We start from the raw sequence: 72,089 nt of genomic DNA, 5'->3' as shown, positions 1-72,089 counted from the left end.
CGCCTGGGGACAAGGACATTACTCTTGCAGGACACATACCTGTGGCAGCCAGTATTAACTGCTAGGGCAGTCCTGGTTTGGTACAGAGGCTGGCATCCAAACACTGCTTCGTCTGAAATATGTTAACTCACTGGAGTGCATCCTGTTGCTATTCAACCACCCTCACAAGGGAAGGACCGAAATATTTATCAGTTATTTGTATGAGAAGTCTTTCTTACGTGTTTACAAATGCAGATGTGAATGATTGTGTTTTGTGGGTTTTTTGTTTGTTTATTGAAAGAAAATAGAAAAAGGAGGGGGAAAGAAAAAGGTAGTGACAAAAGGGAAAGTCTCTATTTGCACAGTGAGCTGTATGTCAAAGATTAAGAGACTGAACTTTCTTCAAGGGTATTTAAGTCTCAAGGGTATTATGTGCCTGCATAGTCACTGTACTGGCTTTAAGTTGGCCTTTCACCATAAAAAGAACTCAAAGTGTGTTTGTCCTGTAAAGAGAAAAATGAAAATCATTGTCAGTCATCTCCTTCAAACACTTTTTCCTCCTCCATCTCTCTACCTGGCTGTTTATTCACAGCAGTGGTTCTTCCAAGTTGAAGAGAAAAATCCAAGAAAGTTTTAATTTGAAAAATCACCTGTTGACACTACTTTGAACTTGTTCCCTCCCACTACTAAAATCAGTGGTGATGTAATTAATTCTTGCAGCGTTGTGCACAACCTGATCCTTATTTTGCAGAGACCTTGTTCTGCAAGGACCTTGCTCTTCAGGGGTAAACAGCCAAAGCAAAACTTCCCTCACTTTCATTCAGAAAAGGAATTTGGAATTCTTTTTTTTTTTACCATGTGAAGCAGTGCTTGCTAGGATAAACACAGATAAAGCAGAGAGGTTATTGGAGCATGTAGGTTCACTAACGTCTTTTACTCCATGACAAAAATGATGGATTTATTGAGATCTTTGTTCCCCAAAGGGAAAGTGGTCATGTTCTTTTTGTCAGTCTTTTGTCTTCAAGATTTTGAAGTAGTTAAAAAAAAAAAGAGAGGGAGAAATAAGAAAGCCTTAAAAGCAAATAAATAAAAACCCAGAGATATCACTCTGTCAGATCACTATTGTAGACCCTGCAGAAATGGGAAAAAGGGGATGCTGGTAATTAAGAGGTAAAATGTAGATAATTTTTTTATAGTATAGTTGATAGATTCTTTAAGAGAATCAATGATCAGGACAGCTACAGAGTAAAGTGAAAGACCACAACAGAGACTCTATACTTAAAATATGTCAGCATGTCCACCTGCAGAGGATCACAGAAATATTACAAAGGGAGAAGTGCCAAAACTGCTGAGTCTACAAGTATAGAGAGAAAATGAATAGGAGAAAGCAGAAGAAGCCTCCACCCTTCTTAAGTTTAGCTAGTGTTTTTAAATCCTCTCACTGACTGTTTCCCTGGTGCTTCTCTAGCAACCTACCCCTCCCACAGATTAGTTAAAGTAATAGACAGTAATTTATACAACTGTAATTCAGATGATGCCTCTTCATTGTCCCAGGATAATCCAAAACATTTTCTTTCTTAGTGGAGCATTAGCTTATGTTGTACAGATATCTACATAAAGGCAGCTTACCAAAATACCCAGTTGGAAAAGCACTGTACACAGAGGTTTAATTAATCTCTATAATTTTAGATAATTTAATAGAGTTGGTATTATTACAAATATGTGAAAACATGAGCTTTTAAGCTTTGCGTCTCACCACCATTATTTCTCTCCCTATTTTATCACAGCTATACTAATGGTTATACCAGAGTAGCCACATCACCTTCTTTCTTCCTCAGACCATACTGTCTGGCGAGACCAGCATGCTTGCCTGAAAGTCAGGAACTCCCCTGGACTCTCACAGACACTGGAGGTGGAGGGAAGAGTGGGCTACATGGGTAACTAGTGCATGCCTGATTTCAGAACAGCAGTTAATAATGAACAGCATGGGTATCTTGTCCAGGACAAGCCTGTGTTGTTTTTGGTTTGGCTTTCCAAAACTGAAGTGAGTTAGGCTGCCATTCTGTAATGCCCTCTACTTCTTTACCTGCTGCATTACTGCCTAGATACTTGAAGATCAAACTAGGTGCAACTGCTCTGGACTGACTTGAAGCTTTGTTTTATACTGAGGCCATTTTTTTAAGCTTCTATGTTATTTTTCCCTTCATTAAGAGTAGACCATGCATTTAAGAACATCTACAGAAAGCTTCAGGCTCTAAAATCTTAAAAATAGAACTGATCTCCTAAAAGTAATATATATTAGTAAAGAAATGGCCACATACTGCGGAATAAGAAATCAATAAATACAAAAATATTTTCTCTTCCTAACTTTCCACTCCATGCCTCAAGCCTCCACCATCTCTTGGGAGCTGTTCTGATTATACTCTTAGGCAATTGCTTTAAAACTTATTAAATTGAGGGTACTAAGTTTTGAAAAATTGTTTTGTCTTTGTCCCACAGTGGAAAAAATATCTCATTAAACATAAAGTCATGACAGAGTAGTGATATCTGTGATTGTCCAGGTTATCAGCTGTAGCAGGAATGGTACCTCTTCCCATGTGGCTGTACTTCACTGTACAAAATGACTGGGCCCACTGGAACAGCTATATCTAATGAGAATATATACCCTGCTATTTGTATCCCATAGTGAAATCAGCTTCTCAAACATACCTTGCAGTTCATGAGTGGAAGTTGCCAAAGTACATATTCTACAGTTCCATTCATTTAATCATTTAAAATAGCATCAGTTCTGCACAGTTTGTGCAGATAATGAGTATTAGGAGCAGTTGCAATCATTGTAATGTCCAACACTTGACACATAGGAGAAGTTTGGAATATTTCCCTAAAAGAAAATTATGAGAACTAAAAATATTGTAATTCAATTCGGGGGGAGCGGTGGGAGTGGAATTAAACCACACTGCTATTTCATGTCTCTTAGATCTTTGTTAACCACATCAGAAAGAGAAAAAGGAGCTCTCTTCTCTTCATCACTGTTTTTAGGTTTGACACAATGGCTCATGGAACATAGCTCTCCCTTAGTTATTCAGTAACTTCTTATGACGATTCCAATTGTACATTCTGTAAGTAACTCATGTTTCTTATTTGCAGAAGATAAAGCTGTTCAATAAAGATTAGGGACTTTGTGGGAGTATTATAAATAGAGACAGGCAAGTACTAAAACACTTCACGCCTTCCTGTATCTGCATAGTGATAAAACAATGGAGAAAATCTACATAGTAACAGGGTAAGCCATCCACTGCTTTCAAATAGCAGGTGAGAGGAATCTTTGGGAACCACCCATGAATAAACAGTCCAGACTTTGTGGAAGGACATGGCTGTTTATTCAGCAGTTCCAGTTTCTCATATGGAAAACATATTCAAGCATCTTGCCTACGCGCAGGTGTTCCAGTTGAAAAAACTTTCATTTTCATTTTTACCTTCATTTTTATAGCTTTAATGATTATTTTAACAGCATAGTTTTCATGACTAAAATCACAGGAAGCTGAATATGTAGATTGGTCCTTAAGTTCACTGAAATTTAGAAGAATTTTTACAAACTAAGATGGGAGGGGTAGGGGATGCCTGGAATCTATGTTGGTTTCCAAGACTTTTGATGTAAACTCCAGCAGTTTCTGCAGATATTTTGCTCTGAGGCTTATGTGTTGATAGATGCCAGAAGTCAAGACAGAGTACAGAGGGAGAAGAACCCACGGAGTTTTTGACTGGAAAGAGTTTGAAAGAATCCTCAAAATTGTTGGTTCCCGGGTTTCAAGTGGACCTAATTACTCTGACGCATATGGCTGAGTCATTTCTGAGCAGCTTCTAGTGCCCAAACGTGGCTATGTGGAGATGCACGAGGACTTAAGAAAGTCTGACCTAGCTTCAGTTTCTAATCTTGCTGCTTCCTCCCCACAACAAAAATGAAAGGCTTAGAAAATAATTCTCTCTTCAGGATAAAAAGAGAGAATTTAAAATTTTGTGGTTTCCCCTATGCCTATCCCAGCTCTGAATTAACTCAGTACTAGTATATCTATGCACAGGCCACACAAAGGAAAAAAGCACAGAACAGCAACGACAGCAATGTCAGCACTGTACATGAGGCAGGGATTTTCCAGGTCATTTTCATCCAGTTCATCACTACAATTTGCTGGTCCAATTCTGCCAAATCAGCAGAAGTACTTCTTAAAAGAAAACCTCGCCCAGTTCTGCACAGGCAGCACTCTAAGAGTTTGCAGGGTTACTAGAACTTTTCATCAGAGATCCATTGTGAATTGCACTTTTAAATAAAGCACACAAGGATTAGAAAATTCTGACCACTGCTGGAGGTATTCATATCCCCAAGGCAATTTATAACAATTGATTTTGCCCAGTTGAAATAACAATATGGTCCTTGCCTATAGCAGGCTGAGACATGAACTGAAGAAATGCAAGGGAAGTTGTGACCAACAGACATAGTCATTTCTCATTTGTAGAATGATTGATGTATACAAAAAAAATAAGTAAGCAGTTTTGCCTATTGATGGCCTAGTGGACAAAAGAATGCCTGGAATTAAATAATGTAAAATAGTGGGAGAAAAGAATGAAGTAAAATTGAGGAATATTTAATTTCGTGCACTTAGACAACACTTCAAAAATCCATTTAAGAGTACCTTGTACTGCCCTTAGTCCTGCTGAAGGCAAAGTAGAATGAATTATTATTCCATGAAAGCAGATACAGTCTAGCTCTTATTCAGATGAAGAAAAACAGTTCTTACTGGGACAATCTTTGGTAATCACAGAAGCATACAAAACTTGAAAGACCTTGACTTTCAAAGTCTTTTAGGGCTTTCCATTCCCCTGCCCTAAGGGAGAAGCAACCATATCCATTTAAATCTTGTCGAAGAGTTCTTGCCATCCTTAAGCTCCCTCAAAGCAGTTCCATGGTCTGCCCAGATAATTTACTGTCCTCCTAGCCAAGTCTCTTCATCAGGAGACTGTTGCAGGTATTTCCTGGGTGGAAGGAGGAACAGCTGGAGGGCAGAAAGAGGCAGCCCACCTGCAGACCGCTGCAGGGAGCCCTGGTGACTTAAAGGTGGGCAGCCCTTCTCACCCTCATGGTCAGTCCAAGCCTGGCAGCACACAAGACTGCCAGAGAAGTTGCTCATAAAATAGTCTCTCTGGGTTAACACAACCATCACTGGTTCAGAAAAATACTGAAACACTACACACCTGCCTGTGTCTGCATAGTGATAAAACAATGGAGAAAATCTGTGTGGTAACCGGGTAAAGCATGTGGTAGTTTCAGATACGAGGTGAGCTGCTATGTCTTTGTTTCGTACAAGATGCTTTGAAGGAGACGCCTTTCCAGAAGCACAAGAGCTCTCTGGAAGGCATGTGGTATATATCATGTTTCTTTTAAATGGGTGCTTGGCCACGTTAGAAAAATCTTGCCCATTAACTAAAGCATCTACTGGGGACAAGAGATCCTTGAGGGAAAATTTAGCCTGCGGGAGGAAGTAAATATCAACGTGGGAGAGCTAGAGTCAAAGGAAAATTAACAGCAGTGTGTGACTCTGCCTTCACATGCAGGAAAAATGCCTCTGCTTTCTTTTTTGCATAGTGTGTCTAGCCTGCAACCCATGCTTAGACTAGACTTCCAGCTTGTGTCTTGCCTCCATATCCATTTAAAATAGAGCTCTGAAGATCATTATCCTTGCCGTGCACACTGGCTGCAATCTTCTGCTGACGTCCCCTGTGGGTAACTCCTTTCCAAATGATTCTCTGACCTTGTAATGTCTTTTTAGTTATCCCCTCTACCTACACATATCCTGCCACTGACTTGAAACAGGCAGATTGATTCTAACTTTCAATGTTATCAAACTAATTCTGGGATCTGAGAGCTGGACAGTAAGGTCTAAACACAATGGAAACAGCCATTCACATAAAGTTGCTCCCTTCAAAAATCCATATCTATGGTGAAGCATTATGACTAGAACTGACTGCAATTGAGTCTGATTGATAGTATCATTGCGTCTGACAGTATCTCATGACACCATCACTAAAACAGGACTTTTCATTCACTGAAAATGAGCTCTGATCACCATGTGAAACTGTTGCCACAGTTTCCATCCCATACTCTCATCGTTATTAGAAACACTGAATGTGTTCAGGGTGCTAGCTAGGACGTTGAACTTCATCAACATTACAGTTCATTTCTTTTTATACTTCTACATTCTGCTGTAGAAAAGTTTGCTTATAATGCCACAAAATTTCATAGAGGACACCAAATGGTGTTTTCTTGCATTTATAATCTAAAATCAGTTTCAGAAATGCAAGCATCACACAAAAAAATCTCTTTAAATAGGTTCTAAATATTGTCTCTTCTCTAAAAACTATTGCTGCAGTGGACATGCCTTTCTGCCAAACTACATGTTCTTCCAATCATTACCAGTTTTGCTTTTACCTAAAAGCAATACTTGTTCTTGTGGTAACTCCATTTTTTTGTACTCAGCTTCCTCCTCTACAATACTCTATGTGATCCCGTTTGTAAGGTGCTGCTCCTCTTGGGACATGGCCTGTGTCTTTGTCATCTTAATTCTACCATGAAGTTAAATATCACTTTTATTTTGATGCCAGCTATCATGCTTTCAAACTCTTCCATTCTATGCTTATCTTGACCAAGGAACTGTATAGCTTTTTTTGAGTTTTCAACCTTTCAGCTGAAAGAAGCACCCTCCAGCTCAGCATGCTAGAATATATCAGCCACATTTACTTTTTTAGCACATGGAAGAGAGGGAGGCAATGCGACGTGGGGCACCCAACACACATTAAAACCCTCTGACAGCTTTTCGCAGTCACTGCCATCGGTATGAACACATCAAAGCCAGAGGTAACAAGCTCAGATGGAATACAGTAGCACACAGCTCAGTCTGGATGCTAAAGGTCCATCTGATAGTTTGTGTCATCATCTGTTCAGATCTCCACTAATGTAGCCACGTTGGTCTTGGCAGATTAAAAGTGAGACACTGATATGAAATTAGATAAACTATAGCTAGAAAAATAGTGGCAATCCAGTGAAAAATCTGGTTCAACATGTGTATGATACAGTTAAGGTAGAATAGAACACTAAAACGTGGGGAAAGGCAAAATTCAGGCCCAAAATATTTAAGTGCAGCATGATGCATCAGTTCAAATTTAACAGCTATTAGAGAGCTACCACTCCTCCCTGCTGGTATTAATTTTTATTATCCATTTAATTTTCACTTGCATATGTAGAAATATGCTAATCCTTATGTTGTCCCCCATGTCTCCCACTGTGAATCATTCATAAAAAACTGACTACCTAAAGTCTTGAATAAATCCTTTAAATGTGCTATTTCAGAACTTGCATTACTTGCCTAATTAGTATTCGTACACTGCTTCAATTAAAATCCAAATCTGTCCATTATTAGGTTATCACAAAGGTTAACAGCTTAATTCACTCATATCCAACCATTCAGTGCTGCCTAATATAATGTGACATTCTACTACTAATATTGTAGTGTTTAGATCTATGTGGAATAACTGCAAATGTAATGATTTTCATACAGTGCAGTGGACCTGAATCAATAATTCTGCTAGCTGATGATCTGGCCTCCCATGTTCCAGGTTTTCTTTACTTAGCCTGCAATGTGTGACCAGACCCCATTAGATTGTCCATTTAGCATACATCAACACTTATACTATAAAAGTATGATTTTATTAATATGTCCTTGAAAAACTAGCTATCAGAAAATTATTTAAAATTTATTCTAAATAAAATCCTGGAAAAGACTCCTAGGTAGTCCTAGAACTTCTTTTACTGGGAAAGGTTATTCATGGTTTAGTGGGATTGAAATTTTCCTTTGCAACGTACTCACTATGAGCTACTGTTGTTTGCCTTTTGAAACAAAAATGCTAGCTTGGGAATGCTGTCTTTTATTTAAAAATAAAAAAATGAAGTGCAGCTGACAAAGTTCAGATAATTGGACAGAGCAGCAGAGCTTAAACACTGTATTCAGCATAGTGACATGTGACATCTTTTGAAATCTCCATAGGGTCTTTTAGCTTACAGTGAGCCATTGCAGAATCCTGGACTGATGCAGAATAAAGGGTTTGCTCTTTCAGGCATGCACCAATTTCCAATAATACAGTTATTTTTTTGGCTTCCCCTTTATACTAGATCAATTCATATTCTACTTGGTAAACATACATGTTTTTGCTAACCCAGTCCAGAATCCAAGTAATGCCACAACTCTACAAAAAAAAAAAGTTCAAAGCCAGAAAAATGTGTTTAGTGGAGCATCAGTATGGTCTGCCATTACAGTAGACTATTCTCATTAACACATAATAAACCTGAGACTGGTAGAAAGCCAATAAACCAGGAATGGGGGAAATGGGTGCTAAAAATGAGACCCCCTGGAATAGATAGAACAAAAGACCAGCAGCAGGCTTCCTGTCACACAATATCTCTAGTAGTCCAGGTTCTTAGGGATCTGTATAGCCTGTGATTAAAACACCTACTAATCAGGTTTAAGGTTTAAAGTATTAACTGTTAAGTTTTAAAGACCATTTCTTGGCTAGGATAATTTACTGTCTTGCCCCATTCCTAAAGTGCGAAGACCAACTAGGGGCAGCCTCTTGTTTCACTCTGGTTTTCTGAACAGGATGGAACTGAAGGGAGTTAAAAAATTTAATTCATTTCCATCTTCTAATGTGAACGGCTCCATTTCTATCCCTGTATTGAGCCCAGTACAATTGGTTTAATTCTCAAGAGAGACTAAATGCCAAACTTTACCAAGTGTTAATCTAAAATTACTGGCCAGCTGAACCAGCAGTGATGTTTAACAAGCTATGCATTTTGCAGCAACCTGATGACATTCCAAATAACAGACTAATCAGGCTCATAGGCAGATTTCACTTTACCCTCAGCAGGAACATCATGTAAAGCCTTTGAATTTTTGCTTAGTAAGTGAAATAAAGTTGAACTCAGTCAAATCTGCATCTCACTTGGCTGAACAATCTCAAAAAAAAATCATCTTGATCAAGCTAAGACATCAAGAAGCTCAGTCAGCCTTCTGATGCAATTGAAGGCTCTCAGAGATGTCAGTTTTCCATTGTGGAGGGCAGACAAGCTAAAGATGGAGACAACACATTTAAACGACAGTAAGAGCTGTCATTTATTAAGGAATTATTTTATTAAGGAATTAATTGTTTTATTAAGGAATTAATATTTATTGCCTAAACAAGCAAATACACTAAAAGAGAGAAAAGTATCCTGACAAGCTGGAAAGACTTGGTAGTCTTGTGGTGGCTGGTTAATACATAGTTGTGCTGTCTCCAGGAAATAAATGGATTGTGTCATATGTTCTGTGTCCCAACTTCTGTGGTCATATTTTGAAATATCCACCCCTTTTCTCTCTTCCCTGACAAAAGAAAAAAAACCTCCTTCTGCTTTCCTGACTCCATAGCTAGATTTTGACCCCATCATGATAAATGCGGCTAGCAATGCTCTGCCTGTCCTGAAGAAGGCTCTTTTTCACAACGATAAAGGAAAAACACAGGTATATGGCTTTTCCTTGAGCTGTGTTTTTCCCCTGACTGGAGCACCATGTTTTCTAAATCCGACTGCTTAACAGCTTATATACGTTCATGTTGCATAAATTATGGTGGGGAGGTTAAATTTAAAACAGGATGTAAACAATTATATATGTAAATGAATAAATGAAAGGTGGAAAGTCGACCAAGAGTCAGGATAAATGCCGAGAGTTTGGTGCAGAAAAAAATATGTAGCCCTGAATAAAACCAGCAAACTAAGTGATTATCATCTTAAAAATCTTTAAGAAGAGCCTCAAAGGCTATGAATTCTGTGCAAGGAGACAGCAATGGAAGCATAGCAGTACACGTACTGAAGAAATGTATTGTGAGAAAATGCTTTCTGCAGCACTGGCAACAAATCTGAGGCATTTCTTTGAGACACTCCCCTATTTGGTTAAATAAGGATAAATTAACAGAAATGTAATGTAGTGATAAGAAGCTCCTGAAGGAAGACTGAGGACTTGATTCGCCGAGTCATTACACTTGCACCAAGTTGGAGTTCGTGCTGATCTGGAAAAGACAATGATTAGGGGAGACAGAGACTGGACGGACCTCCTAGTTCAGTGCTGGGACAAAGAAAGCACCAGCAAAAATTCAGAAGTCACTGTCTGTTTAGATACTGACAGCTACACAGACACACATCTAGAAGCACTGTTACATAAGACACTGACACATCCTATAAAGTTTTATTGTACTGTTTCTTCATGGAAGTGTCTGTCTCATACAGACACAGAAGTAAGCATACAGAAACCAATTGTAGAGCAAGTTGTAGGCATTGCTCCTAGGAAGCCATTCCATTATAAATAATTTAACATAACTTCAGGTTTTTTCCCATCTCCAGAAGTCATTCTAAAAATAGTAGGACGTACATTTCAAGTACAGTAAATTAAAAAAAAAAAAAAGAATAAAAAAAGAGGAAAGGTGAAGTTGCTCTACATTTAACAGAATCTGTGCTTCTCTTTCCTGTGCAAGTGTAAGCAAAATATGAGCAAAGCCAATGGCACTGACCTTCCTATTGCCACAGGGAGAGAAATGGATTCTTGACAGTCTCCAGGGCAAAACAAGGGAGACCTTGCAAACATCTCTCTGTAGGGGCTCTAAACAATAGCAAAGATTCTTTCCCAGGGTTGAATTTCTCTATTCCTTTGGCACACTTTCATGAAAAGGTTGGGTTCTTTGAGGTATCTGCAATGTGCTTGCATTCAAAGCATTAACATGCCTATTAGCTCTGTACCCCCAGCATACTTTTATTAGTATTAAAGAGTGATTATAACTCGGAAAAAAAGAGGATCTTGGAGATGAAATACTGGACTGAAGAAAAGCAGGCCTCAAGGTTCTCACGTCTTCTCATGGCACTTCAGGCAAGCAACATGCATCACATTTCTATTACACATGTACGCTTAGTTTGTAAGATCTTTGAATAGAGATGATTTCTTTCCTTGCATATGTAGGTATAGAATAGCAGCACTGTGGAGCAATGGCCTCAGCCAGAATGCCTTGGAATGCCTTCCAGTTACACACTAAGTATTTTAGCAACTATGAGAAGGCTAATTTTGCAGCCCCCTTTATTAATAAAAGTATTTAAAACATTATATGGCAAATTTCCTTTTTTATTTTTTGAGAATACTGAACACTTAAGTGCATGATCTTTGCTGCGTTGCCTCTCAGTTTCCCACACACAAGCACGTATTTCTTTGCCCATATGCTATTGATTTCCAGTTATGTGGGGCATAACACTTCTTCACATCTTTGATACTCTTGAGATGAAACTACCATCAGCAAGCAGGTTGTGAGACCCTCAGCATGTGCAATTAAGAGTTTGCTGTCAACAGCTGCAAAGGCTGCTGTGTTTGGATACAACTGTGGAGCACAGGGGTATTTTTAATTACCTAAAAGAAATAAAGTAAGACTGCATTCAAGATCTCAACAACTTTAAATATGCCAAATGAAGAAAGCTCAGGGGAAAAAAAGGATGTGTTGATTGTCAAACTGTTATAGTAATTGAGATTAAGTGCTACTTTGAACATTATATTGAAAGTGAATGGGTGTACTATTGTTAGTAGGCACATTCCCATACCATCTCAGTAAACAAGTTACATACCTATTTTCCGTTGTCAACCACTTCCAACCCAAAGGCAGAACATAGATTTAGTCCCATCAGCTTCAGATTGATTCAGTGCTACATCACCATGAAGTACCACAGGATGCCTGCACTCCTCCTCTCTGTCCTGGACTCATCTCATGCAAATTCATGTGAAAGTTGTGGACAGATGTTCTCCCTTTCCAGAACACACCTACACTTGGAAATGGTGGCAGAGGACTATTAGAGAATTGCAGGAAAGACAAAAATTTGGCTGCACAAAGATGCTGTAAATTGTGACACCTATATATACAAAAAGCTTGGTAAATTATTCCAAATGTGTTATCTGTCTAGTCCCTTGCAGTGCTTCAGCTATATAATCTAAAAAACCCTGCTGTCTTTTTAAGCCAGGTATTAGGCTAACTTTTCTCTGTGCAAAAGAATCCACTTTATTTTAATGTGTTATGCATGAAATCGACTCCTTCACATCAAGGATGCAAAAGCTTGATGGTGGTGCAAGACTCATGTAAGTAAATGACCTGATCTAAACCACACAGAACTACTCCTGCCTTTTCCAGTAAGCTTTTCCCAGGTACACAACTGCACACCAGCATCCCCAGCATGGTATAGGAAGCTTGTATTTCTGAAAAATTTTAGGATTAGTATTATGGAAGTCTGTAGAGTGAATTATTCTTGCTGCATGGAGAGAAAGCATATGCAATAATTCATATCGTTTTTAAACACTATTTTCCTTATTTACTAAATAAAAGCCTGCTTATCCCTTTGGTATGTGTACAGTTGTGTTTCTATTTACCACTGCCCATTTCTTTCATAACTTCTGCTCTGTCTAAGAGTTTGTTAATGGGCAGGCCAAATATGCTGCTTTAATCAGTTCTGTGAATCCTGGGCTCTGCACTTGAAATCATTGTCCATATCCAGCAAGGGCTGGATATCCATATTCAGCAGAAACTGCAGTTATTCAGCAATTCTGTTGAATAAAAATGGGGCAAATAGGCCAAAGTAGTGAAAAATGTTGTTTATGTCGGGCTAAACTCTGCTCAGCTACACAAGGTTATTCATATTTGAAATGCACAGAACTGGCCTTTTGTAGCAGTTGCGGTTCATCTCCTATAATAGCAATGGGAAAAAGAACAAAGTCCATCAGCACTAAAAATATTTTAATAGGACTAGGATTACATTTAATTGCCTCATTTTTAAAGATCAGTTTATCAAATCCACTGTCTTAGTACCAGTTAAAACCCAGCCATCATGCCTCTGGCTCTTCAAAATAGCGAGAGAGCATTTTTTTCACATGTTAAGGCAGGCAGAAGCCATTTCTACTTTACCTGGGATAAAACACACGTGAGATGTGCTGTTCCTTGGCCACTTCTTTCAACCTCACCTGGGAACACTTGTGGCTATTGGAGTGTTACTATTTATAGGAAAGTAAACAGCCCCAGATGTAATAAGCGTAAGAACCTCCTTTGCCTAGTTCTCAAGGGGTAAAAGTGAAGATTTAATCAGTCTTTACACTTATATATTTTTTAAATTATTTAACTTTTATTACTGTTGCACCATTTATACAATTACATATAATTTCAATGCATCCATTGTACATTTTGTTTTTTCATTTGTTTTCCAATGAGTGTGTGTTGGTGTCTGTGACACAGAATGGAAGAGAAACTGGAACTGCAATGAACGCAGACTTTTTCATTTCCACTGACCAATAAACAGAACTACAGGTGCACCCAACCACGGACATGCATTAACTCGTCATGAGAAATCTAGGTAGGCTAAGTAGGATGAGAATGCTTTTTACTCCCAAAAAATATTTGGAGAGGAAGAATTGGAGGATTGGCATTGAGAAATATGTGGACAGCTAGGTGGGTTTTGTCTGAAAGTTGGCATTCATCCACTGCATAAAAAAAATATCAAAATAAGAAAGGCTGTAAATAATTAAAAAAAAAAAAAAGAAAAAAAACACAGAAAATACTGCTTTCATAAAGATCTAATTGCCTTGGCACAAACCTAGTGGGCAGAATCCAACGCATCACTCCCAAATCCCATTACAGAACAAAAAGAAGATTTTGATACACTGGTGGAGTGCATTTACAGCAGTTCAGATACAAAAGATGTGCTGTACTTTCAGACATCCATTTATTTTACTTTTTTTTTTAATCCAGGACTTGTGTCAAGTTAGCAGAAAGTATATTAGATATTTCCCCACAAAAATACTATTTGGATTCTCCCCCCTCCCTCCCTCCCAACTTGATGGGACATCCTTTTCATTTTATCTTTTTTTTTTTCTCCTTCTTTTCTGGGCAATACATATTTGTTATTTCAGATCTGAAACGAGTTAGTATAGCTGAAAAAATAAAAAAAAGACACAGGTTGTTTTAAGTGGTTGTTTCAACAGGCTGTCCAATTTAATCTTGCGCTGCTATGGTTTGATCCGAATTAGTTGCTGGAACTTCAGAAGGTTTCGCTTCCTCTGGCGGGGCTGCAGGGTCTGAGGCCTTAGCAGTCGAACTAGGTGCTGCTGTTGTCACGGGCTCCTTGGAAGAAGGCGCAGCCTCGTTGCTGCTAGGTTTTGAGTCTGAAGCTGGGGCCACTTCACTTTTAGTTTCTTGGGCTGCAGGCGTTGCGGGAGCCTCAGTCTTTTTGGCTTCCCCTTCCTCTTTGCTCTTGTCATCTGCTTTACTGGGAGCTGTGGCTTCTGAGGGCTGGGAAGCTTTTGCATCGTTGCTAGGCTCAGAAGTTTTGGATGCTTCACTACTGGCAGCGGGAGCAGAGGCAGCAGTTGGCTCCTCTTGCTTGGGTGCCTGTTCGGTGTTCTTCTGTGGCTCTACTTTCGCATCAACAACAGACTCCGACTTCTCAGGTTCTGGTTTCTGTGTTTCTTCCTGGGTCACTGTTTTCTCCTTCTCTCCTTCTTTTTCTTCTGTCTTATTGGCAGCGACCTGAGTATCCTTTTCACCCTTCTCCTCCTTGTTGTTCTCCTTCACTTCTGTGGTCTCTGTGGTTTTCTGGGCATCCTCAGCCTCTTTTGGAGTCTCCTCTTCTTCAGTTGCTGCTCCTTCAGCCTTCTTGTCTTTGTCTTTAGCTTTTTCATCATTGACACTGTATCCCTTCTTCTTCTTGCTCAGTTTGCCTCCCATGTTGGAACTCTGTAAAGAAAAAGAGAAAGAGGTGATTACACAAAGCTCAGCAATCTTCACTGAGAGAATCAAATCCAGATCAGCTGAGGTGCTAAAGAAAGATTGATGCTGGTTCCTGAAAAGGAGACTACATGAGGTTTAAGATGTTATCAGCTGAAGGCACTGATGCTATGGAGCTCCACTCCTATTGAGCTTATGTCCTGCTCAGCCATGCAGCACTTCAGTCAGCAAAACCCCTTCTGCCACATCCCCTTATGAACAGTCCTCTGAACAGCTCTAACCCTGGTTATAAGACAGTGGGGGGAAGAGGATGGAGTAACAAGATGATCGAGGACACAATCTTTTGTGTCCTGAGAAAGGATGGAAGTTGAAAAGAAAACATATTTATATTCAGATTGCACACAAACTGAATCTAACTGTCAGTCTTGGCATTCACACCTGGTTAACACAGAGCCCGCTATCACTTTAGCAAAGGCCATGAACCATCTTTTCATTCAGGTTTGGAAAACTCAAAGGAAATCCAGAGTCAGTGGGAAGGCTAATGCATAAAACTGTGTCTACTCCCTACATCTCAGTGCCTATTACCCTAACAGCCAGCTCCCACAGTAGATACAGCCTATGTGGAGGGCTGATGGTACCCAGAGGCCAGGAGTATGTGCCTCCCTCACGCAGAGGGATGTGGGCACCAACCTTCAGATGCCCCAGAAGCAAGACCAGCTCCCATGCAGAGTTCCACTCAGCCCCACAGCTCCCACAGGTATTGCCCACATGAAGTCCTACATTCCCACACACAGCAGGATGGGAAACATGGAACCTGAAGCACAGGAAGACTGTGACCACTCCATAAGACAAAAGAAACACGTACAGGTATTTCTGACCACAAGCCTACATGTGGCATGTGACATGATGCAATAAAAAATGTGAGGAAAAGAGGAGGGTATACCTTGTAGCCCCTGCTCACAGTTTTCAAGCATGGCAAGCCATCAAGTACACTGTTCAGTTATTTAAAAGAAGTTGAGCACGTGTATAACCACATCAGTATTTATATACTCTTTATCTGGGAGTCTTAACTAAGAATATACAAAATCTTTCACAGTACTTCAAAGCAAACTTTGTCTACTAAAACAGGAGACCCAGTTATATTGGTTCATTAATGAACATGAAAACCTCTATGAATGGCTGAAAAAATACATTTCTGGTATTAAAGAAAATATATAAGGAAAAAACATTTCCATGTTTCATGCTCTTTGAAATTAGGAGGAGGTGACTATTTTAAAAGAACTCTCAAACAGATGTTTAATGTAAGAACTTCTCCAAGGGAGATGAATCATTCTAATTTTCTGGTTTGTACAGGTAGATAGAATTATATAGACTGTATATTTTTCACACACTTGCTAAAATCCTGAGTACAAACCTGCAAAAATTCATATGAGCACGCATAGAAGGCTGAATAATAAATAATATTACATACCACTAAGAACTAGCTGCCTCTCAGTAGATTTTCTGTTATCACAGATACAAGCCCCAGGCAGAGCCCAACAGCAGACTATCCACGTGTCTTGGGGAAAAACGAGATATTATGGTCAGCAGAGATCTTTCTGACTTCAGCTTTCAAAAAGAGTAACAATTTGCAAATACTGTTGAAGCGTTAGCACACAGCCCTGCAGAATGGTAATGTGATGTTACTGAAACACTACTTTGTTGTCTGAAATTTTACAGAGAACAGCAATAAAAGGATTAACTTCCACAGAGACACAGCTGAGCAATCTAATCTCTACCTTTATGACAAGAGATTTTAGGTTTTTCGGTATTTAGGGCAGGCTACGGACATTAGTTTGTTATCTGACAAATTTACAGTCTTCTTGATTACTCCATAAATATTGCCCAGATTATTGTTCATGTACAGTTGTAACCAAATACTTTGAAAGGGCTTTTGCAAATCAGCAGGATTGGAGATTTATGCTGAAGTCATGTGTGTATCCCAATTTGTAATCCCTAATTAAATCCGTATTTGTTTTCCAGCAAAGCCCAGGTACTGTGAACCTAATTTCATTTGCTGTGTCTTCTGTATTTTTTAAGATTTTGCTCTTTCATGGGTAGTAGTAACTCCCTACAATTTATATTTCCTTCCACAAAAATATTTTAATCTCAGATACAGCTGGATACAAAATGTGTATGCCAAAGGATCTTTAAGAAGCATGCATATGAGAAATGTGCTCCCAAACTATGAAAAGAAATATGCACTGTCATTGTTTGGAGGTATACTGTGAAATCTCTGTGTCTCAATCTGCATCACAGCCAGCTCTAGATACTAGAGTAGAAGATGGGGAAGAGATTCCGAGACTGTCATTACGGTCTATTAGTAAATATTTACACTTAAAAATGGACTGCCACCTTCCAACATAGTTTCAACTCCTTTATTACACAATAGATTCACTCTTTGTGACACTGAATCTCACATCTCCCTATTAAAAAGCTGCCTAGATCATCATGATAACAGCTATGCCAAGCTATAATGCAGAAGCACAGCAACCACTGAGGTCATAGCCCAGGTAGCAATGTTACAATGTCCCTTTCCCTCTATATCTGAATTACAAGCATTCCTCCTCCTCCTCCCCCCAGCCTTCTGATAACATATCTGGGCTCCCCATCACCTTCTCCAGAAACAGCCCCCATAAAAACAGATACTGATCTCATCCCTGTCCCACTTTAACTATGCCTGAAGCACAGCTCTGAACCATCCAGCACAGGGTCTCAAGGTGTAGCAGATACAAAGTAGACCTTAAAAAGTATTCTAAAATTAAAACCAGCTATACCTGTAAGAAGACCGGCATGTGGATCAAGATGCTTAAACATCTCTGTGACTGTGCTGGGTATTCTTGAAAGGCTAATCTTGCCTGGTACTAAATGAAAGTGAATCTCAGTGAAATGTTTCCCAAGTGAAAGAGACAGCAAAATCTTGAAAGAGTACAGATTTTTTTTCTCCCCCCACACCAAATGACTAAATTCTTAAAAAAAGGAAATAACCCACTCTGTCCCGAGAGACTGAGTGGGTTGAGACTGATGGCCCTGTGTTTGTTGCTCAGACTCTTCCACTCCTCCTGCATTCAGTCTCATAATCATTGCATTCACCTTGTGAATTACAGATCCAGGACAAAAATTTGTCTAAACTATTTCCCAGGCAGGCTAAACCACAGTATGTCTTCAGTTATTTGCACTGCCATTGACACATATAGGTTTTGAACTCTCTAGCAGCTACTGAGTGCAATGCTCTTTGTAGCAAGCATGTACCAAAGGAAGATCCTTGAAAATTTTGGTTCTGAGCACCATTCCTATAAAATGGCACAGCATTTGATGTATATGCCTTCCTACTACTGGACAGAAAAAGCTCTGGAGAGAAACACTCTTAAAGCAGATTTCATATAAGAAGTTGCAATATATCATTAATCTTCAGGGAACTTTGATGAACTAGTTGGCAGACTGGTGCTTCAGAAGAGCAAGGTTAAATACAATACTTGGAAGTTATAATAGACTTTATCTGCTTCTCAGGCTGCTCCATATTCTTTGTATTTCTTTTGTCATGGAAGAATAAACAGATCCAGAGATCACTGTGGAGGAATTTTGCAACAAGAGCAAGGATTTCTTCAGTTTCTAAGAGCTGCTGTACATTCTGCTCATCCTGAAGTTTCCATTCTTCTGCAGCAAGCAGGAACAGAACCAGAGAGCTTGCACAGGTATCTTTCTTATTGTACAGAATAAATAATCAGCTTCTCTTTGGATTACAAATATGTTTACAGGTCAAATGGAGCATGTGAAGCAGTTTGAAATTTGAATATTAGTAATAATCGGGTTTTCCTGGGATAATAGTCTCAAAAAAAGATTTAATGTCCATAATGCCATAATGCAAGAGAAAGAAGAACTCTCAGACCATTTCAGATTTTCCATCTGAGGACTTAACTGATCTGATGGACATGAGTCCCTGGAACACTGGCAGCATAAATTTGTACTGCTTGTGAAAAGATTATTATTTTGAAGTTTTATACTTCAAATTGTGCTTCTGTATTGAAAAAATCCCTGGAGTTAAACTCTTACTGTCTCTTTTGTCAGTAAAGATTTGTCCACCCAATAAGTTTTCTTATGTGCTTATACATTTCTAAACATTTCTTTTAGCATACGCTGTCACATGCCATTAAAGAGTCTGACTATTACAAGAATGGACTTGCTATCACCCTCACTCACAGTAGTGACAGCAGGGCATCAAGAAAGGACAAACATGCAGATACCACCTGTGTGTTACCTCAGTCTGATTGCCACAGTTAAATTTCCAAAGCTCCTGTTCACCTTCATGTGAAGTGTGGGGAGTTCAGCCCACCTCCAGAAAAACCGGTTCAGGAAGACAATAGATATCTTCTGAAATTCCACTGCCTTCAGCACAATGTAGGCACGTGCGGTGGGTCAGGCCAAAGTAGCCCTTGCACAAGCCTGTTCCCAGGCATGACTTATCTCATATTGCCTGCAGACAAGTGCTGTAAAATGCACATCCCTCCCAAGACAGAGTTTCAACACTCCAAATCAAAGGAAATACTGATCCCAGAAAGTGCCCCATCCCCCATCCACTGAAAATAAATAGAAATATCTTGAAGAAGCCATTAGATCTCTATGCCTCACTGATTCACCCTACACCTTCGTTAAAACAAAACAAAAAGTAGAGAAAGATTTTATAAAAGGGTATATATGGGAAGTTAAGGAAACAAGGAATCTGCAAATACAGTTTTCAAAAGATTTTCTAAAACTTTTATGAAACAAAAAAACCCCAAACTTACTATTTCTCAAACTATGCAGTACAATTTCATGCTTCCCATTACATATACTCTTGCATTATGGTATTATGGACACACACTCAGAGACATCCCTACCTCACCAGGCAAGGTCAATCAGTTTTCCAGGTTAATCTTAGGAAATGTCTGTAGCGTACCCTAAGATAGAATTAGACTCACTAGCTTTCCTTTCAGCAATAAAGCCATGCTTTCCTGTTCTCTCTCAATTATCCTCACAGATCCTCCTTTTCCTCTGATTTTACTTGGAATTAACAGAACAGCAATACTAGGGGGAAGGAAGGGGAAAAGTAAGATGACGGAAGGAGCGAAGGAGACGGGAAGGGGGAGAGTGGGGGAGGGGGGATGGGAGGGGAGGGGGGTCGGAGGAGAGGAGGGGAGAGGGAGGGGAGGGGAGGGGAGGTGAGTGGGCGGGGATTGGCGGGGAGTGCGGGTTAGGGGAGGTGAGGGTAGGGGCGGTGAGGGGATGGCGAGGGGCAGGGACGGTAGGGGATTGGATGGTAGTGATGGGAGGGGGTGAGTGGAGGTGCTGGTAGGGAGGGGCGGGGAGGTTAGGGAGTGTGTGGTCTGGTACTTGTTATGGCGGAGGTTGAGTGGGGGGATGGTGAGGGGAGTTTAGTTAGGGTCGTGAGTGGAGGTGAGGGTGATTGGCTGGGAGTATTTTCGGTGCGGTGAGTGGAGGGCTTCTTTTGCTTTGCTGGTCTTGTCTTTGCTTGGCTTGTCGGGTCTTTTAGTTGCTTGGCTTTTCTTTTCTTTTCTTTTCTTCTTTTCTTTTCTTTTCTTTTCTTTTCTTTTCTTTCTTTTCTTTTCTTTTCTTTTCTTTTCTTTTCTTTTCTTTTCTTTTCTTTTCTTTTCTTTTCTTTTCTTTTCTTTTCTTTTCTTTCTTTTCTTTCTTTTCTTTTCTTTTCTTTTCTTTTCTTTTCTTTTCTTTTCTTTTCTTTTCTTTTCTTTTCTTTTCTTTTCTTTTCTTTTCTTTTCTTTTCTTTTCTTTTCTTTTCTTTTCTTTTCTTTTCTTTTCTTTTCTTTTCTTTTCTCTTCTCTTCTCTTCTCTTCTCCTTTCCCCTTTCCCCTTTCCCCTTTCCCCTTTCCCCTTTCCCCTTTCCAGTTTCCTTTCCTTCCCTACACTATCCTCTTGCTTTGTGTTCCTTGTGCTTCAGAGCAGTGATGGGAATCAGCTCTGCTACAGTCAGGCAGGTTGTGGTGCTGGTGCGAGGGAGGCAGCAGGAAACACACACTCGACCAACTCTCCCTTCTGAAGAGGTGGCTGGGCCGGCACAAAGCTGTGCCACGACAGGCTGAGCACCTCATGCAAAGCCACCCCTGTTGGGCTATGAGCAGCACATCGCTTGCACATGGCAGCTGCATGGACCCCATTGTAACAAGATGCTAGTACACGAGATGCACACAACAAAACATACCCTGGTTGTTTCTTAATGCTATGCAATTTGCTGTGGTTGTTGCTGTGAGACACACAATAGCAAACTGAGAATATATCAGCTTGGCACTTGTGCTGTTTCCTTCACAGACCACAGATAATTTTTAATCCTTCCCTCCGCATGTTCACAATCCTGTAACTACTGTGTCTCCCTTCTTTCCTCCAAAGCCATGTGAATCTCAAGATTTAGCAAAGGGGAATAGAGTAAAAGAACAGTAAATGCTTAAAACATAGAAATTGTGCTCACTTGATTTCCTAACCTTGATCTTTAAAAGGCAACAACTCCAGTTTTGAGACTGACCTAATTTCTTTTAAAATGCAGCCAATAAGGGAATTTTAGGAAGTAATATTGTCAAGTCTAAGTTTAATTCTCAGCCAAATTTTAGAGAAGTAGAAGTAGAATATATTTAATGCAAATTTCTTTTTAAAATAAAGGGAACTTCAATTTTCATATTATTTTAAAATTCTTGGGGGCACATACATCACACAAAAACGGGAAGGATGACTGCTTTTTTTAATATGAGCCACTTGTTTTTAATATATCTAAATTATTATCACTGACATTAGACTCCAATTTTGAGTTATAATAATTTAAGCACATTGCAGGCTGATATAAAATTATCTCTGGCTATTTGAGACCTTGTACATGAATAACCACTTCATTTGAGAAGCATAGCTACTAGTAATATAGCAAGTTATAAGAAAAGTTAAGCATTAAAATTTAAAAGGTTGACATGAGAATTTTTTTGAGAGCAAATTAAAAACTTGTACCTGAGATATTACTAAGATTTAAGTTAAATACTTGAACTCAGACGGGTTTATTAATTTCATCAGTTAGGAACCAAATTTTCCAAGAATAGAAGAGGAATAATGATCAGCAGTTTAATTAGAGATAAAGGTTTTGCCAAAATTATCAATTCATAAAGCCTCAAACTGAAACCACGAGTATTTCACGTGTAATTTGTCTTTGCACCCTGTGTGGAAAAGAGGTAGCTAGCTAAGCAGAAGTTCCGAATAAAAGTAAAATTTGTTCCTTATTTGATGAAAGAGTGGTGAAGATTTTATGGGTTACATTAAAAGCAATTATTGGAGACTCTGGACTTGCATCCTCCTGACTTGGAGGGCTCTACAGCTGAAGAATCTGGACACACAATTGTGACTGAAGATCCACTACTCAGCCTGACTCTAGTCAGACACCAGCACTGCCTTAGCTGTAGGAGGATCTGCACAAAAAAATACATCACAATACCTCCTTGTGCAGTCTGTATGTGTGTATTACTCTACATTAAAGCCACTTAGGTGAATTATTGACCTGGGTATGTCAGTAACTCTATAAGAGCACGTTCCCAATATAATACACCTCATTTCTACAATACACAAGTAGCTTCTCCAGCTACAGAGCCATCTTGCAGAAAATATAAGCTGAACATAGGCCATTCTCACCTTCCTAAGACAACAACCATCATGGAAGAAATGCTCTGCAGTGTGCGCTACCCCAGGTAAGGTAGTGCTTTGTAGCAGAGATAACATCTTTTATTAGACCACCTAATACAGATGGTGATCAATATGGCCAAGGCTGAGATGTTATTTCAGGGAGTCCTTGTATCTTTTCTTCGGGGCTCTTCTCATGCGGCAGCCAGTGGCAAGTTCACCATAAAGCAGGATCTTAGGGAGGCGGTGGTCCTTCATCCTGGAGATGTGCCCTGCCCAACGCAGCTGCGTTCTCATCAACATGGCCTCAGTACTTGTGACTGCTGCTTGTTCTAGAACAGATGTATTGGTCACAAAATCTGACCAGTGGATGTTTAGGATTGTGCGGAGGCAGAGTTGATGGAAGCGTTCTAGGAGTCGCAGGTGGTGGTGGTAGATGACCCATGATTCGGAACCATACAGGAGAGTAGACAGCACTATGGCTCTGTAAACACTGATCTTTGTACTTTTCTTCAAGTGTTTATTATGCCATACTCTTTTGTGGAGTTTTCCAAAAGCACTATATGCCTTTGCTAACCTGTTGTCTATCTCCCCGTCAATCTTGCCATCCAAGGAGATGAGGCTACCGAGGTAATTAAACTGCTGGACTGATTTGAGCTCTGATTGGCCAATGGAGATGTGGAGATGATGGGGGACTTCCTGAGGTGCAGGTTGATGGAGAACTTCTGTCTTCTTTAAGCTGACTTCCAGCCCAAAGAGCTCAGCAGCATCTGCAAAGCAGGATGTTAAATGCTGCAGAGCTGCTTCTGACCACCATAACTGGTCTACTCTGGCCTCCAATCGGGAGGCCTGGAGACACACCATCTATAACGCAGCTGTCTCCTTTGAGAACTCACACAGGATCACTCTCGAGGAGAAAAGACAACACAGAAAGAACCATGTCTTGCAGAATATACCATCTAAGGACTCTTTCTGCTGTGCCTTTTGCAATTGGATATTTCTATCTCAAATTGGCCTCATTAGCCACCAGCGTGCCTGTAACAAATGCGGATAGAGCCTTCCCAAATCTTCGTTCGCAAAGCATAGCCATGACTCTAATACAGATAGAGATAACAGAACATCTATTGTCCTTAAATGATTGTCTACAGCAGATACATTTTTGTGTTAGCTTTCTTTGATACTTTCCTGTTACTGGTTTCAAATCAGAATTACACTGTTCTGCCACAAGTGGTTTTTTTTCACTGATCCAACACAGCATTACATTGCCCAGCAGCGCAGCTACAACTGCCAGTGCACTCAGTTTCATCCCTAGCAGCAAATCCAAGGCTGTTTTATGTTGTTAATAACAAAAACACAAGTCATATTAAAAACTGAGCAGAAGAGAAGAAGCATAAAATATTTTTACAGTGCAGTGTATGTATTTATTGCTCAGCTTTGCATCCAGTTAATCCGATGCTTTGATTACTTAAATTAAAAATGCTGCCATCCATTTCTATTTATTTGCTTCATCTGCTCCTTTCAAGCTACAAGTCTTCCTACAGACTCCAGACCCAGCTCACACTCAAAGCATTTCTCCTATATTCAGACTAACTGCATATGTTCTTTTTGTTGAATAATAAAAGCAGCTTGCAGACATGCTTGTGCAGGCACACACATGCAGTCAAAAGTCAGCCTGCCCCAGAGTGAGATCTTAATCACACTATTGTTAGGCACAGGGTTGGAAGGGGAAAGTCTGCTGTAAACACCTGCTTTGCAGAGATTGAGATTAATTTTACAAGAGCACCTCTTGTAGAAACAGTTTGCAGGCTTCAATAACCTGAAAGACTAAGACAAAGCATAAAAGCATATGCCTCCTCCTTCTAAGTTGCCACATCAGTAGGGTTTGTGTATGACTCCCCAACAACCAGTTTAATAAATATTTTACACTAGTCAAAGTTTTCTAACCTGTATCCTGGAATGAAGTTCCTAAATAGGAAATAATGCAAATTTCAGAGGTGGTTTTTACCGTCATCTTTCAAACAGTTTAGGTCTCAGGAACCTGCACCACCAAGGAAAGGTGAGATTCCACACATATTATTCCAATTATGGCCAGCCACTTTTTGCCTCCACCAAATACTTAAGACACCACCACCATGTCTAATCACAAAAACATGCAAAGTGATAAAAAGCTAGAGAGTGGGATGATTTCCTTTTAATTCATATGTTGCTTGAATGCTATCCCTCCAGTGCAATCCCTATCAAGGACCTCAACACCACAAATATGCTCGCCTTGTAGACCCATGAATAGTTCTGGGTACCTCCAAAAGATACATTAAAAATCTAACAGTCAGATGCTGGTAAGTAATGAAAACATTATTCTCCTCCACACTACAGTCCTAGTGAAGAGCAGTAGTGGGAAGACCTCATTCCTGGAGGGCCTGCACAATGGAAAAGGGACACAAGCTTAACACCTTAACACAAGTTTATATTTCTCTAGCCTCTTCCTGAACAAAGGAAAAACAGTATGAGATTTGAAACTCATGTTTTCTATACTAAAAAAAGAAATTATCATACAATCCTCATTTACGTATTTTCTTCAACAGCAAAAGTTCTCAATTACTGCTTTTTTAAATAGTAAGCTTACCTGCCATTTCCTTAAAATAGAGATGGAGAGCCACATTCACATTTTGGATAAGGCCTTAGGGTATTTAACTAAGGAACTGTCACTGGAGACAGTTATTTATGGGAATCTACATTTACATTTTATCTGTTTAACATTCCATACTCAAAAAACCTCTATTATTTTAATTTAACTGGTGAAACTAGTTTCAGTCAAAGTTGAAAGAGTCCTTAGAATACAAATTACAGTATGTTATAAGAAAAGGATACATTAACTTTGAAATCTAGGAACTACCAGTTTTACTTTGAAAATGGATTCTCCAAATGATTGCTAAATTATTCCACATTTTTCTTTTCCATCTCATGGTGCTACTCACTGAAAAAAGCATTGGCTGTAAGAAAACATTCTTATACCCCAGCTGTAAGAAAACATACTATAGCTAGAAACAGGACTTTTAACAGACAACTCAGACCTATGATAGATCATGGCAATCCTTAGATTATGTAATTTCCTTCTTCTGTTTGCATGACACCCTCACCACAAGCAACAAAACCCCATTTACAATTATGAACCAAATCCAATTCTCAATTTTGTTTTTCTTTTTAAAGTTCAAGGTACATGGACTCCAAGACACCATTTCTAACTGCAGCACATGACTCCACAATTTCACCACAGAAAGAAGGAAAACAGAAGCAAGATCAGACGCCAACCACTTAATGCAGAACTTGCTACTGGGGTGCATACCGTGGTGTTCATGGGAACATTGCAAGCTGTTCCTTCCAAAATACACAGTATTTAGTTTACCCAGCAAAACAAAAGATTAGCAATTTAAATGAAGTATTTGTTGTTGTCTCCCTTATTCCATTACCTAACTATTTAAGTATTTTAAGATTTAGAATCTAGTTAACACATTGTCTATCAGTTTTTATCTGTTTCAGCTCTATATTAAACTGCAGGAATAGCTTTTCCCAGTTTTTCCTGAAAAAGAAATGATTACACATCCATTTGATGCTCCAGGTTGTACCACAGTTTCAGGTTTAGACATTAGAAGAGGTTAGCTGATTTTAAAATAACACCAACAGTTCTTTTCTTGCAAAGAACATGCAGCTACTTCAGTCACTGGTGATGTGCCCACCCTCCTGATAACCTCAGCCCTGAACACAGCAACAGCATTCCTCAGAAATTAAGGTATATGCAAGACTCACAGGATAAAAACAATTTCATCCTCCAGTTAACACACAACTGCTAATGACAGTTAAATTAGTAATTGAAATATTATTCCAAAAATACCTGTGAGTCTAACGTGGCATTTGAAAGCTGAGTACGCTTATGTCCTTAGGATAGTATTACACATCATGCCGCTGGTGGAATTTAACCTCCTGCAAACAACCAACACAAAGCTTACTCACCACTTCAGCAGCACTTACAGGTATTTCACACCAACTTCCCGAAGAGCTGCTGCATTTCTTCTTGGAATAACAACTGACTTCCAGTCCTGTGTACAAAGTCTCATTTTAAGCAAAAAAATTCTGTAATGAACTCAACGTATTCAAGTCAAGTCATGCCTTGCATAACATCAAAACTACCTATAATTAAACCTGCAAGACTTTGGGCTGAATTACAAGTATTTTTCATGTTGTTAAGAAAAAACTCCTCCTCTTGACCACAGTATCAGTGTCAGCAGCTTATCAGCTCTTAGATTCTCACAGTTCTGTTGTAATAACGTCTTGTTGTAAAGACGTGCTCAAAGGAAATCAAAGAAATGGAAGATTGAATGTTCAACATCTTACAAAACTTTTTATGTTCATGTTCCTAGACACTCATTTGTGCCATGTACATTTTCTACAAGTCTGCAGCTTGGTCTATTATATTAAGTTTTTCACTTCTGTCACTCTCACTTCCTGGTTCTCACACTAGCACAATATGTGGGGTTTTTTAAATCAGCATACATTAACACAAAAGAAAATCTCATATTTCAGACTTTCTTTTTTGATCTTATATAGAATGCATGTTTATACTGCATTTTTACTCTTTTCCTTTCCCGCCTCCTTTTTTAAACAAAGCATTACATTCAAACTAGCTTACCAATTTCACTTTACTCACTGGGGGAGATTTCTCAAAATAACATGGAACCAGAGCTCAACAATCACTGACAAGAAAAGACTGTTAAACAGCTAATTTTTATTTGTGTCTTCTCTCTCTCTCCATCTTTTCCACCACCCCTCATTTAGATTCCTGTAATGGCTGTTCAAACTACCAAGACATCTTAGGCAGTCTTTTATTAGGACTGGCAACATCCTTCAAAACTAGAGAAATGAGATCTGTATTCCCTGATCCAGATGAAGAACTATAGGTATGCATCAACGAACACTGTCTTTTACACTCCTTCAGTGTCACATTATGGTAATAAGCTAACATGTATTCTGAGTGTGCCACAGAGGGTTGAGAGGAAAGAGGCAGAGTTTGCTTTTCAGTTTCAGTGGTGCAAGATGACAGAGGGAACTGCAGAATAAAACCAATTTTTGTTAGAGAGTTTTACCTCGTGTCCCAAGAGGATAATGATTGACTTAAAAAAAATCCACTTTGAAAATGTAAAGTGTTTCTAATCATCCCAAAGTAAGAGCTATCCTGGCAATAAGCTGTACTGTGTCATGTTTTAAGCTGTTAGATATGACACCTTGGATTCAAGACTCCTAGGCCTAGACTGCCTAAATTTCTTTCTGTCATCTTCACTGACTGTACTTTCTCTTTTCTTTTACTTGTTTTGGTTCGGGTTATATTGGGATGTCTGATCAGCTCTGCTAGAGGGAAGGTTACGTAAGTCTGGAGGCTAACAAGTCCATTTGGCAAGATATGAAGTGAGCAGCTAGTGCAATCCATGAATTGCACTAAGCGATTTATGTTCAGATCAGGAAAGGCAGAAATCCAATTTAATAATTACTCAGCCAGAAGCATTCCAAGATAGCAGCTACCCAAAAAGAAGATGAACAAACACTGCAGCAGGAATGAAAACTAGAAATTGGGAAAGATGATCAGGTGCATATCTCCTTTCAATAAATAGGTTGGTTTACTTTTCCATTTAAGTATCTGCAGGAAATCCGTCCGTAAGAGTTATCAAATTTAAACTCACTAAATGAAAGAAAAAAAAGATCAATTTTGCATGGATAGCTGTGGATTTGGATGTAGTCCCTTTTCCACCCACTCACCTGAGCACCAACTTGCATTTTATGTCAACGAATTTAATTAATACCTAATATGGTCAAAATTCAATTTCTGCAATCCAGAATCCATATCAACTGCCTTCAATTATACACCTCTTGATGTAGACAGGCTGCATGTATGCCAATTTGCAATTCTGGTCAACTCATACCATATAACAGAAAAGGGATCACTTTCCAGTGCCCACATGCTGTACAGAAAGCTATTTATAGAGAACTCTTACAGTCACTCCATCAGGTTAAGAAACTTTCAGGTTATGGCTCTTTGAAAAATTATTTATTCTAACCAAAGAAAGCAGGCAGACTTCAATATAAAGTATAACTGAGCTACTTCAGGATTTAAATGAGAGAACTCTATCAAAGCAATAGAGACTTGAGAAATATGGAAAATTGGTTTTCACTTTTCAAGACAGAGACATAAATAAAATGTACCACTAGAAAGGTTCTATCAGCTCTTTCAGCACTAATACATTTCAGTAGTAGCCCATGTTTCAAAGCAGCACCAGTGTGCCATTTTACTGTTCCCCTTATTAGCACATATATGGAACCCATCCGTGCCCCAGGAAGTCCATGTTTTAGGAGTAAGAGGATATAAATTCATTTTAATGCCATTAAGAGAACACAGATGCCAAGACTCCCAACACTAACTGGCTTTTCCAGAGGGCTTTTTTTTGTAATCAGTTCTCCTGGCTGGTGAGGTAGCAATGGTCAGACTGGGCAACACTTCAGATTGGTTTTTTCCCTTCCTGCTCTAGCAGGTGAGTTGGTGGGACAGAGCCCCTGCGTTCCCCTGCGAGATCCCAAGAAATGGGAACTGAGCGAGTGCCTCTGCCCCACTGCCTCAGCTCTGGCTCTCAGGGTTTGGCAATTCATTTGCTTGGGCAGTGGGGAGAGGGAGCTGCACCTCATAAACTGTAAGATGTTGGCTGTCACAAGCCAAGAGACATTTAGTTCTGCAGAAATCATGTTCACAGTTCTGTTCACTGCAGTTTTCTGGGTAATCCGCCACATATGCACAAGCTGAGCCCTAAATTCACATGTGCTGAAGAAGGGGGCTGGGTCTAAATATGAATCAAGTGCATAAAAGTCTCATATCCATATTTGGAAATATTACTTTCAAAGGTCTAATGCTATCTCAGAAAATGCTAAGTGAGCCAGATGAAGAAATATGTCACAAAAAACACCGAACTATTTTAAGAATATTTACAACCCCAAATATTCATTTAAGTCTCTTACCTACTGCAATCTCTATTTTTCCTTTTTTTAATCACAGGTAACTGGTAAGCAATGCCACAGTTAAGCTTATTCTATGATTTACATATAAACCAAAATAAAATAATTTTTATTCCACAAATGCACAATTTCCCTGTCCACTTTCAGCTCAGCAATTCTTCACTATAAATGGGCAAGTATTTATTAGCTTTTAAAAGTAGTGATTAAAAAAACTTCTTTTCAAATTCTATTCTCTCTGAATATATGAGGCTAAAAGGAGAGGTCCTTTTTTACACTGTTTGCCAGTGACTGCAAACTTCTCTCATGTCACACACTTCTCTGGACAGAATCTGACATGAGCTACTTCATTCAAACACAGAAATCAAATACAGAAGGATATTCAGGATAACTTAAATAATGCAAAGCTACCACCATACCATTACATTTTGCCATTGCCGCCATTCACACTTTGCTTCATGTGTGCAGCCTGTCCCAGTTCTGCTTTTTTCTGTAAATCTAAAGAACCAACCACATATTCTTAAAATCACAACATGCTCATTTGGAGCAGGAGTCATCTTCCTAAGGTGAAATAGCCATCCTAGAGCAGTGAGACGATATCCTTTGGTTTAAGCTCTTAGGAGCTGTCATAGTACAAAACTGTACCATGGTAAAAATTACAGATGAGGTCTTCCCTTTCAAAGCCCAAATACAGACACATATGGCTACACTAAAATTATAACACATTACAAAACCATGAGACTATCTCTCTCCCTCTTTTCGGGGTCCACAGCAGCCTGGGGTCAGAGGGGGCAAGAGCCCCAAACCTACTCAATCTATTCCAGTTGCTGCTGTGTGGGAGGCCATCTCATTTGAAGCCCAACTCCCTCGTTTGCAAAATGAGGTGATTTCACTTTTCATCCTCATAAAAGCTCTGCCTGATGTCAACAGGTGCTACAAAGGCTTGGAAATATTTCTCCTTGCTTTAAAAAACAAGTTTGTTTTGTATGATTCCTTCACCCCAAATCTCTATTAGAGAAGGTTGGGGAGTTTTTTGCCTATTGGCACTGTACTGAATTGCTGTCTCTGAAGCTTACCACTGTATAGCACATATTAGAAGAGCATAATGCGCAAGTCACTCATGGTGATTTTACAGTACTTCCTATTACTGTAATAGGCAGTTGTAAAGCATCTCTGAACATTTTCAGGTACTGCTGAAAACTCTTTCTGGAATCAAGCTCCTTCATACTTAGGTCTCTAAGCTGAGAACATCTGACATGGACATTTTGATTTATAGTTCCAAATATGCACATTTCACTCAGTTTCAGTTCATTTGCTCAGAAGGATTTTTTCTCAAGCTAAGAAAGCTCAGATGTATCCAGCTGGATGAAGACGAAGCTACTGCTTAGCAGCCATCTTAGTGCTTTATTAAAGACAGATGTAAGAAAATGAAGTAATTTTGCTTAAACAGAACATTTGGAATGCTTGAAAAACAATGATAAACCCTTTTTAACCTGCTTTTATTAGGTTTTTGGGTGTTGGACTGATGCATTATGGTCACTGCTATATTTATTCTACATTTATGAACTAGATGCGTGTCTCTGCTAAAAGGACATCCCTTTTAGGATTGATTATTTAAATTTGAGCAGATTGAAGAGGAAGCTCTAAACTGGTTCACTAACTTTCCAAGACCTTTTTAAAGATTCCACAAGTTTGAAAATTCTGAGTTATATTTGCCGCATACTGCAGAAGCTGCCTTTCCTACCTACAGATCTGAGTTGTAGTGATTGTATTATTACAGTCACAGAAAGTAATGAAAATTGGAAATGTCTTCCTTTAAATGCAATTGAGTATCAAGTAGACATAGCAACACAGCACTGTTGCAAATGACGCTGAACAGAACAGGATACAAAAGAATCATCTGCAAGGAATGGCAGGAATTAGGGATTTGAAGGGTGACAAAATTAGGTAGATTTCCCTCAGTAGCAGCATTTTCTCACCATCTACTCAAATAGTATCTACTCTGGAATTTCAGAAGCCTTGGTAAGTAAATTAAGATCAGCAGTACAAATTTGGCCAGGTCAACATCAAGGGAATGAAGAACAGCCACAGAGCCCTCAGTTCTTAGTACCGGCACCAAGGGTCAAACAGCTACAAAGGACTGCACAGTGGGCTCAGAGTCACAGACTGAATTTGTGAACAGCTAACTTTGTACACTTTGATTTAATTGTCTTTTTTCATTATGAGTAGATGATGTGGCACTGAGGACATAGATTAGCGCTGTTGAGCAGGTCCAAAACCTATTTTGCAATCACTGTTAGGAAAATAAACTTATCTTAAAAGCAAAAAAAGGGTTTGGGATTAATTTAAAAAATAAACATAGTTTCCATGTAAAAAGTTCAAAAGTTACAGAGGAAGAAAAAAAAGATTAAGAGGCTTTTTTTTCTTTTAAACTAAAAGAAAACTACTTTCATTATCATATTTGTCAGACACCAGTCAGAAAAAGCTTTATGTGTGCCAAGAAAAATCTTAGATTCTATCCTGAGAAAGAAGGAAGGTTAAAATAAATAAGTATATGGGATCATAACCATATGACACTCTAGTTTCAAATTAACTCAGTTTCTATGAACTCTTGCAAGATGCCAGCTCGTAATTGTATCATAAACTCAGAGTATTTGGATATTTTTTAAAACAGCAGCTCTAGTACTTATTAAAAAAAAAAAATCTAGTTTTCGTTTCTAATCTTCAATTTAGCAAGAAAAGTCCTGAAAGAGTCCCAAACCCAGAAAGCATTTTTTATCTCATGTTTTCTTACTACATCATTCATTTTAAATGCTTATGGCTGGGAATACTGCAAACTTGCAAGGAGACAAAGGTATCTGAAACATTCATTTAGTGTCAATTTATTGTCAATTTATTTCAGTCATTCATACCTGCTAGCCTGGTATTCAGATAAATTCAAGAAACCCAAGAGTCCTGTTATTTTAAAACTTGTGTGAGTGTCCTTAGTATGCTTTGTTCTGACAAGTTAATCTTACATATTTGGGAGTCAAGATATCTAGCACCATTTGAAATAAACATGATAATAAACAACAAGGCCACAGGGAAGACAGAAGAATTCTGGCTGGAAAGAAGAGAACTGAGTCTCTGGTAACTAGCATGTCAAGCGTACAGAGACGGGAGTCTGCCAAAGTCAGTACAGGCACAGAAAGGAGGCATCCCCAACATTTTTTCCATTTTAAACCTACACATAAAATCAAAAATTGTCCTAAAAAAATTAAATCAACTTTAAAATTAAAAAGTTAAGAAAAATTTTGTCATCTACAAGCTAGCTACAGTGCATCATGGCAAGATGATCTATGACATTTGCTCTCCAGCTACTGAGCTTCTGGAGTGTTCTGACATAAATTCTTTTGCTCATTTGTACATAACTGATATTTTTATTTTTGGTGGTTTTGAGTGGTTTTCCAGCTGGAGCACTATAACAATCACTGGATTTTATTTATGTTATTTATAGCATCCAATTAATCCAAAAATGAAAACATGGGAATTTTAAATTGGCTGCCTATTAGGCCATTTCAACTATTTTGCCTGAATACTTTTGACTATCTTTTTTTTTCATATGTCATTCGTATTTTTAGCAACTGGCAAATAACTATTTGCTATCAGACAATATTAAAAGAAGAGTAGTTCTAAAACTTGTTCAGAGTAATGTGGTAATTCAGATACAAATCAATGTGCAATTTCAGTATTACTAAAGAGATGAGGGTTTCCTCACTTCTTTTTAAGTTTCAGATTTTTTTTTGTGAGTTACATTTTCAAAAAGCAGTTGAGTGCTCTTGAGAGTTTTTCCCTATGATCTTTCCCTCAAAGATAACTGTAGATAACAGTGCAAAGCAAGAACTCAGTCTTTACAAAATGCCATCATCATTAAGAATAATTTTGCAGTTTGACTTAAAGAACTACAAAGTGATGCTTAGAAATGCTAAACAAAAGTTCATCTGCAATGACTGTCTATAATTGAGTACCCAAATGAGTATTAAAACCCTGAGTTTTATATTTAGGAGAGTGGAATTTAGCTGGGATCTTTGATCACATCTCCAGCATTTGCCAGTACAATTGTCTTCCAGTAAAAAAAACCAGAAAAGATAGAAAAACTCCAGCACCGTTTGCTAGTCCTATGAATGAAGTTAGAAGCTGGAGCACAGAATACTGAACCAGAGGCCCTGAAGCCAATTGGCTTTGTTGAACCTCACAATTCAATATTATTTTTTCAAAAATCAAGCGTTTCATATGCACCCTACCTATATGACATCTACAGTTACTCAAATATGATTCTCGGTTGCCAGAAATATGCTCATACTAGCAAGCAGCAGCTGGAAAACATTAACATCAATGGTTAACCTGGATGGATATCAATATCTGCAAGCTAATAGCCAGAGAAAAGAAATATTACAGTTGTACGTGACCACCTGCCTATACAGATTGAAAGCAATGAACTCTCTTCTCAACTGAGCGTCAACCTCCTTTGACTGCTGTAATTACTTTCAAACAGTGAATAACTGACAGTTATTGAAAGCATATTCTTTACATTTCTTAGGTACAACACAGTAAATTGCTGAGATTTGCATCCTCCCATTGACTAGCACCTCAGCACAATGCTGAGGAGCAGAAAGCACCACTGGGCCTATGAAGACTTGGTGCATGGGATTAAGCATGTGGAACAGAAGTCTTAATGCTCAGCTGCAAAAACATTCAACAATTAATTAAATATTTAACTACCGCAGGGTGAAATTAGAAGCCAGAGTTTCCATTAACCCTCTGTAACTCTACCTTGGACTGATGTTTAAGAAAATATACAGCACTGTCTTCCCTCATGTGACATGATCAAGCAATTGACAGCTCTGTTAATAAATAGATAGGAGAAGAGAGCAACAGGAGAGCAACTTTGTGCATGTACACATTTTTGTGATAAAAAAGAAAGACATTAGAGCATGATTATGATTACTTTTTCCAGAAAACAAAGTCTGGAATTTGTAATGAGGTAATAAGATCTGAGAAAATGGTGTTCTTTCACCTTCCCTGAATACTGGAAAGGTACAGGAAAAAAAAAAAGAAAAAAGAAAAAAGAGTAAATATCACCACTCTACATTCCCATTCAGCTGTGGACACATCATTAAGCCTGTCAATCTGCACTCATTTTGAATAAATGGTTATCCACAGAAAATGGGAATATATCACAGAGCTGTTTATTTTCCCTTTAACATCCCACCTGGAAAGATCAGAAATCTTACGGCTCTGATAGGGTTCCATGCTCCACTAGCTGATCTTACTAAGCTTTGAGAGACCATCAGCACTCAAGGGCGCTGTGCAGATTTATTGGCACTGCGAGCTTAACAAGCGATCGCAGCCTGAAACAGTGATATCTACATGAAGACATTTCCACAGAATTATTGTATGAACACCTCCAAGCTGTACTTTTATTCTTGGAACATGATATTGCTGGGAGTTTTCTATAGCACTAAGACACATTTCTATCAGATGCTAGCATAAATTTCATACAATATGTTCATGAAAGTTATTATTCCTGTCCACATCAATCCTCCTAAGACATAAAGTTTCAACTGTAGTTTAAATGTAAAAAGAAAAAAATGTATGCAATCCTACCACTTTTTTTTTCCCTGAGAATCTATAGGACTTTGCATCTCAGCTGGAAATAGATATTTGGTATCATGGGGTCACAGTGCATAGTAGAGCTAGAAGCTCTACTTGCTAATGCATTCCATGGAAATGGGACATAAAAATTGTTGAATAGTTCTTTCCAGGCTATGCTTTAATTATTTTCTACAGCAGTGTTTTAGATATCAAACTTGATAAGGCATTGGGGCATTGGGGTACTAGTCTGGACATTGTATAGTTGCCAAGAAAATCTCTTATGTAGAATCTGCAAGTTGAAGGTACAGAGGAAAGTTAAACTATAGATTTAGACTAAAACTACTAGCCAGAACATAAGGTACTGAAGCATGAGTTACTATTGTAATTCAGAAAATTAAATTACTCACTGCCAGTGTCCATACTGAGGGTGGTCTAATAGGAAGTGTTTAACAAACAATGTCAGGATAGGGTTACTAAATTAGTTCTTATGCTATTCTGATTATTCAAATGTTGTCTAAGTATTTAACAAATGGTTGACATCTTTGCAACCCCCAGGATTAGCAGTAATTCTAGGATGCCACTGATAATTTCTGAGGTCATTCTGTGTAAATGTTAAAGAGTGAAATGGCTGTTATGTCCAACAGAGTTTGCGAGAGAAGGGGAAAGGACAAAAGGGCGACCCTTTCCCTTCAGAACGTTTCTGAAGAAGGGATGTCTCTTATCTGTTTACTGGAAAATGGCAGGTCACCTCCCTCCTACTGTCTTTCCTCTGTTTTTTACCATGTTCCTCACTGCAGGAATATTCAGTAAACTCTCCTAGCATGCAAGGTAGTGTGAACCATCACACCGAGAAGGCAAGATGTCTTCTGTTCTAACCAAGAAACCAAATCAAGTTCTATACAGGGTCAGTATGGTTCATATTGTTCTCTGTTATCCTGACAGAGCACCTCAGCTCCAAACTGTCCTATGCATGTTCAGCATAGGATGTGCCCCATTTTCCTTTTTATGGCACCAGTTAGCATCATCTTCCTGCTTCTTCTGCACTGGCACGTAGCAAAAGACCCCATGAAAGAAGCTGGGTTACCAGAAGAAAACACACAATTTTACACTGTAAGGAAGGGGAGGAGAGGGACAAAAAAGAGAATAGAAAGCTGGACAAAAGTATATATAATATATATATATATACTTATAAAATAAGTGTATATATATATATTTATATATATAAAACATATGTATTTATACCTTCACAGGTACAAAAAGAGCAAGAATATGCTACCACAAGACCAGCCTTCACCTCTTTTTCCGTGGGGTCTTTGCAAACAAAGTACTCCCCACCTACAGCTGGAAGTTAGATAATGGCCCATCACACTAGCCGTTGAACACAGGAATAAGATGATGCGTGTATTAGATAAGAAAAGTACAGCATTAGCAAAACACCAAAGCCAAACACCAAACCAGCAAACAACAAAAGCTCTCTCAGACCAGTAGTAGCAACTCCAGCAACGGAGCTCAGCATCTGTTTGGACACGAGCCTGGCGTGCCCAAGTGCCTGGTCTCATTGCAGTAGTGGTACAGTCTGAATGCACAAGGTTAGGCCCAGCAAGACATCAAATGAAATTTAACAGCAAAGTGTACAGAGAAAAGTGGTATTCTTAACTCCTTCTTGGTAAATAGCTATTCAGTGCAGTTGGGTTGAGATGCATAACTGACCTAAGAATCTGAGAAATTTACATGTGCCACAACGTTCAGCAGAACAGTGGCATAAAATTGTTAAATTGGATTGAAAAAATCCTCACTTTCATCTGAGCAGAGAGAAAATAGTTTGGTTACTTAGCAACATAATTTTTTAATTATTTATTTTAACAGATATCTGAAATTAGAGGCAATGATCTACATCTCTAAAACTACTTTTATAACTGTTTGTATTGCTATAGCTGCATAAACTTCAGTTATACACTAGAAGTGATTTTTGGGCATGTTTTCTATGGGATAATAAGCCAGAATAACAAACAACAGTCTTCTGTTCTTCCCCATCACCTTATGCTGTATGTCACATTTTGGTTCATACAATACCTTTCATAAATAACCCTCCCCTTTACTTACAGTGCCCCTACACTCTCATGAAACACAGCTGGCAAGGACTTCAGTAACAAATTGACAAATTCTTTCAGTCTCAGGCATTTTTCTGTCTATTACGCTGCTTTCAAAGAAAAAGGGGTATTACATGAAAAAAAGGCTGCCTTAAGAATATAGCTGCCACTATCTATTGACACAGGACACTTTAAAATGAGAATGTAGTAAGAGACAGAGTTCAAGATTCATGCACCCAGTCCAGCTGGAGAACATACAAACATCTTACAACTATCTCATTAAATGAGTTCAGGGAAAGGGCATTGCTAAAAATGAAGAACAAATGTCTTGATTTACAGATCTACACAGCATTTGCTGCAGTACATTAAACAGTAAGTAACAGAAGTAATTTTTAATTCAGCTCCTTTGACTGATGACACCACATCAGTGCTGCTAAGGAAGAACCCCGAAAGAATACATACAGCATAAGTCACTTGTGCTACCTTTTACTGAAAACCCATACCAGTAGAAGGTAATGACAGCAGAAGGGTGATGTACAAAATATTGCTACAGATACTTAAATCAGTTTCTTCAATCTTTGCCTTTCCTTTCTGACCACTGCCTGTCCAGCAGCCAGGAGATGCTGTCAACGACCACTGAATTGCCCAATGCACTGTATGTCACCAAGTTTGAGGGACTTAAATTCATGCCTGTAAGCCATAGGGTAGAAGATCAGAGATTGTACATTCGTATTTGCACACTAGGGACGCGCTGATACAAATCAGAATACTGATTTTACCAGTTTACCAGTGATAACCAGCTGGTCCATATCAATTGTACCGGTTGTTGAATAAAAATAATTTGTTGTGGATTTTTTCTGAAGTATGCACATACCTCTGTGAAAGAGCTCTGTATCAGGGCAACTGCTTCTGAATTACCACTCCACAATTCCCAAAGATGCCTAAGCAACTTCCTGCACATGTTTTATTCCTCTGTTACTGCAAAAGGCCATATAGCACTGAGTAAACAGCCCAGATCCCACTTGGATGGATATGAAGCAGTGTCAAATGCATCCGCCACAGTGAAACCAGGTCAATATGTGTGCAGTTGATTCAAAAGTGAGCTGCTTTGATTTCGGATTTTGGGAGAGGGGCAGAAGCTCATTCCTCTTAGGCACAGCACTAGTTAACTTTCTGCAGCTAAGCAGACAATCAAAAAAAGACTCACAGGATTATAAGGATCATGTATCCATGGAGATTTTAATAAGAAATCTTACTTGCACTAGAATAGATAGAAGCAAGAAACAGAATCAGGCTTCACGGGTGATTTATTTTAGTTCATCTCCTAGGAAGTAGAATGTTACTGATTTGATTTGAAGCCAAAAATTGTAAGCCTGGATCAAGTTCTTGAGGTTCAAACTCAACTATATTCTGCTCTCAGAAACCAGGACATTGTGGCTGTCTTTATCTTGAATACAATAGTTCTCTTTGGTAAATTGCTTATAATGTACAAAGCCAAGTTTTGACAGAGTCATGTTGTGAACATTAATTTCATCAAGGTAAGTATCTTACTTCAACTGCCCTGTTTCTTTTCTTGTACCTTTCTGAAAGAGCAATATTTACGGTACTTCTGTTCCTTTCCAAGGCCACCAACACTTAATAGTGCTCACGTAAAGTAGTCTAATATACATATATCTAATTTTGTCAATCCTTCAGCCAAGAAAGAGCAGGAATTTTTCAGAATATGTCAGGATGCTGTGTAGAAAAAAAAGGACTAAACAGTTACAACTTTCATTTGAATCTATATTTAAATTACATTATTACTCCTTGCAGCTGACGGCTACATTTTTGGAAACACAGCAAGTTCATTGTTATTGTTTATTTTAACAAGCTAGTCTATCAGGCATTTTCAAATGCTCACCACCACCACCAGCACCATATCCCCTGAGATCCAGCACAACCAGAGCATTTGGACTTGCAACACCCATGGGATTCTGTGACTAAGCTGTCCAGCTGCAGGTGTGTCCCGAGCAGTGAAGCTATTTGTGATGTTATTCTATGCCCACTTGGTTTCCCCTGTTGTCTACAGCTATATTTTACTCAGTGTCTTGCTCTGTCAACAAAGTAGAATACAGAGAAAAGAGACTTCTTTGCCTTGAGACTGACTCTGTAGGAGAGAGATGCCACAGAGTTGAAGCTTGAACAAGCTTATACCAGAATGGAAATTATGTTAAGACATCTGAGAAAAGGACTCCAGACAAATGGCAAACCAGCAGTGAAATGTTTGCATTCCTTTTGCAAGGTCCAATAGCGCTGTTCCCATAGCTACTGTATGTTGAGATGGATGATGTAGCTACAGCAACAGAGAGCCAACATCCATGTTCACTGTAAAATTCCTGTGTCATTACTTAATCCTTCTTTTACCTCCTTCCAAATTTCTAAAAGAGGAAAAAAATAGGGTTATCTTGTTCTTTGAATGAACTAAAATTTTTCTAAAAATATTAGAATTAAAAGGTCCACTGCAGACAACTGGAGCTATAATATGCTTCCCTGACACAAACTGCCTCATCCCACAGTTCTCCTCTCCATACTGACTGGATTGTTGTTTTGTTAATAGAGAGCTGCCACTGCCTTACTCAACAAGTTGTGTTTAGCAGTCTGCAGCTCCTCCAGGTCCCACTATATTCAAGTGCAGCACACAGTCATTTATGAGCTAGTCCTTCCATCAAATAAGCTCAATTGTTTCTTATCTCCCACCACCCACTATGATTTTGGAGAAATACTTCTACTGAGAAAATCTGCACATTTTCATAGTAATTATTTGCCTCCCCTTACCAGTGCAAGTTCCCTACATAATTAAGAAGGAAATATTACATCAAGCACTGAAAGTGTTGTTTAAAGCATAGAGTCTTTTAATCTTCAGCATGTTGTTTGCCATGTGATTGCCAAATGGATAATGTTTGGCAAGCCAAGGGCATATTTTGTTATATATATGTACAACTAAACAGAAAAGAGTTTAAAGTTTAACCCAACATAATGATTTCTGCTTTAACACCCTAATTTAAGTCTCATGAAAAACAAGGAGTCTCACTTAGGGGGATTTAGACTGGGTTTTTAAGAGGAATAGACTGCACAAGTCTTGATTTCCAAAGGGTCCCACACAGAATTATGCCCTATCGTTGCAAAATCCAAATGCGAAAAAAAACAGCTAAAGCCAGCACCCAGAGCTTTACTTAATTTTTCTTTGATGTCCTATTTAAAATTGGTTTTTTTCAAAGCTACAAAATCTTAGTCAAATGGTCAGTCTTTGCTAGAATTCTAGAAGGATTAAGAAACACTTAAGCCCTGATACAGCCTAAATTAATCTGTAACTGTTGATTTGAAAAGCACTGAAGCAGTTTTATGTTAAAAAGTCAACATTAGAATATTCTCAATCAAAAGAAAAAGCATCCTCAGTACTCAGAAATAATCTCACAAGAGTCCAGAAGGCAGCAGATTCTCAGTGTAAATATTTAAACTTTTAATAACAAGATGTTTAAGCAAGCTTATAAATCCATGTGTGGCACAACTATCCAACATCTACACTGACATTGCTAATTTTGGTTTGTGTGGACAGAAGGAAGGCTCAAGTAAATACTGCAGAGAATTTTTTTCCCATACCCTGTCTTTTTGCCAGGTCAAAATTGCTAATGCTTGCAGAGATATTCAGTTAATGTCTGGATAATTTTTTTTTTCCTGTCTGAAAAAGTACAGCACAGGTAGCATGTATGCAAAGTTATTCCTTCAGCAAGTGTTATTAGTCAACATTTTTCTATTAAAAAAAAAATGAAAAAAGTAATACAAACACAGCCCAAGTTTCAGCTTTTTCAGAGGAAAAGATTACCACTCAGGTTCTGAGAAATTACCATTTTGTAGATGAGGCTGGTGTGCTTTCTGCCCCACTTCCCCAGCATTACAACATATCTTTCCCACACGCTAGGGCAAAGCTTCTGAAAGAGGAAAGTTTCACAACACGGCGTGGGCAAAGCCAGTGCACATACCACACACCAGCCCGGGATGACAGAAATTGTGCAGGAAGTGAAACTACTGTAAGTTCACAAGTTTCTAATACACAGCTGTATATAGATACAATCTAGTTGAAAAGTGGAAGAAAAGTAGAGTTAATAGGGTTCATGCAATGCACTGAGAGACAGAAAAACTCACAGCAAAGAATTTATGGATTTTTAAAGCATTTGATGGGTTAGTCAATAGGTTGATATTTCATGTGTATTTTTTTGTAAAGAGAATTTACAAATAATCTCTTTTTTTTTTTCCTAAAAAACCGTATGAGGTTTGGGCAATCTAACAAAATGACAGCCTAGTAGGTCACCAGGTCATCACTAATCGTGGTGCTGTAATACCTTTGAAGTACTGCAGCAAAACTGATTTAAACATCTAAGGCTAGCTATCAAGTTGCACTAGCAGAGTCCTCAATATCTACAAATTTGGGATGATTGTAGGCTCTGAACTAATTAACAGCAGAAAAGAAGATAGGCTGCTCCATACAAGCTCTCCACACAAGCAGGCACTCAGGCATGATTGGAATTTCAATCAGAACCAGAAAAGGCTTCCTAAAGGCTGCACAGAAATGTTTTGCCACCACCCTGAAAGTAACAGGTCTGAGGCCAAAAGCAAAAAAGAGTAGGAGATCAAAATTTTCTTTCAACATTTGAGATTCCAACCGCATTCCAGGGTGGTGTGAAACAAGCCTAAGCAAGAAGAAAAGAGGATTCAGAGGGTACGTCTGTATTTTGTTGCTTCCATACCTAAACACAAACTGGTTCCCACCTCAATTTTAACATCAGATTCTGTAATAATGAATGATCTGGAGGAGTAGGACTGCCTCTTCTTCTAGCTGTGTTCATTCTACAAAACCAACAACTACAAGTTTTAAGAAACTGGCTCTACAGCATCTGGATTTGGCTTACTTTATTGCCTTAAAAAGACTTTGAAACAAAGAATGCCCATGACAGAAAACAAGTTCCAGAGAAAGCTAAGCTTCCTTTCTGAACACTGGCCACTGCAAAGAGATAGACAGGAACTCCAAATGACAATCCCTGTAAAAGTAAAGTACAAAGCTGGAAAATGATTTGCTGTGGGATTGTCCTGGGCATGCTAAGAGAAAGAGTACCAGTGTTACATCTCTCTGAAGGAGAGATGGAAATAACATCAGTAAATTGGATTTCAATGCCAGAAAGTCAGTATGGAAACTAACAATAAGGAATAAATCATAAACCCTGAGTATCCTCAAAACTCAAAACTTCCAAAGTACTAGTTTTGTGAAATATAAAATATATTCAGAAAAAGAAATTCTCCAAATTCAAGAGAACTTAAAATGAAGTGCCACTCTGTCATAGAGGCACCAGTCTTATTATTAAAAGGAGTTGTGGTGTTTACTGTACACAATAAAAATGCCAGATCCAGGATTGCATTTCCTCTGTTCTTCAATAAATCGATTCCTTAAATTTTACACACTGATTCCTGGCATAATTTGAAGAAGGCATCCCTCCCATCTGAATTACACATTGTGGTGTATTCAGCATAAGCAGTGCTTTCTCACAGGAATGCAATTGACTCTTGTTGCAGCAACAGAGACTCAGCACAACAATCTGAATAAAAAAGAAAGTAACACCTCATAGACACAGTCAACCTTATGACTTCCATCCTGCATTTATTTTAAGAAATGCAGTAACTTATTCTAGCCCACTTGCCCTTGAAGAAAGGTGTTTTACAAGCAAGAACATCAGTGCCACAGCATTATTCAGAGAATCGGAGAATCAGAGAATCAGTCGGGTTGGAAAGGACCTCTGAGATCATCAAGTCCAACTCTTGATCCAGTACCACTGTGGTTACTAGACCATGGCAGTCAGTGCCACATCCAGTCTCATCTTAAAAATCTCCAGGGACAGAGAATCCACCACTTCCCTGGGCAGCCCATTCCAGTGCCTGATTACCCTCTCTGTAAAGAATCTCTTCCTAATATCCAACCTAAACCTCCCCTGGTAGAGCTTAAGACCTTGCCCTCTTATCTTACTGATAGTTGCCTGGGAGAAGAGACCAACCCCCACCCAACCACAGCTTCCCAAGCGAGTGACTCTCATGCTCCAATCAGTGTGTCAAAAATGAAGCATACATAGATGGTAATGAAGATTCAAGTATAAACAGCAGGTGGTCTGCCCCCCTTCCAGTAAAACTAGCACTTCACAAGAGAATTAATCAGTACTCTGGTAAGGAAACTACAAGTGAGAGAGGCAGTATGGAAAATCATCCCAGAGACCACTTCAGTAGTTGTGACATAGTTTTAAAAAATTTGTTCTTTTAGTGATTCAGTTTTACTGTATCTTCAATAAAGAAAAATAAATTTTAAAAAGTACAACGGTGATTTGGGCAATACTTAATCAGTAATATTTTGAATGAATCAGCCATGCTATTGTAAAAAAATAAAAAAAAGAAGTTTATTCAGATAGCTCCATTTTATATATTCTTTCCTTTGTGTGCACCAGTGTATTAGAATAGAGTCCTTAAAGAGTCAAACGGATGCAAATAGAAGCTGTTTACAGTGAGTGGTCTGAAGTGACTGCAAAAAGCTCATTATTACTCAGCATTGACAGTGGTAGCTGTGAGCTGATCCAGGAATGGGAAGGAAAAGAATTATGAGGTCCTGATATGGGTGAAACATTCATTTATAAGAATGTATTTCATAAGATAAGATGCAAAAGTGATAGCTGAAATTATTCACTGAAAAGTGAAAAGCATCCTAAGAAATGACAGTGGGAAAAGTTCATAACAGATCTAGAAGCTGCCAAGAGATGGCTGGTCTGATAAACTTTCTATGTTTTCATCTGTATTTGCAAGGTAAAAACTGAAGAATTTCACGCAGCAGAGCAGGGCTGAGCAAATTCAGGTCTCCCTACGGGTCTGTGAAACTCTGTTATGTAAGTTGTTTCCATTTTACGTATCTCATTTATTCACTACTTCAAACATATCAAGCACACGGGAAATTTTCTATGTATCTAAATTAATGTATTTGCCAGCTAAAATTAATTATTTTCTCCAGCAAAGGAGGTAATCCAGAAAGAGAGACTTCTGCTTGGAGGTACTGATTTGCAACATACCCACCTGTCAGAGGAGGTTGTGGGGGGTGTAATCTATTTCAGAGAATTCCTTAACCAGTGAGAGAATTTCAACTCAGTGCAACTGAAGTGGCTGATGGTCAAGGAACAAAAGGAGCTCCTTGCTCAAGGACGTGTTGAGCTTGTGTGTGCACTTAGTGCGTGCTTACCAGGTTCCATCCATTCCTATAGGCCACAATGGAAAAGCTGATGTGAAAAAATTTAAGACATGTAAGTGACAATTTAAAATAAAGTACGGAAGGACCAATATTTTTTGAGATACTACAAGTACACAAAAGAATCACTGCCAGCTGGCAAGCTGGTGAGCATATAGCCTGCCAGAACAAACTATCCTGTGCCCTGGCGCAAGGTTTTGGCAAGCTTTGCAGTGTCTTTTGGAAGTATATTTCCCGTGAGCCTTGGCAGCACCAGGCAGTCTCTCACCTAATCTGCATCCAAGCAGGAGTGAACAGAGGGAGAGGAGATGAAAGAGAAGAGATGAGTGCAAAGGGGAGCTTATGGTCAAGCAGTGGTCTGGGATTACCTTGCAGCATGTCAGAGCACAAGAAGCAGAACTAGGATGGGAACTGACTGCAAGAAAAGTCCTGAGATCCAAAGACATGAAAGATTTGGGAGAAGGATGAGGAAATGGTATCCTAATGGCAAAGATGCCTGTGCCAATCATTAACTAGAGAGAGTTCAGCACAACAAATCAACATATTTGAAAGAGGTCGTTTCTGTGACAAGGAGCAGGACAGTCATGTCAAACTGTAAGGGCGACATCCCCAGAGTAGAAACACAGAAGCCCCAGACCGGGGTAAATCACCCTGTTAGGGACTAGAAGAGATGATGTGCTGGGATGAGAGCCTCCAGCTGAGAATGATCTTTGCTACCTTGTTTTGGTTTGGACTTTGGAAGGTGGAGGGGCTCAGGGGGAAAGAAGATAAAGAAGGAAAGAGACTGTTCAAGGTAGCAAGGCAATCCCTGATTCATACAAACAAATTTTGGTCTTTGTTTAAAACCCCATAGTAAGCAAGAATAAATGCCTGTGCCTGCATGCTGCCTCACAAAGGGATGACGAGATTCAGGAGGTCTTTGAAACATCTAGATTGGGTCTGGCACTGAACAGGAGGTAAAACCAAGGAGTTTTGTACAATCGAACTTCTCTCTACCAAGCCATTCCCATCTCTGTTTTTGCTTTTCCCATTACCTGAGCTAATGAAGAATTGTCCATTATGTTGGTCCAGCCTCGAAGCAGTTGCCCAAGAGGAACAGAGGTGAAACAATCTCTGGTATTGCAAAAAACACACATATTGGCAGACAGCAATGGATCAAGTATAAGCACGCGGTTCATCTGTTTTTCCACTCACTCTAGTATTTAATTCTACTGAGATTACTTTAAATACAGAGGTCTCACTCCCTACTGTAGTGGAATATTTTTTGAAGTAATTCCAGAATATTTTCACTGTGCTGCTTTTTTTCTTCTTTTCCGCTGTAATGGAAAAGCCTCACACACACTCAAAAAAAAAAAAAGGCTCAATTATAAGAAAACGTCAATTGTTTTATGTCCTCAAGGACTTGGCAAACAGACAGATTTGGCAAGCAGAGGAATGGCTGAGCAGCAGCTTTTAAGTTTATGGACACGAAGGCCAGTGACATAAGGCACATACACCCCGTATCACAACTGCCTGCTACTGAATTTCCACCGTGGGTCAGTGACTTGATTACATAAATAGTAGAAATAATAGATCAAATAATTCCTAACACAGCCAAACTATTAATAAAATAAAGGCTTGTTGTGTGTGAAAAATCAGGAAGTGACAAAACACTAGGAAGGTTCCTGACTTAAAAGACAGCACAAACCTGAATTTGAAGGTACTGGCTCCAGTAAACTTGGTTTAAATCAATTTTCATTATCTACAACTTTTTGAAATATCATGCTTAGCTTTACAGAACATCTGATATTTAGGGTTCTGGACGTACAAAGAGGAAAGGTAATGCCTTACAAAAATCTGTTTCTAGCTCACATTTCTCATCTTTGCTTCAAAGAAATCCTCAGATCATTTTCGTTACTGTCATATCTGAGTTAGGATAACCATTTGTCCAAGGACAGTTAGCTAATTATCTTCAGTGGATTATTAGGAGCACTGAGGAGCTTGGTGTTCTTCACCAGTGGTAGATGTCAAGGCTTTTCATTTAGGAATTTAAGCTTTTCATTTAGGAATTTAAGTTTGCTTCTTAAGCTACTAGGTTTTCACTATATTTTCAATTTTTTAAAACCTACGAAACAGAGCAAAATCTTATTTTATGTAATAATTATGTGTTTGAGAGCACTGCTGGGCCTTTGGTGTAAGGACCTTCATAGATGATGAACTAAGGCTTCAAAACACCATCTAATCCAGGCATATACCTGTAACTGAATTCAAGTAGCTGCTAACTACAGCTAAGTTACTAAGGCCCAGGTCACACTGAAGGGATAAAAGTAAGCAAAAAAAAGGGAGGAGTTAAAGTATCCTCTATAACAGTTAGTTGAATAGCTTAATGATATGTTTTGTAATGATTTATTTCTTAGTCCAAGCAATTGGACAAAAAATCTGGGTTTCACTTGTGATCTAGGAAATGGAATTTCAGGTGTCAATATCTAACTACCTTAAAATGTAATAGTATGATACAGTTTTCCTGAAAGCACGGTCGGAGAATTGTAAATTGCCACCACACTTTGTCAGAGGGAACCCTTAAATAGTACATGCAAGATACCCCGTGCAGTCTTGACGTGCTCCAACAACTGATTGAAAAACAAAGCATACTCTGATCTCAGCTTTATTCTTGATTTGCAGATGTCCTTGTCTAGTTTACTTTATGTGTTGTTCTGTGCAAACAATGGAGCTATTTGTCTGAGAATAGAAATATTCTGTAGAGTGAAAAATTGATCTAATTTTAATTTTCTTTTAAGATGATGTGAGGAAATTATTTCTGAAGCAGTGCAAGTTACTTGTACAGTTGAAATAGAAAATAGAAACATTGTTCCAAGAGAAAGAGGAAACAGCCTCAAAATACTTAATGAATTTTCCATGCATTGCTCCATCTGACCAGTTGCATTACTCATACCATACAACACGCATTGCACATTCTCACCTCCCAAAACTGCACATATTTTAGGCATGAGAAAATTAAGCTCATGAAAAAATTAACAAATTGCAAGCCCTGAAAACAGGTGTTTAACAAGTCTTATCAATCATGCTTATAGCAGTGCTAAATTTGGAGATCTTGCTCTTAGCTGAAACAGGCACTAGTGACTGATTTGTCTTTGACGTTCTGCATTATTTTTTTATTTCACTGCTTGAGTACTTCATAGGAGAAATATTTGTACAAAAATTGTACTTGTTAGCTAGGACAACGCACACAAGCCAGTTGTTGAGGCCAACAATACCCCTGAAGCAATGCTTCAGCGCTAGACTGCGGAAATAGCAGAGCAACCCAAATGAACCCAGAATTTCAAGGGATGGCTCTTTATATCCCTCTAATTGGGTGGACACATCAATCCTTGTTAGAGCACCTCAGTGATTCATTTGTTGTTTACTGAGGCATGTGTTGGAAGAGTCCACTGGCATGCCTTTAAGGGTCACAGAGAAGCGTCTTCCATTGAAATTAAAAATCTAGTTGTCTTTAGTAGCTTTTTAATAAACAGGATTTCCATTTGACCCACATTAGAAGCTTGCTTTGTTGAGATTCAGAAAGAAATGTTTGTCCTTGCAAAAGAGTAGAGGGGGCTGTTAATATTCAGATTTCTGCAATGATTAGGTATTATTAGCACTTGAGTTTCAGCTCAAAATTAATATAATTTTTCCTTGTCTCAAGAAGTTCTTCTCAAGGAGTTACCTTTTTTTCTCTCAGGGGTAGCAGCTTTTATAATCATTGGAGTCTTTTTAACAAACAGATTTTCAATCAGATATGCTAATACAGGTGAGAAGCTGGAGTGCTCCAACCACTCATGGGGCACAGGTTCGTACAAGACCACCAGCAGCGCTGATGCAGGCTGCCTGGCTTTAACACCAGCTACACCAGGTGCTGGTAGTCATGTGGCTACCCCAAAGCACAGTGTGGGCTAACTTTTTGTGCATTCGCAGGTTGCTTGCACAATTTCTGCAGACTGCTGAGCTCTGTGCTGCTATGCAACTCTAGCACATACCTTGAGCTAACTCAAAACTATTAGTGCATTACAGAGCCATCCCAGCAGCACCAGCAGCGTAAAGGTGCCATAAAATTCACAGGCAGAAGGAGAAGGAAACAGTTTTTGATCCAACAGCACAATCATGCAGCTTGCCCAGCAGGACCAGTGGGTAAGCTCTCAGGCACAGCTCCTCACACCCCCCATACTGGGAAGCTTCACCACCAAGAAGGCACATGGTATCACCCAGTGGTGGTCAAGCCAGAGAGCTTTATGAGATCACAACTTCACTATAAATCACAAAGTCTTTTTTTCAGCCTGTTCTCCTTGATGGTTTTTAGCATTTCTATCAGGGATGATATGCTAACCATATACTCATTATCCAAATATAAGTTGCGTCAATTTTCTACAAGCTTCATTCCTTCATTCAATGTGAGTTTGTTTTACAGAAGCAAACCCACTAGAAAACAGGGGTCAGTGTCCTTTTCCCTTTAACAGAAGGAACACTGGTTTGCTATAAAATGCATTTATGCTGAGTATCTGTGCTGAAGGAATGCTACTGGACCCATTAACATTTGCAGGATGGATTCATTCTCTAGAGTGCCATTCATTTTTAAAATTGTGCAAATGTAAAGCAGCAGAATCTCTGTCGTTACTGTCATCTCTCATGTCGCCATTCTATAATTATTCAGCTTTTTAATGTTGAAGTTTAGAGGGACTGTTAGATTTTACAAGCATTTCTGAAAAGCTGTGTATGCAAAAAAAAAGCTTAAAATGAAAGATAAAACTGATATATTTACCACAGATTTTTTTAAATATTATTTTTATTCAATTTAATTCAATTGAAAAGAATGAAACAAGGATACTTACTCCAGGCAACACTATACTGAAACTAGTACTGAAACATTCAGTTGGAAGGTAGAAATATGGAGCACAGAGCAGTATAACATAGTGGGGTCCACACTAGTGGAAGCAGTAGGGCAAAATACATGCGAAATTCTACAGGAGGTGGTTAAAATTCTCAGAAGGATAAAATTAGCTCCCACAGAGCTTCCTCATGAATGTGGCTATGGTGCTGCTGTGAAAAGAGCTAACTCCTGCACCTCTAAAGCTACCAAATGTACTCCGGACAGATTCCCACTTTTATGACTGCAGTATAAACAAGCAGAAAGCTGTAGATCTGATGGATTAGGACCAGTCCAACTGTTCTCCAGATAAAACCAGAAAATACATTTACTTGCAGTTGGTTTCTCAAAAATCCCATCAATAGGCCTTTCTTTTTACTACATTGCCTCAGGATATGGCAGAAAAGACTTCTCTGGGAGTTTCGGTAGGCAGGAAGTATCAAATGAGTTACTGTATGAAAAGACAGTATGATTGCTGGGCTCATCTCCTAAAACAAGCTTTACAGAAGAATAGTTCACTTACCTTACTGTCCTGACAAACTGTCTCATTTTTGGCTAACAGTGCTAACTTACTCTCCCTTGAGGTAGTGGTACCATTTTTCTGCAGCCAAATGGCTGACACAGCAGACATAAATACAAAAGCCCTGTACAAAATGAAGCTCAGTTTTATAGTCATTTCATAAGCATGCTAAGTGAGAAATCATAAATTATGCTGAGCAGCTATCCACAAGGTAAGACATTTCCAAAAAAGTGCTGAGTTCCTGTTTACAATAAAAAGGATTTCTTAAACCAGCATCGGTGTAGCAATTTGGTTTGTGCAACATGTTTTGATTGCTGCTTTACCGATCTAATTCTATCAAGGAATGCAACCTCTAGTCTCAATGATCTGTTTTGTATTGGGAATCAAGAACTACAGGTGAAACAGTCAAGCTAAAATACCCTTATCCTTTGAAGTAAACTATGAGTAACTCTCATATTAATGAAAAAAATTCTTTTAAGAGAACATAAATACATATTAGGAATTAAAATGTAGGCCCCTTGATTAAAACTGATGGAAATCCCCCCAACTCCCTCCAGACAGAATTAAATGAACGTTAAGAAACACTTGAAAGTATGAACCCAAGCTTCCAGTGCAACATAATAATTTTATAATAACAACCTACTCACTATTCTTATCATATGAATCAAAAGGCAACATAAAATAAGAATTTAGTCAGTCTTCTGTAACTCTGTTGCAGTGCTAGGATCACAATATCCCTTGAAAGGTCTGGCTCCCAGCCAAGGCACAAAAGTGTCGGATGGTCAGAAGCACCCCTCTACTCATCATATCAGTTTACTCACACCTGAGCTTTACACATCAATCTTCACTCAGATGTAAACAAAAGGACTGCATGATAAACCATAACGGTTATTGCTTGCTTTAATGGGAAAGAGGAAATTCATATTCATATACAGCACCTGTGATCTGCTCCATTACAGAAATTTCACAGGATATTCTGGATTGGAAGGGACTCACAAAGATCATCGAGTCCAACTCTTAAATGAATGGCCCATATAGGGATCGAACTTTATAAAACCAAAAAAAAAAAAAAGAAGAAAAAAAGGAAGCTTAAGATTTGAATCAGTCTTCATTTACACAAAATAGATGTAGATGTAAGAGATGTAGATGGTCATCAAAGATCACAGCCTGAGTTAACTCTGTTCTGATTTCCCACACTGGAACTCCCTTGCTAGACATACAGTGGTCTTTGGGCATATTTAGCTCTTTGGGTCTGAAGTAATGCAATTACTACGTTTTAAAATAAAAGCTTTTTATTGGAAGATTTCACAACTGAGTTTAATCTGCAAAAATTTGTGAAATTATTTATTAAATTTCATAATGTGATGTTTCCATGTTCTAGTCATAAGATGGATCATCTTAAAAATGTCAGTTTAGATGAAAAACATGCATAGAGGAATAGCATTAAAAATCTTTAAAATCTTGAAATGAATGTGTATTTAGGTGATACAGCTCAGCCAAACTAAATAGCTTGCTGTTTCAAGTGAGATGGGTCTACTGCAGGCTCCTCTTCCCTTGCAGCTGGCCTGGCCGATAGCTGAGCCCTGGGTGAGGCGATTCAGCTCACTGAGCTGGGAGAAAAGGAGCCCAGCCAGAAAACAACAAAGCAAACAGGGGAGAGCATGCAGCCAGCCCACCCTGTGGAGCTGGTGATTCAGTTCAGCTGTCACACCTTAACCCCTGAAGCGGAAGTATCTAACACCATAGATAGTGTTATAAATAAGGAAGAAATCCCTCACTTTGCAATATAAATTTTAAATTTTCACACCATGCAATTTGCCTCTAATGTAAAGTAGTGGGACCTGCTCTGTGGTTAATGCCAAGCACTTAATTGGCAGCTGGGGACTTGAACATCTTCCCAGAAACTCCTACAAATAAAATACTGCAAAATGGCAGAAGGAGTACACATTTCATTTATGAATTCAAACAAAGAGATTGGCTTTATACTAGAACTACATGGTAAAAATCTGTATGGTCTCCCTAAAGACTGGTATCTATGGCATTTTTACACAAGCTGGTACAGTCAGACAGGTAAAAAATTAGCCACCCTTTGTTTAAAGAGAGTCACTTTTCTATAAAAGAGCATATTTTAATTCTTCCCTACTCAGTTCAGACCTGAGCCTCAGCTTTCAACACCTCGGCCAGGGCTTGGAGTGGAGACATTCTCTTGCCAGTGGGTAGTTTATATAGCACAGGGTAGCCAGCTCTGTCGGTAGAGGCTGAGTCTGACCCAACCAAAACAAAATTATAGTCTGCTGAATATGGTGCTCATTTGTTTTAGAGGAGACAAGACTAATACCCCAGCTGGAATCAGCAGGAGCAAAGATTTGAATCCTGACTGTCCATGTTATAGATGTCTTTCTTTAATTAATACTCATTAGTCCATAGACCTTGTATAATATTGTGTGCTTAGGTCTTAAACCTCAAAACTCTTGTAAATTGTAGTCTTTATTAAGTGGCTAGTTACATTACAGCAGAAAATGAAAATGTTTTTGCTATCATAGAATGGTTTGAGTTAGAAGAGACCTTAAAGATCATCTAGTTCCAAACCCCTTGTCATGCGCAGGGCCACCTTCCGCTAGACCAGGTTGCTCAAAGTCCCATACAACCCAGCCTTGAACACTCCCAGGGATGGGACATCCACAATTTGTCCAGGAAACCTCTTCCAGTGTCTCACCACCCTCACAGTAAAGATTTTTTTTCTAATAGCTAATCTAAATCTACCTTTTTTCAGTTTAAAGCCATTCCCCTTCTCCTATCCCTACATGCTCTTGTAAAAAGCCCCTCTCCTGCTTTCCTGTAGGCCTCTTCAGGTACTGGAAGGCTGGTCTGAGGTCTCCCTGGAGCCTTTTCTCCGGCTCAAACAACCTCAACTCTCTCAGCATGTCCTCATAGGAGAGGATTTTGTAAATAGCATTCTCAAAAGCATACTCAAATCCTGAAATACGAACTTGAGTGTTGATTTTAAAGTTCATGTTTATTTTCCTTCATCTGTCTGTTTAGTAGAAAAGGTTTCTGTATAAGCAGACTAATTATGCCAGCCATATCTGATTTATACCTGCCAGGTATTTCTCTATGACAAATCAGACCAGCTCTGAGTTGAAACATCAGCAGGCACATAATACTTAGAGACAAAAACTATTTTCTAGGATATATCAACCTGTGAATGACGTTCCGATGTGGTCATTTTTAGTACTTCATCTTGTTTATCTGTCGCTTGCACTGCAGAGCTTCATAAGGCAGCTGATGAAACAGGCTTGGTTGGATTACTTGTGAACAGTTTTTACCAAAACCAGATTAACCACCAAAACACAGCTGAAGGCAGCTCTGATGCAGGATGTTGCCTCAAACCCAGGACAAGCAGTGAAATCCCCCACAACCACCCTAACACACCACCCTCATTCAATAGCTCCCACACAGAGATCTACCGCAGAGAAGAGGGCACTGTCTGTGTATGCACTATTAGACACTCCCTACCTATCCTAGTATATGCTACTGCATAGTAGTATGTGCTTGCATAACCTAGTAGATCTAGGGCACAATCCCTTTCCTCGCTGCCGTAATTTCTAGCTCTGCCGTTTCTCATGTAGAGGCCCACAAACTGGATAAAACCCCATTCCATTCTGCAGTTCTTTCTGTCCATTTATATGAGCTTATTAATATTAATAAGATCTAATGCCAGGGATTTTGTCTCTGATCAAAATAATCCTAACCTAAGGCATATTTTATAACCTATCTTTTCAACACGAAAACTGCATTGCTGCACACACTTACCTTCTACAAATTAAAAAGATAATATTTCTTTCTCTTCAGGCAGTAGAAAACTTACCTTCAACATTGACACTATCCAAATTATTCTACCTCTGGTTTCTCAAAGGACCCCAAGAGAAAGACAGAAAGAAAAGCAAGCAGATGAATAACACTGGGATTTAATGTTTTGGTAAATGCTTTTGCATTATGATTGCAAACACAAGTAGTGTTTTAAATATATATATATGTATGTATATATATGTATATATATATATATGAGCATCAATCCCAATCAGTGCTGCCCATCCAACCATCCAAATTACAGTGAAATTCTAGTGGCTGACAGCTCTGACTTTATTAGTGAAACTCAATTAGACTCAAAGCAGATAGTCGCTGATCAACAACATGAATAAAACTGGAACCAAGCCCACCACTCTAGTTCTGCTCCTAAATATGCCTCACTCATTGAAAGGTTCACTTTGAAAAATGCCAACACACTGCTGTGCATGGCTTGATATCCATACGTTGCTGAATAATCTAACAATTAGCAGTTAAATGAAGGTGAGCATTCCCTCATCTCTAATAACACCAAGAAACGGGCAACTAGCCAAGAATCTGGTACATTAGACAGAAACACATGTACGAAATCTACAAATGCTTCTTGAAAGCACAACACTATTTCCAGTAAGCACATATAGAAACTAAATACATCTCAGGTTGCCCTCAGGTAGAAAAAGATTGATTTCAATCACACAGTCCAAAGTAGCCACAGCATGGATAGCCCCTGGTACTGAACCAGGAACTTCAACAGCAGCTGCCCACCTGCCCACAATAGATAGAATGCACAAAGATATTGTTCAGCTAAGACATTAAGTCTATTCAAAACCATTTATGAATACACCAAGCATTTCTTTAAAAATAAGCCTAATTTATATCACTTTCAAAGCTATTGTTATTGTGCCAGTAAGTTTCAGCAACCATGTGCTGAAAAGATGTGTATAGCCTTTGTTACTCAGTTAGATTTCTCCACTCATCTGTGGAACAACCCAGCAAATGTTTCTGCTGGCTACAGATTAAGTAACAAAAGATGTCCTAGCATCACATCAATCAGAAGTACAAAACCGTCCTCAGATGCAGTCACAGAATTTCATCCTGGACTTACAGAGTAAAATTTTCAAACATATGCACATGACTTCTTATCACTGTCTTGAAATAAAACTTTGGAACCAGAAAGCCTCAAATTTTTGTAAGCTTTACTCCCCTTCTTGCACATCAGCCTCAATTTGAAATATAGCCTCAAACTTACAGCCCATTTCAGGACTGATGTCAGAAGTCCTATGAGAAATTTCCATTTAACAACCTATTCTGTTCAGCACCAATAAATTAGATATCCTCTTGCCAGCTCTAGAAAATCCTTATTTGTCTATTTCTTTCTAGCATATACCATGTCCTTAAAGATCTTAGCAGAAGGTTTATCTTTGGATCTCTATTTTAACATAGCTCAGACACGTTGCCAGTAAATTAGTACACTTGGGAAGGATTTTGTTTCAACTGAACTTATTTCTCTGCAATCAAGAACTACCTCGCTCCAAAGGTTCCCTATCTGCCTGATCACACAAACCACAGGGCTGGAAGACACCTCAAGAGAAGTCTAAATATTTCCTCTTCTTGCCCCAAGGCAGAACGAGTTACATTTAAGTGATCTCTCAGTGGTTATTTCTTACCTTTTCTAAAAATAATCGTTCTCTTCTTTACACTGCACAAAACCAATGTGTACATTTTTCCCCTTCATAAGTTTTGTTTGATCACTCTTATTGTTTACATGTGCATCCACTTGAACAGTATCTCTCTTTTATGTGGCGTATGACCCACACAAGTAATATCTTTAAATGTTCAATGCATGGTATATGAAAGGAAGTTCTTAGATGTCCATTTTAGGACATTTAAAAGACAATTTATTCTATACTGGTTCTAAACACTTAACACAACTAGGGAATGGACCTCTGTTATCCTTGTTTTCCCTTTCTTGCCAACAAAGTCTTTTTTATGGTAATTCTGATCACATATTCCCTATGACTACCACATACTGCATCATTAGAAATGATTGCACAGACAAGGAATTTTTACTATGTTTTATTCATTATAAATTATTCAAATTATTTTAATTCAAGTTTCTGGCCATCTTTTATTTGTTACAGAGCAAAGGGCAAATATTTTCCTTGTACAGTCTAAAGTTATGTTTATCTACCTGAACAGTGGAAATCCATTTTCTTGTGTACCACACAGGTTCTTGTTAGTCCTTAGAGACAAAACACAGAAAGATGACTCCTTGTTTCCATGAAAGGCTTTAATGGGATTGTAAGTTGCGAGGCATATTACTAACATAAAAAAATATTCCACCATGTTAATTAAGATGAACTCTCTGTATTTTTTACTTCAGATGAAGGGTAGCTGGAAAGTATTCCCAACTGTGACTCTGTAACTTTGTAGTATATAGTCTCTTAGGAACCGTGAGCAGATTTAACCACGAATAGCTAAATGTGCCTAGATACATGAAGTTATATTTAACTATCTCCCTAGCTAATTAAATCAGGGAACCAGGATCTTATGGCTAGATTAAGTAAGATAAATCAGGGCATTTGTAATAATTAAGTTAGCTATTTGGTCTCCTTTCCAGAGCAGGGAGTCAACGAACATCATTTGTGCAGCAGCCGATGACTGCCTCTTCAGACCAGGGATGCAGTCCCACCAAAGCTACTGTCTTTGCAAGACTGCCCAGAAGGATCCCACAGACAGTCTCATTTTATTTGTTACTTTTAAGAAGACCAGAGGAGCTCCTTCCCTGGTAGAATACCTACGTCTGCTCAAAAGTGAGGTTTCCAGAGACAGCAGGGTGAGACAGGCAAGAGATTCAAGCCAGGAACATGTAGCTCAGAAAAAAAGCCTTGTAAAATGCTGAGAAGAAGGTAGCAGACCCACAGTCAAACTCCAAAGGTGTTGGAAAGGAAGTTCAGGACCAGGGAGGACTGTGGTTTTTCGTTCCAATGCACAAAACCTCAGCGTACTCAAAACAAGCATTAGTATTCAAAACTTGAAAGTGTTCATGGGCAGAGATCAGGCTGTGAATAAACCTTATATCTATCTATTATTTTGGTTCTATCAACACTGTAAGTTTTCTCTATGTAAGGAGTTAATTAACTAAGATGACTAGCTGTAATTCTAATGAAAATAATATCCTTTGAGTTTTTTGATCTTCTTTGGGAATACAATGTACAGCAGATGATCTAAATCAGTCCTCTTCAGTTCCCTGGCCCCCTACCTGGGGACCCTCCACAGTGACCAAAGGCTATTTTGTGTCTTCACTCTGTAGCTACAGACTTGTACTTCAGAAAAAAAGGCATATATATGTGCCATCATGAACTCACTCGGCCTGAAAAAGGCCCTCATCTTGATGGCACTCATACTGAATGTGCACAGCAATCATGTTGTTGTCTCCATCATTTATAGATTTTATGCTTTATTTAGACACAATTAAAATCTCAAGCAATTAGAAGTGGATCCAAAGAAGGCTTTCTCTATGAAAGAAACTCAGGCCAGTATGACTGTGACAGCTACTGGCCTTTATGCAATATGCAGCCCAGCACAGCCACAGCTTGACAGACAAGCTTTGTCTATTACAATACCAAATGTTTCCCCTAAAACTCTGTTTTGGAAGGTTTTTCAACTCATTAATGTAGTTTAATTATGATCTTGCAGCACTTTATTTAATTTTCTACAGGAATCAAAATCTAATTCTTCTTGAAAATAAGACTGACAATGCAACCTATCACAGACAGGTTTGGGTTTGTTGGCTTTTTCTTTTTAATTTGGTCAAGAGTCACTTTTCCTTAAAACTAAAAGGTGTAAGAAGGAAAGAATTCTCTTCCCTTTCGTTCAACAGAAGAAATCACATTAATATTCCTTCAAGTGATAAGAAGTTTAAAAGTGTTGAATGCTTTCAGCTGGCAGAGCTCCAAGTTTTCCATATTGTTACAGGATTTGCATGAAACTTTGTTTAAGACCAAGTTCTCATGTTGATACGATCTCACTAGTGAACATCTAGATTTGGGAGCCATATGCATGCAAACAGTTGGGGTCTAGTAGCACTAGTTATAAAGCTAACAATCAAAGTTTTACAATAAGTCATTCTGTTCTCATGCCTCCACTCATTATACATGAATGACAGCACACACTTAAGCTTAGGACATAGATCGTACCGTGTTCTGCACATCTGCTAAAGCACACATTGCATGTTACTGTCACTGATTATCAAGGTGTTCTCTGAAATAGGTTGAGTTAGTTCATGGCTGAAAATATGGACTTCTAGAAAGGGTAAGCAAGGGAAATGACAATATAACCACCCTGATAATTTAATTGAAATACAGATAAATTATCTACAGGAATATGGTAAGGAAGGGTACAAAGCCAAAGCTAGAGGAAAAGTTAGTAAATATTAGCTTGAAGACACCAAGCCTTTTTTTACTGTGACACATTTACAAATATGGACAGGGAAAATATGGTATATCCAAACAGATTAGAATACAGTTTCTAATATATAGAAGCATATAAAATTGCTTCTTTAACAAGGAGAAAATTTGCCAAAGAACTTGTTTTTTAAGTAGAAAGGAAATAAAAGCTGCTGAGATAAATATTTCTATTCTCAGTCTGTAAATTTATTGTCATTGTTTCACAGCAAACTCCTAGACAGACTTTTTTTCTGAACCACAAATCTGTCAGTGCAGAAATTCCTTCACTCCCTGTCATCTCTGTGTTTTAAATGGTGAGGCACTCGGATATTCAGTCTCTTTCCTCACAGGGTCAGTGGCTGCAGGAGAGCATGCAAAGCCAGCTTGTTTCCCTCAACACCATCCTCCATATATCAACTTCAAGTTAGAACAGAGATGGTAGGTATTTAAAGACACAATATTTACCCTGCTTCAAGCAAGGCGGATCCACTATGTTTGTCATTTGTTGACTGCTATGTTTGCTCTTCTCCGTAATGCCTTGGTGACAGTGTTGTTCCAAGACATTTTTGCAAAAACACCTGTAGGTGATTTGCTGTATAATTTGAACCCTTGGTAACAGAAGGTACCTCAGCACTGAAGGCCACTTTCAATACATCATGTGGTAGTGGATTGTCAATACAGCATATTGTTCAGTCAGGAATTAGACACCATAAGGAGCACCACATTCCTTTTGCTAGAAACATCAATAATTTCTTCTGAGTCTGTCAGTCACTGACTCATTCACAGAAGAGAATGACAGCTGAACTTTCAGTGACTTAATAATTATTCTAGTTCTTATAAAAAAATACTGCATCATTAGTTTTCTTGAGCTCTGTTGAAGCTTTTACACACTATTACATGGACAGGAAAACAGTGCACTCCGGTGAGCTATCATATTTCAGTTCACATGACAGCTCTTATTTAGCATGGCTCTGAAAGTATTATTCACTAAGGTAATGTCATCAGTTCAAGGCAACTGGATGTAAAGCATGGGCCACTATGCCGAAAGCTGAATGTTTCTCTAAATATCACCTAGGGAAACTAGAAGTGAATAAATCATTAAGATGCAAAATACTGGTGGAACATCAGATGGCTGCAAGAGGCTTAAAAGGTTTCTGCTGATACCTCTTCACTGCAGGATAGTTTTCTTCAAGGCGGAGATCCTTAAGGGCAGGAAATGAGAATATAGGAACAAAGAATGGATAAATCTCTCTTACCAAAATTTTTTCCTGCAAGTAGTACCAGATTCGTCATAAAAGAATGCCAAGGACATCTTGTCACTCTCCTTGAACTCTCACATCCTACATGCAGCTTTCTAGAGCTATCAGGAAGTTCTTAGCTACAACTGCTGGAGCTACGTAGAGCATGTGTGGACTGCAAAGAAGGAAAGATTTTCCAGATTTCCACATTTGCTTTGGTCGGCTAATTTAGGCATTTGAATGATAGGCTTGGGGACTACCCTGAGCACTCAAGTATCCTACAGAGGCCTCATGCTCATAGTGAAAGCTCCAAGTGAAACAAAGTTGCAAACCAACGGTACCTTCTCCTATCTCTCAAAGTGAGGGATGGAAGAGCCTGGAAAATCTAGCCGGATTTTGAGTTTTGTGCCCTGGAGAGCTGCTGTCTCCCTTGCTTCACAGGGCCTGTAGATCTGAAAAGGAAAGCAATAGACAACAGCCACCTTTCACCCTTTCTTCAGTGACACCAGCTATTCCCAGTGCAGAGTGTACATTCACTGGTGCAGAGTTTACACACAGGGTTGAGCGATGCTGCTGAAGGAAAACAAGTCCCACAACCTCAATACATCTGGCTAGGAAGCCTGTTGGTTAGAGCAGCCAGCACATCTTCCCCATTTGCCTCACTTTTTCTGGTGACAGCGAGAAACCCAGAAGAGCTGTTTTTAGCACCTCAGATCTCATTGAATTTGCCTCCTCCCTCTGCTCAGCACAATTAGCAGCAGAATTCAATCATGTACTTACCATCACTGGCCAAAATACAGCAATTTTGCATATAGGAAACTTTGCACATGAATGGGAAATATTGAAATAATCTGAATATCTCATCTAGTGGTGACGGGTTTCTCTCTATCCTTTTCCAGACTCCTGGTTTTATACCACCTCTAGCCTGTTTTTGTTTTCTTTCTCCTGTAATGACATGCTTCACTGCCTTGAGGGAAGATGATTACAAGAAACTGATGTAGCAATTCTCAGCCTCTGGTCTATCTCAGGCAAACGGAAGTACCGAAGCGTTTCTCATGGTGTCACTCTTCCAAACATGTTTGTAATGGGTTTTCACAGTTTTCTACATCCTGATTTGAGCTTCTCTTGCATATGTTTTTCTAAGGTAGTTAGATGAGAGACTTGCATCATTTCTAGTATTGTTGATCCATTCTTTATTTTGTCTAACTTTGCTTAATTTCTTCTCCATAGTTCAGCAATCACCTTAAATTTGTCTAGCGGACGCACATCTACAGCATCCTGCTATGTCACCATCTTCTACTTCATCCTAAAATAGTTAATAAGGTCAAGATGTAATTTTGAATATGAGCCCCTCCTTCACTAACCATTCACATAAGGAAAACAGTAATAGCAGAAAATAATTTCACAAATTATAACCAGGCTCTATCCTTCTATAGGGGTTATGCTCTACATCCCACTGAGCATTTAAAAACTACTGAAACAGGAAATAGTCAGCAGCCCCCTGATTTTACTGCTTGTACAGAATTGGCTTCCGTTAGCAATGTAAGGTAGCGATGGCATAGATTTCTGTCATTAAAATTAATCCTTGGAAACCTTTGTCATTATAGTTACTAGGCTTTTGCCTGGAGTAAAAGGTTATACTTCAATATTGTATTCACATCCTCTTCATGTCAATGCATCAGTAGACTACAATCACCATCACGACATCATCCATTAACATGCTCTTATAAGTAGCAAAAGGTAGGTGGCTAAGGCCCAGTCTTATTACACATTCAGTGTTGTATTCTTTGTAAGGACAGTAAGTCTCTAATCAAAATGAACAACTGCTAGGGCAGTGTATGTAAAATAAAATCTTTTGAAAAGACATTAAGATTCCTAAAGGTTAAAAAATAAAATCCCTGGATCAGCAGATCATAATCATATGTGGCACCACTTACCAGGCTAAAATCTAAACTATGCAACATGTGACTAAAAAGCATGTGGCTTTCCCAACACTACAGCACCGGTGGGGTACTTGGCAGCCTATACTAAACAAGTCAGGCGACTATGCAGCCTACTTAAGTTTTATTCTGCAGAAGACAATACCAAACACATCAAAAGAGATCAGTCTCTGACTTCTATCCCAAGACAGAAGGTTTTTATTAATAAAACTGTTTCCTCAGAGTTAAATTCCATTAACCGTACTTAAGAGGGAATTACTACACATCTTGCTCCCAGGCAAAACCTGACCATTCCACATGTGTTACAAATCAGTATCTCTTTACATTTACTGGTGTTCTGAAGAAAGTCAAAGGATTTTATTTTCAGATTCTGGCAAGTCAGGAATTTTTCATGTTTAAGGAATCACATTTCTATCAATCAGTTTCTATTTTAAACTTATGAATTTTCATATCAAATAGCCAACAGCTACATTTTTATACTAACCACATTTCTCTATCTTGAAGTAAGAAGCTTAGGTGGCATCATGTGTTCAAGGAAGAGAGCTGTGAGATACAAGATGTTGTAAAGAAGACTTTAAAGTCCTTTCCATTCTGCACAAAGTGTTTCCCCTCTTCTTCTCCCTGCACTTTTTTTAATCTTGAAAGCATTTTCTACTAATGCATGAAATACCAATTATGCTACATATGGTTTCTATTTTCAAGTCTCTAATGCTTTCAGGAATTTCTCTGATTTCTCTAGTTGTTACCTCATCCTTGTCATTCCTGATTGACACAGAAGCAGCAACCCAAGTCACTCCTAAGTATCTTTCTTTACTTGTAAATCTGTTTCTATACATCTGTAGGGTACTTCAAAATGGCATGCCTTTAGTACCCTCGTATGAATGAAGGTACAGCATCGAATAATGGTTGATTATTATACTCTTCATTATACTTGAAGAGCATCTAGTTTTCTTACTTGAAGAATTCAGATTTTAACCATCACATTTACAGTGTACCCATGGATACCACATTTATGCCTACCCACCTAAATCAAGACCTGGAATTTGTGCATAAATGCGTACATACAACTGCGGAATCCTCTCCAGGCAGATGGATGGGGGGAAAAAATGAAAGAAATACTCTGAAATTCTTTTCTTTCAAAATTAGTGTAAAATCTGTTTTCCATGGCACGTTTCCAAATAACTAATAGCTCAATGGTAGCTGAGTATCTGAAAATGAAGCCTCATAGAACTCTCCCAAGATTTCATGGGAAGGCCTGTTTCTGCCCTGCAACCAGCTTCTGTCTCTTGATGCATCCCATCAGGCCATGAGTGGCTGCCTGCCCAAGGGAAGAACTTAGCATTGTTCTGACAGAAGCTGTCGTGTACACAGGAGGCTCTGCTGAAGGACTTCATGGTTCACTGCATGGGGTGAAGCTACCAGTGGAACACAGCACAAACAGAAGAAGCTTCATTTGGAAAATACAGTTTATTCCAGAGACTTAATGTTGAAAGATCAAAACACACAAATACTTAAGGACTAGAGACAATTCTAGAGACAGTTTCAAAATTATGGAGGTTGCATACTCTATATAATCTCAGGGAAAGAGTATGCCCCAAAGGTATGCCCCTTTCTGAAATAAATCAATCATTTATCATCAGATTGTTTCAGTGGGTGATGCATTTCAAATGCAAAGAAGCATAGAAGGAGGGGCGAAACAGAAATTTCACCTGATCATTGCTTCAGCAATAACTTGAACAGTAATTTTACCAGTTTTACCTTTTAATGTTGATTTTATTTTAACTGGATATGATATACTCAGAGGTTCATATCAACAGAAAAAACTGCTGCATGATTGCTTTTTGGCAGTTATTTACAGTTTTCTTGTATTACACGATCAGCTATTTCATTCATAAAGCATCAAGAACAGACAGAGTCGCCATGAATTTCCCAACATTTTGGGTTTATTCTGTCCACAGACCAGAGTTGGTGCTCTCTGGTGAAACTAAAACAGCCAGACAAAAAGAAAATACTCACTGCATACAATCTATTAGCTAGGAAGATCTCGAAACAAAGCTTCTGCCTCTTACAAAGTTGTGCAAGACAATGAATAGACAGCAAGAAAAAAAACCTTTGGTCGTGTCCTTGTGTCTTCCTTTTCCCTCATCCCTAAAAGATGGAGAGTCTGCCCAAAATTCTCAGAAACACCCTGAATACGAAAGGATTGTGTGGGATAAGGTGTCTGCCCTGGAGGCAGCAGTAGCAGCAGATGCCACATCTTCCCTCAGTATGGCACTTCCACTCCATTCTCCCTGGTCCCGTGCTTAATGGGGAACAGCTACACAGGGAAAAACCCCTCAGAGTTTGAAGCCTGGCTGCCAGTCTAGGTGGTGCTTGGCAAGCATCTGGCAAGTAGAGAGGGGACATTTTGACAGATTTTAGGGCTCTGATGGCTTCTTCAGAAGAGACCTTAATTGGAAACACTGGAAATACCAAGCGATAGCCATGCCGAGGAGCCTTGGGGTGTATGTTTTCCAGTGAATGTTCATCACCCTCGAGGGGAAGCAATAAAATCCACTGTCATCCCTTGTTTAGGAGCCCACTGGCAATAATCTTTTGTTAGCTTTATCTTCAGCTTGATAAACACACCAGCTGTCTCTGTTCAGAAACTGTCATTAGCTTACAAAACTATCCATTTCCAACAGGCTTACGCATGCTCCCCCTCAAGAGAAATATATATCCTAATTTTGGACAAGAGCTAGGAAGGAAAAGGGGAGGAGGAGGAACCAGCACCGATGCCAGCAGCGAGATGCAACAATTCGAACAAAAGAGATTTCAAGATGTCGCACTAACACACACACACACACAAATCTTCCTGCTGAAAGATTGCTTCCCCTCGGCAGAGGGAGATGCTTGAGAAGGCCGCCCGAGCACGCAGAGCACGCGTGTCTCCCCCAGACGGAACCCGGCGGAGAGCACGTCCCTGCGGCGTGGCTGCTCCACAGGGCATCCGACTGCGGCACGTACGCTGCACACACTTCGCCTCTTTCACCAAAGGGACCCAGGAGCGAACCTGGGATACCCGCGCTGCTGCAGAGGGACCCCCTGCTCCTCATCTCCTGCGCCGCCCCTCAGGGCCGCTCCGAGGAGCGGGGGTGGGTGTTGGAGCCCGGGGCGGGGATGCTGTGGAAGCACCCGCACAAACCGAAACCCGCTGAGGGCGGGAAGGGGGCGGGCAGCACCAGCGGCCTTTTCCCCTTACAAAATTCCGAATTTTGTCTCGGCGAGGTGAAGGGGAAAGGGGGGGTGTGTGCATGGCCGGGGGGAGGGGGGTGTGGCACAGAACCAGATGCCAAAGCTAAGCCGGGCGCAGCGCAGGGAGTGAAGGCTGGGGGGGTCACTCCGACGATCCCCCCCGGGGCTGGTAGGGGGCAAGGGGCGTGTGAGGCGCCCGAGGGTCGCGGCGCAGCGCGGCGCCTTTGTTCCGCCGCCAGCCCCAGCCCCAGCCTCACCGCCCCTCCGCGCATGCGCCGGGCACAGACAAAGGCGCGGGCTGGACGGTGGGGGCTTCCGCATCCCCCCCGACCCGCACCGCATCCTCCTCCCCGCATTGCATCCCCCCTCAGCACCGCATCCCCCCGCTTAGCGCCCACCCGGCGCGGCGGGAGGATGGGCGCGTCCCGAGGAGGAGGATGTGTGTGTGTCTGCCCCCCCCTCAGCCCGCGTGAGCCGCCACGCCCAGCTGAGGCGCGGGCAAAGCTCCCTGCGGGAGCGAGGTTGGAGAGGCACGCGTGTGCGTGGGGGAGAGGCGGCACGGCGGCGCGGGTCGGGAGGCGCAAGAAAAAAGGTCGAGGGGAGGTGTAGCGTGCTTCGGCGCCGGGAGAACGGGGAGCCGGCGGGGAGAGGGGTACCTGTGGAAAGCGGGGGGCGGCATTCGATGAATATTCATGACACAGACACACTGGGGCGCACCGCGGGGGCGGCAGCAGCGGTCCTCGCCGTGTTTTTACGGCCGGTCCTTAGCCCCTGCGCGGGCAGAGCCCGGCGGGGCAGCCGAGCCCCCCTAAACCTCGGCTTGTGCTGCCCGGCCGAGAGCGACGCTTAAAACCCGCCGCCTCGCCGGGGACAGTCGCGTTGTCGCCGGGCACAATGGGCACGCGCCTCTTCCCCGCGCCTCGCCCGCCCCGCCGATCTCCCCCACGCTCCCCCTGCAGCACCGCCGCCCCCCGCCCAGCCGCCCTGCCATCTTCCTGACGCCGTGCGTGCTCTTCTCCCAGCGCTTCCTTTCGTGGAGAGCTTTGGCATCTTCTTTTTTTTTTTTTTTTTTTTTTTTTTTTTTTTTTTTTTTTTTTATTATTATTATTATAAGCAGCCTCTCTTTGGAAAAAAAAAAAAAAAAGGCTAAAGGCACCGAAAAGAAATTGGGCATAAACCACTATTATTCCCACCACACCCACCGCTACCCCCACCCTTCCCCAAGAAAGCCTTCCCGGGCATTTAAATCTCATGGAATAGCCTTCGGTCCGTTGTGTGCCTCGAACCCGCTCCCAGGTGGTCCCCTCTCGAGGAATCGAGCTGCTCGCAGCGATATTCCTAAAGTGTGCCCGAGTAGGCGGCTCCCGGGCTGCTCCCTGCTCTTCCCGAGTCACACGCACATCTCCTCTCCCCACATCCGAGACAAAACGGAGGGGGGGGAAAATTATAAAAATGACAAAGCTCGTGGGGTCTGCTGTGTAAATGACATAAATGAGATACACTGCTTCTTACCTTTATGTGTTTTTCCTCTGTCCCTCTCGGTGTGTTTGTGTGCTGGGGTGTCACAAAGAGAGTCCAGGTAGCCCAGAGCCCCCTTGCCTCGCTCGGAGCGCTGTGGCTCTCGCCCGCTCGCTCGCCGGGACTGGAGTGCCTAGTGCCTGCTGGAGCACTGCCGCCGCTACCGCGGCTGCTGCCTCTGCATTTCTCACTCTCTCCCCCTCCCTCTTTCCCTCCCTCCCCCCTTCCCTGTGACAGTCTGTGGGCAGTTCAAAAGCCACACGCACTTATTTATTTATTTTCCGGCTCGCGGGCGGGGGATGCGCTGCGCGGCGCTCGCGCTTAGGGGGCGCACGGACCCCAGGTTTAAATATCAGCCGTGCAGGCTGCGGGGGGGGGCGGGCTGGATCGCAGGTCCGCGAGCGCACCTTGCGACATTACCCCCCCTACACTCCCCCCAAAAAGGGAAGGGAGCAGCTAAACTCTCTGCCCCAAGGAGAGCGGGCGCGGCGCGGGGTCGCACGCCGAGGTGCGGGGCGCTCCGCGACCTTCCGCATCCGCGCCGCGGCGGGGCCGGCTGTGCACCATGGGGCGGCGGGTCGCGCCTCGGCGGAGCTGAGATGCTGCGCGACGGAGGGAACGGGCAAGCCGGGCCGCCTGCCTACACCTGCAGCCCTCTCGGGGAGCGGGAAGCCCGCCTACCCGGCGGAGAGGGAGCACGGGCGGAAGATGCTGAAAAACCCCGTGCGTGGATGCTCTTGGCACGCTTAAGGAGAGAGTCTGCCCTTTAAACACAAGAGGCAACAAAATAGAGGAAAACAGCCCATTTCTCAGGAGAATGGATCTGTCTCCCGGGCGCTCCTGCAGCTGAAGAGCTGGCCTGAACGTCGCTGGGGCTTCAGGACTGGTATCCCTCCAGCTCTCCCCCTTTTCCAGAGCGTCTCTGGGGCCGCCACAGCGCAACAAAGGACACTGCCCGCACCTTCCCACCTCCCTCTTTTTAAAACCTGGCTGCGGCGGAGACTGGTTGCGCCCTGGTCGTCGCTCCGCGCCCACTCCGCTCTGCCGGAGCCCGGCGGCGGCAGGCGATGCGCGGGGCTGGGGCGCCCTCTGCTCCCCGAGCGGCAAGCAGGCAGGAGCTGCCGGGATGAGCGGTACTGGGCGCTGGCTCCGGGCGGGGGACCAGCACCTGGGACCCAACTGCCTGGGACAGTCGGTGGAACGGACCCGCTGGGAGCGAACCGCCGTGGCGGCACCTCCACCGGGACGCTCCGGCTCAAAAGGCTCAATCCGGCTGCGCCAGGGCTTCATAGCCAGCAGCACCGTCTTTCAGCAGGAACAATGCAGGCTGTTTCCCATTAACTTGAGGACAAGGACCCTATGAGAGGCGCGCAGTAGGATTAGTCCGGTTTGCATTTTCGATGGAGAAGGAGCGAAAAGGGCGCAGGGCATGTGGAGAGGGCGGTCGCGGCGGCCAGGGTGTGTTGCTGAGGGCCCCATGTGTGCGGTGTGATGTGCGGTGGTTTCCCATGTAGGAAAACTATCGGGCAATAAAATGCATTTGAGGTTTATGTCTTTCACACCCCGCACCCTGCAACCTGTAGCCGCGCCGAGCATCCAACCAGCCGCTGCCGGGCCGGGGAGCTGGTCCGAGATGCAGGGGGAGACGCGGGGCTCAGGAGCGGACAGACAGCGCCGTGGGAGCCCCCATTATTCCCCCACGGTCACGAAAGAGCCCCGGGCTTGGAAGGAGCAAGGGAGAGAAGGAGCGAGCACAGGCATGGCGGGTTGCCGGGGCTACTGCAAAGACAACTCCCCATATTTTCGTGCAAGCCTTTACAAGCCAGCCTTTTCCTCGTTTTTATCTTATGGGCTTTTCTTTTCCCTAGTTCTTCCCTGTACCTCCGTTTTTTCCCAGTGGTTAAATTCTCGCTCTGCAGCCCCCGAGGCGCAGCAGCTCGCCGTGCCACACCTGCCCCGATGCAGCATCCCGCCCCTCTTCGGGCGCGGTGCGGGGCTGGCTGCGCCCTGCCGCAGCTGTAGGAGGGAGGGCAGGCGGGACTCCTTCTCCCACGTCCCTACCCGCTATATCTCTCCGCTCAAGTGTGAGCGGAGCATACATGAGTAAGGCATGCAGCATTTCCTGTTAAATTGGGTAATCGAGGGAAAAGAGGGGGGAGGGACACGCCCTGACACGTCCTCAGCTGTCGGAGAAGGGGGTAGCTGCTCCCCCGGGAGGCGAGGCGCACCCCGCTCCCGACCTGCCTCCGCTTAGACAGGGGAGCAGGGGTCCACCTGCTCGCTTTCCCGGGAGCATCCCTGTAGAGGGAACAGTAACGCCAGTGCCAGCCTGGGGGTCGTCTGCTGCAAGGTCAAGGCAGAAAATCCCTCTCCCCAGTTTTATTTCTGAGCCACGAGTATTTGTGAGGCAGGGCTGCACAGAAGTGAGAGGCAAATCTAGGGTCCAAAGTCAAGGCAGAGTCCAGTAGAGTATAGCAGCGTGTCCTGGGCTGGGCTGAAATCGAGTCCTGGACCATGGGTAGGGCTCAGGGGAAGCTCCAGATTAGGCTGGGCAAGGACAATCAAGCCTAACAGTGCCCATGAGGCCATGACATTCAGACTGACGAGATTGTCCTGTAAAATTGCCTAACCATTACACAATTAGCATGAAATTATGTTAGAGAGAAAGAAAAAGACTGGTGTTTAAGACTGTGTTTAAAGGTGGGCTTAGGCAGTTAATGCTTACCTGCATGGAATCAAGCACTATCTGACTTGGTAGCTGAAATACAGGGTTCCCAGTATATCACAGAAATGAAATTCCTGAGTGTGTACTGAGTCATTTGCCTGGGAAAGCCTGTATAACCAAAAGTGGCACAGAAATAATTATTGCTGCTATCAGTTTGAGAGGGATTTTGGTCCTTTTATTGTTTTCAGCAGCTAGAGGACTGAGATGGTAACCATAGTTTACCAGGTAATATTCTTTTAAATACACCTACATGCTAAATTATGTATCTCAGAACAGCTAAATTCAAAATTCACCAAATGCTCACTTTAGTTACTTTGCTGCTTCAAGGTATCATACATATCTGGATGTCTTATTTGATAAATGTGATACATTTAGCCAAATGGGGATTCTAAGCACTCTTCGAATATCTTTGTCATAACTAAGGGTGTGTAACGTGTCCTCACCTTTTCCTTTTGAAATTAAAAATAGTATCAGGAAGAAGAAAAACATGGAACAGTGTCACCTGCAAAAAGATGAATAACCAGGTCTGTTGAGGAAACATGGGTAAGTCTAGGCCCTTCAGTAATTAACGGTTAGCTGCTTTTCTGAAATCCACACTCTTATTCCACTGTGACAAACACCCAAGCCACCTCTCTCATCTCAGTCAGCTCCTCATGTCACCTCTTGCCAGTTACTGTATCTTAATGCCTTTCCCACCAGATTTGACATTTCAGGCCAGACTTTGTTCAGCCCTGTCTCTCTTCGAGGTCTCACCTGCTGTCATATTTCCATCTTCTCCAATAGGGAAAAAATCCAGTCCTAAATACTCTTTTCTTATCTTTAATTTGTATTGTTCGTTCTTCTGATTAATAATCAAGTATTTTTTCTGTGCTTATGTTAAGTCTGACAAGAGCCACAAGCCATGTCTCTTAGCCCAGCATTACCACAACAAAAGTCCAAAGTACTCACAAGGCCACCTCCCCTCGTCTTCCACCAACACTCTACCAACGTGCCTTTATCTCTGTCACCCAGCACCTCCATTTTTGTGTCCGGTAGCTCTTTGGTTTTTTTCTTCAGGAGAAGATAGTATCAGTAAGGAGCACCTGTGCTGGAGTAGCGGAGGCCTTTTCTCTTTACTTCACAGGAAGAGAGAAATGACTAGCAAACAGGAAAAAAAATCAAGTTAAAAATATCACCAGTGCCCCTCTTTCAGAATCAGTCCTGAAAACGACATGCCGCCTTCCTCACAACCAAACAGAAGCAAACGCAGAGCCCTTACAGCTCGGGGCTTTCCAAGCCTGTCAGCTCCAGCTGCAGCTGCCAGAACAGCCCGCCCCCCCCGGTCTCCAGCTGCTCCCCTATTCCCGAGTTTTTACCACAAGAGGGAGCATTTTGTTCAGTTTATTGTCAAAACCTGGTTTCCCTTGTAGGCAGGCGAAGAGAATAACCACAGTTTCCCGTATGTAGAGATTTTCCCCAGCTCATTTTCCCCATAAGCATTTTCGTAATAACATGGGTTTTTTCCTTTCACCATGCAATGTAATTTTTTGAAATTCTGTAAAATTATTATTCATTTAAAGTAAATTTTATAATTAATAACTAAACTGTGTTTCCTTGTTGATTCACTCAGTTATAGAGTCATTCTTTCAGGGGAAAATACAAGATGCTAGTGTATCGCATATGTAAAATCTTCTATTTGCAGTGGATATCGTTCTCCTCACCAATTTAAATACCAGCTACAAGAATTTCAAAAATTGACTGCAACAGCATAGGCAGACACAAGGTATTATTACATAGATTTGCAGGCAAAGCACATAAAATACAGAGCTTTGATCAAATCCTGAAATAGCAACTTTGCTAAATCACTACTGGAACACCTCATACAAATGTAAGCCCTGACGTGAAGACAGATGCAAGCCTCTGATAACAATTTTAACCTGAACAACTCAAAGTCATATAGCAGTAGGCATACCTCAGTCTAGTTTTATTAGACTGTTAGTGCCATAAAAAATGGCACTTCGTGCCTATAGCCAGGTAGGGATATGTGGGTTGTGAACCCATCTTTACCCTAATGTTCCTGGCTTCAGCTCAATCTCTAACACAAAGCATATGTGCCTCCCAGGAGGTCCTGTGCTAGCTATCAATATTAAAAGGCTTTCCTACTCCACTGAAGTCTGTATGCAAGTTTTCCCAAAGATGGATATAGTTGCTGTTCTGACAATACAATTATCTGGGTTATTTCTGTCTGTTATTCCAATTACCCTAAGGAGTTAGAGTTACTTATGTACAAAAGAAGCAAATGTGCTCAACTACTATAAGCTTCCCTTATGATTTATGCATGCCAGGCTTCTCCATGACCATCTATAGGTTAGATCTCGAACTCTTTACTCCATTTTCACTTGCAAGTTTCACTGAAGCAACAGCCGAATAAGATATTCACTGTTTGGCTTCTATGGCCACAAAAATGTCTTTCAGTTAACAACTGGAGTGACTATATCAATATCTTGATAATGATCAGAACTGGCTTCTCTTGTGCTATTTTACTCTCTTCTCATTCAACTACAAGAATGTCGGTAATGCAGGATCAAGTGCACAACTGACTGGATAATCTAACTAATGTGACAGCTATTATGATGTACCTCCTAGAAGGTAGGAGAAGTGAGGCACATGGAAAAGAGTGCCAAATACCCTCAGAGAAGAAAAACATAATTCTCTGCTCTAATACTTTGTGTTCTGATCACTGTAATGAAGGATGCTTGTATACTTTCCTTGTACTAAAACACTGTTCTGTTTGAAACACAAGTTGTTGGATTCCTACCTTGAGAGAGAACTTCTGGTTGTCACCCCCAGGACCAAGGACTTGAGAGCACTGTTAACCCTGACTGCCCTTGCCAAACCTCCCTCAGGACCTCACCCCACCCCTTCCCACAGCCCAGGACCCCCTTCCAGCTCAGCCCAAGCCATCAGTCCTGGTCCCAGCTACACCACTGTTTATCCTGATCCCATCCCTGTCTCTGATCCAGTCTTCTACTGCTTCTGACTGAACTTCATGGATGGACCCTGGATCTGGTTTATCTCCTTCTCTTGCCCCTCCTTCAGCTCTCAATTCCTCCTCC

The 72,089-nt window shown here is 40.5% G+C and overlaps 1 protein-coding gene across 2 annotated transcripts; it reads right to left on the bottom strand.

Moving 5' to 3' along the window:
* Positions 1-13,230: 13,230 nt before the first annotated feature.
* On the bottom strand, positions 13,231-66,457 carry BASP1 (brain abundant membrane attached signal protein 1). 2 transcript variants are annotated; one of them, XM_039383055.1, is made up of 2 exons: positions 66,264-66,457; positions 13,231-14,859 (listed from the first exon to the last, which is right to left on the bottom strand). In XM_039383055.1, exon 2 carries the CDS (start codon positions 14,848-14,850, stop codon positions 14,119-14,121), a length of 732 nt encoding a protein of 243 aa, XP_039238989.1. In that variant the 5' UTR covers positions 14,851-14,859; positions 66,264-66,457; the 3' UTR covers positions 13,231-14,118. The 2 variants fall into 2 exon arrangements, with proteins under 2 accessions (XP_039238989.1, XP_039238990.1); XM_039383056.1 differs by lacking the exon at positions 66,264-66,457 and adding an exon at positions 16,322-16,345.
* Positions 66,458-72,089: the final 5,632 nt, after the last annotated feature.

The sequence above is a fragment of the Pipra filicauda genome, unplaced genomic scaffold (genome assembly GCF_003945595.2).
Source record: "Pipra filicauda isolate LSUMZ 115617 unplaced genomic scaffold, ASM394559v2 scaffold297_size1274073_pilon, whole genome shotgun sequence".
NCBI lineage: Eukaryota > Metazoa > Chordata > Aves > Passeriformes > Pipridae > Pipra > Pipra filicauda.
Note: the sequence above shows the minus strand (reverse complement) of the source record. Positions and strands in the feature narration are given on the sequence as shown.

Excerpts from the sequence above, each read along its gene's own strand:
- BASP1 (XM_039383055.1), bottom strand. The coding sequence starts at position 14,850 with ATGGGAGGCAAACTGAGCAAGAAGAAGAAGGGATACAGTGTCAATGAT.